Raw genomic sequence first — 53,403 nt, 5'->3', positions numbered from 1 at the left:
ATTTGATCTGGAGTTTTTAATTGGCTCAGTTTTTGGACTATTATGGCAATCCTAGCCCCCGTGTAAAATGACATCAGTTGTCTTTAGGTACCATCGGATGCAGAAAACAGAAACTGGTGGTTTATGTTGATGAAAGAGGAGAAAGAAACTTGATCTCCCCTGCCCAGGGATTAAAAAAAAAAAAAGCATTGTACAAACTCTGAGCATCACATCGGTTGCTGTTTTCTGCTCCTGGATCCATGGGAACAGGTTGGCTCCCTCTCTCGAGCGGCTTCTTGGGCTGCAGGTCTGGCTGATTTTTCTCTGAGTAGCCTTGCTGAAAATAGCATGGCTTGTGCTGAATAAATACACACAGATTAGCATGGGTCATCCCTACCACAAGTAGAGGAAAGGAAACATGCTTGCCTTTAGTTATGGACCGGCTAGAAGGGCACCAGAGTTTAGTGCCCTGTTCCTCCTCCCCGCTTCCCCTGCCTGGCATATGATGCCTCTCCCTTCTCTTCCTTTCCCAAGCTGGTGGGCTTTGAAGAAGCAGGATAGAGCATTGACACTTTCTTACCTGAGGCACAAATGAGCAGTCTCAAATTATCCTACTTTGGACACATTATGCAAAGACCCAGCTCTCTGGAGAAGGCTCTGATGCTGGGAAAGGTGGAAGGAAATTGAAGAAGAGAACAACCGGCAACAGGGTGGATGGACTGAGTTGCAGTGGTGGTGGGGGCTCCATTGGAAGACTTGAAGAACCAGGTTGGGGACAGATCCTCCTGGAAAAAATCTCTCTGGTTGCTAGGAGTAGACACCGACTCAATGCCACCTAATCAATGGGACAAAAGAGAAGAGGATGACCAGCAGCAAGGTGGATGGACTCAGTTACAGTAGCAAAGGGGGCACCGTTGGAAGACTTGAAGAACCAGGTTAGGGACAGATCCTCTTGGAGAAAATCCATCTATGTGGTCACTAAGAGTCCATACCAACCTGATAGCACATAATCAACTGATCAATGCAAAGACCCAGGTCTCTAGAGAAGGCTTTGATGCTGAGAAAGGTGGAAGGAAAGAGAAGAAGAGGATGACCAGCAGCAAGGTGGATGGGCTCAGTTACAGTGGCGATGGCACCTTTGGAAGATCTGAAGGACCAGGTTAGGCACAGGTTGTCATGGTGAAAATCCATCTATGGGGTTGCTAAGAGTCAGCACCAACTCAATGGCATTTAATCAATTGATTCCTAAACTGGAGCCTGCAGGATCACCTCCAGATTGCATCCCAGCTGATCTGGAGGGTCAGTCTGGTGCGGTGGCCAAGATCTCAGAGTGACCCTAGGGAGAGTCATGTTCAAATTCCACCTGGTCTACCTCAATCCAGCCTAGGGCTAGTTGTGGTAGGGAAAAATGGGAGGAGAGAGCGAGAGGTTCCCCTTATAAATGTGATGACTAGATTGGCCTGGCAGTTGGATTCACTTCTGGACATGTTCACAGGATGGATGAAAAGAAGGACATTTATCCCCGGTGTGTATGGCGGGGAGGGTAGAGAGATGGGATTGTCCAAGGTAGCGTTGCTGTCGAAAGAATTGGGTTGCGTCCACACTATTATACACTTAAGCTGGGCTAACTAACACCAAGGCTGTTTTCACACGATTTAATTTCTCTGTCCCAACTCCATGCCCCAAACCCACCCCCTCTCCCCTGTCTTCTTGGATAAGGGGATGCTTCTCACAATGCAACGAAGGCCTCCAGAGAGTTTTGGGCCCCCTCCCCACTCCTCCATGGTGGTAATTTTTTGGCAGAATTTCTTTTGACTTTTGCTTCGCTTCTGAAAAGGCCCAATCGCTTTTTGCAGCCGTCTCCCCCTGATTTTCAATCGTTTTAACGATGAGGTTCAAGGCAGCCTCGCTGCTTCCCGCCCAGTTTTGCATGACAACCTGGTGAGGTGTGCTGGCTATCCTGGCCTGAAGCCTCCCCCACCAAGTGGGGGCCTCATCATGGCTCACCCCAACTCCACTTTCTGTCCTTCCAAGCAATCTCTTTGCGCTTCCCCAACCCATTTGGCGTGGCTGGAGGCACGGTCTCTCCGATTCATCCCCGTGTGCTGGACTACAGCTCCCATAACTCCCACCTCCTCTTAGCGCTGCTGCTGTACCGCTAATGCAACACTCGGAGTCAAGCCTCAAGGGAAGGAGCTCTTGCCACCTCTGGGGGCTTCTCTGTCTGCAGCCTGTGACCCAGTACCTTACTTTGGGATGGGGAGGGGAGCAGGCCAGACTGGCTTGGGGGGGGGCAAGGGGAGGAAGCCCCCAGGAGGGGGATCGCAGGAGTCTTCAGACAGCCGTCCTCTGGCTTGCTCCAATCCGAAGGACCTGGCCAGCGTGTGGGGGAGGGGGCTCCACAGGGCTGGGCATGGGGGTCAAGACCAATGGCAGGGCCCAACTGAGCAAAAGCCTCATCTTGCATCTACCCTTTCGACTTTGCCTCCCCCCCGCCGCTGAAGAACCAGAAAGAATCCAAAGGGATAGATATGGGGGGGGCGGGGGTAGTCCTCCAGTGGGTCCGGTCTCCATCCCCTGAACTGAGGCTGAAATCAGGACGGCTTGTGGCCCCCTGCGTCCCAAGTGGGAGGCTGCAGGGTTGGCTCCGGATCAGTTGGTTGCTTTGCTTCGTTCCCCAAATCGGAGTAAGCGCGGAAGAGGTTGGGAATCTGCACGCTTGTGGATTTTTTAAATATTACATTCAACTCTGAATTCCTCCCTCCCACCCTCCCTCCCTCCTTTCTTTTCTTTTGAGATGTAAAAAACAAAAAAGATTTGCCAGTAAAGCATTCTGAATCCCACCTCCTCCAAATCCTGCAGGATTTCCTTGTCCTTCCCAAAACGTTTCGCCTTTAATATTTGATCCTGAGACTTGTCTCTGCCTGGAGGGCAACTGAAGTTTTACAGCGCCGAGTTCAAATCTTGCCCGGAGTAATGAAGCGAGAAGAGGCGAGGGCGATAGTTGGGTCTCGCCTGAGTTCCTAGCACTTTGCCTCGTTTAGATAAAACCCTATTTGTGTGTGTGTGTGTTTAGGATTAGGTTCAGAACGCATAGGTACAACTTGGGGGGTCTGCTTTAACACGAAGAGAAATACGCACTGGTATAACACACACTCGTACACACATGAGAGCATCCTGCCAAGAGATCTGGACGCGGGGCGCGCGAGCTGCCCGCCTGCGCTGGGTCAGCCAGATTTCCCAGGAAGGGGATCCTGTTCGGAGGAAAGATCTTGTGGTTCCAGGAAGGGGATCCTGTTAGGAGGAAAGATCTCGTCTTTCGAGACGGGTGTTCGGGGGGCTAAAGGGTTCCTGGGTCGGGGTCCTGCCCTGATGGATCCCTTGCTCTGTGGAATGTCTCCTTTCCAGCCAGCATTTCAAGAAGAGGGCCGGGGGGGGGGGCTTTCTTAAGGAGGACGAGGGGGTGGAGAGAGATCTGAAACCGGAGGGGCGTCTACTGACCCGTTCTAGGAAGCCAAGATTAGGACTGTACCACTTCAGCCTCCTGGATGAACCCTCCTCTATCGAGGGAGGGGAAGGAAATAAAAATACATGGTGGCCCTTATCAAAAGCAACAACTAATCGTGCGTGCGTGTGTGTGTGTGTGTGTGTGTGTGGCTGGGTGTGGCTGGGTTCACCTAGATTAATCCGTGAAACCCCGGCTGCATCCACGTAAACTCGGGTAAAGTTAAACTTGGGGACTGCCTTGCTGGCTTCAGGGTTGTACAAACCCAGCCTCTTTGCCCAGCTGAGGGTGCCCTGTCCTGGGCCAAGCCACAACACGGGTGCTTTCGGATCAGGCGCGCTGTGTGAACGAACGCTGGGCGTAGAGCCCGGGAGAGCGCCAGCGGCCGTGGCTGAAGAACGGGGCGCCCCTTCAGCACCGCGGACAGCTCCCCGCGGTTCGCGTTGCCCTCCTGGCCTTTGTTCTGCTTGCAGAGCCGGGCGGGGGAGCAGGAGGAGCAGGAGGAGGAGGAGGAGCGCCCGGGGAGCGGAGGCTGGGGGCGGTCTGCGCGGTTCAAGTGACGCCGGACAGTTGGCAGGGGGAAATCCCTCGCTGCCTCCCCCCCCGCCACTCCCCCTCCAAACCCTCGCCAGCCGCCCGACCCGCTCTTCTGCATTCCGGTTGGAGTCGCCCGAAGCTGCGAGCCATCTCCTTCGGGCCAAGGCAGGGGGCTGTCTGTTCCGGCGCCTGGCCAAGGTCTCTCTTCCCCCGACCCGGGGCGGAGGTGGTCTCCCCGGCCCGGCGGCTCAGCGCCATGCTGCTGGAGCGCGCCCGCGGGGAGAAAGCGGCTCCCGTCGAGCCCTGCGCCTTCAGCCGGAACCCAGGTAAGCCAGCCCCGACGGGCACCGCCGCCCGCCGGCCTCGCCCGCCGCGGCGCCTTCAGCGGGAGAGAAACGCAGGGGGCTGCGGGGACAGGAGAGGCTTCTGCGGGACCCACTCGGAGGACCTGAGTCCGCGGCGGGCCGCGGGGCAGGTCCCCCTTCGTGGGAAAGTCACCTGCTCCTGCGCTCCCGCCGCCTCCAGCCCAAGGAGAAGGAATTCCTGAAGCGCTCGAGAGGGAGGGTCTTTCCTGGGGGCAGAAGGACTATCAGGTTGTTTCTGCTGTTCTTGTAAGCATTCGCGTTAGCGCTCTTTAATCGGACGATTATTTTCATTTGCGTAGTCGTTATTATTCTTCGCTTGCGCTGATAGTTATCGGACCATCATTCTTATTCTCGCCTTTCCTTCTGTTATCGATCTTTCCTTCTCCTTCTCCAGAGGGGCGCAGGAAATTTTGGGGGCTGGAAAGCGGGCCCCGGTTGGGACTGTAGGGTTTTCCTCTCGTCTTTTACCTCCTGATCGCTTTTATTAATTCTTAGGGTATCTTCCTTCCTTCCTTCCTTCCTTCCTTCCTTCCTTCCTTCCTTCCTTCCTTCCTTCCTTCCTTCCTTCCTTCCTTCCTTCCTTCCTGGGGTTATGGGGTTATGGGGTTATGGGGTTATGGGGTTATGGCGTCCTGGATTCGGTTTTATATATATATATAACGACCCATCCAAAAGCAAAGAATGAACATCTATTATTTGGGGGGTATTGGGGAATTGAGGAAATTGAAGAGGAAGATTAAGTACTTAAGATTAATAGGAAATCTTCCTCCTCAATTTCCTCAATTCCCCGATACCCCCCAAATAATAGATGTTCATTCTTTGCCTTTGGATGGGTCGTCTTTAGGCAGCGGGAAGACCCAACACCGGGAGGAGGCGCAGTTATTTTGGGGAGGAGAGGGGAGGGAAGAGAGAGGTAAAAGGGCCAGGCCTCCGTTGGCGAGAGAAGAGCTCCCCCCACCCCACCTCACCCAAAGTCGTTAGGACGCGCCTGGCTTGGCGGGGCTGAACAGCTGCCAGGCGCGTCGTCTTCCAGCCCAGCGACCTCCCGGAGTGGCGGCTCTCCAGACCACGGAAGGCGCCCCCCGCCGCCGCTGCCGCCGCCGCCGGTCCCACTCTCACCCGGTCCAGCTCTGCTGGAGCCACTCGACGGGCGCAGGTCAACCGCGATCCAGGCGCCCAAGCGCTCCTGAAAGCCAGCTCGGGGCCCAGAAGTTCCCTCCCCGTTTGGGGGGTCTTTACAGACCCAGCCGGGCTGCTTCTGGTCCTCCGCGGCTCAAGAAAGGGACCCGCGGGCTGGAAAGAGAGAGGGCGAGCCCCAGATACCCCCCCCCCACTCCCAGGGCATCTGTTGCCCAGAGTTCAGCGGAGAGGACACAGCTGAACAGCCTCTCTCCTGCTTAGCACGGTCCTCTTCCGGAGGGTGCGTTGGCCCCACCAGCCTTCTCTCTGGTCGCTCCCTTGAGCGCCCGAGGGATAGAAAGGCGGAATGTTTTTTTTTTAAAAAAGGAAATTAATTGGATTGTCCTTAGAAAGCCGACTTGCTGGGACTTGCTGGGGAATTTGGACAAGCGGTTCCGAAGGCACTGGCCATTGGCAGAAGGTCCCAGGCCCCTACGCCTCCTTCCCTGCTGGAAAATGTGATCGTCTGAATCTCCTGCAGCCACTGGAGTCTCTGGCAAAGGGGTTGGGGGGGGGGATGGGGGTCAGCCTCTCTTCGGCAGCCTGGCGTCAAGGATGTCCCTGACCTTTCGGGCTCGCCATGGCGACCCAGCGGTTTCCAGGAGCTGCTGGCGTCCAGGTAACCCGATCACGGCGGTTCGTTTACCTCCCCAAAGCCGGGGAACGTTTACCATCTGGGGCGCTCAGGCCGAGCTCCGCAAAAAACGAACGTCGGAATGGGCGGCAGGCGCAGGGAGGGGCGTTTCATTTTCTGGAAACGGGCAGCAGCGTGTCCAGAACCCCGCATTCCCGCGACCCTGGAAAAAGCAAGGAAAAAGCAAGGAAGAACGAGAGGGCTGATTTAAAAACGGTAAGCAAGGCCGAACGTGGTTAATCCTTGGACGGGAGTTTATCAGAAAATCTCAGAGAATGCTAAACCACTTCCCAAAACGTTTAAAATTCCCAATCCCTCCTCTCGCCCCATCGCTGCTCCCTCTTCTTAGCTGGGAGACCCAATAAATGTCACACTGAATCCCCTTGCCTTTTGCACACAAGGGGGGGGGGTGGCTTATTTATGAGACCAATAAAAAGGGTTGGGAGCCTCGTGAATCCCCACTGGGCCCCAATATTTGATATCAAAATGTTCCGAAGTTTTTGATTCTCTTGGAAAAGAACGTCTGCCATCTAGCAGCAGAATCGACTCTCCAAAGGCCTTTCGAGTTGCTTCAGAAACAACCACAGACAGTTTATAGGTTAAAAAGCCTATAGAAAAAGAAAAGAGAAAAGAGAAAGAAAGATAGAAGAAACAAGGAAGGAAGGAAGGAAGGAAGGAAGGAAGGAAGGAAGGAAGGAAGGAAGGAAGGAAGGAAGGAAGGAAGGAAGGAAGGAAGGAAGGAAAGATAAGTAGTAAACGAGGCTTATTAAGCATTTTGAAGATTAACAAATCAATTCTGAGAGAAGATTAGCAGGACTAGAATTTCCTTTCATTCCACGAAAGAAAAAGGGTGATAAATTCTCCCTGTAGGTTCGCAGCGCAGCAGGAGCCAAACTTGGAGGAAGAGAAGAATATATTTTAATTTAGCAAGAATGGTTCTTCCCTGGCCTTTCGTGGAATATTTGCTGATATTCCTTTCAGGATCCAAAGAGGCCCAATCTGGGCCCTGTTCCTCAAATGGGGCCTCCAGAATTGGCTGGTGGGGGGGGGGGGACTGTTGATTTCTGCCCCCCTGATTCCCCCCCCCGAAAATGAGAATAATTATTTTACAAGGAAAAGGTCCCAAACAGGCAAAGATAATTCATATTAAGTCGGTCAAGGCATTCAGGAACATTTTAGCTGATTAAGTCACTTTCTGTTTCCCTGTTAGTAAATTAAATCGGAATAAATTTGCATAAACTCCAAAACCTCAACAGAAAGCGCCTTCTTGAGGCAAATTTAAACAGGAAAAAGTCATCAAAGTCCTCCTTTCAGCTTCCTATCACCTGCAAAGAATTCTGAAGTTGCTTCTTTGAATCCCAAAGAGCAGAAATGTACTTCAGTTTCGCCTCCAGAGACCCTGGGGAGGGGGCCACCTTTGAGCGTGACTCCCTCTGTCTGAACAGCTCTGCAAAGTTTCCCTCAACATTCATTGTCTCCTATTCAGAAGTCGCACGAAACACACCAGTGACCTCTCATCAGTGACCCCTGAATTATTTCAGCAAAGCCTCACATATGAATAAAGGGAGGGAACGTGAATCAAAGTCAAACTACATTTCTTTAAGGTCTCCTGCTCAGGTTTTGGTGTACCCACCTTCCCGGCCTGCTCTTTGATACCTCTTCTTTTCTCTGCCTGATGAAGCAGGACTGTAATCTGGAATCGTGTTGCCCGTTTGTGCTAGAAAATTCTCCCCTTCCCTTCCCTTCCCTTCCCTTCCCTTCCCTTCCCTTCCCTTCCCTTCCCTTCCCTTCCCTTCCCTTCCCTTCCCTTCCCTTCCCTTCCCTTCCCTTCCCTTCCCTTCCCTTGTTTCCTTTCACTTCCCCCCCAGCTCCCGGGAGAGGCCACTGCTCTGTCCTCTCTCGACCTAGCCCCGACTCGGTGGGGCCGCAGCAGCGACACACCCCTTGCTTTCCCCAGACACCATCCCACCATTGCCCCGTTGAGTCCGGAGTGAAGGAGCGAAGGAGCCTCTCCGGGAGGGAAGAGGCCGCCCCTGCGAGGGACTGCGACCCCGCGCTACCCCTCCCCAGATCCCGGCAGCGTTGCTGCCGAAGGGGGAGCAAAGAAGGGCACCCCTTCTGATCCAGCCTTGCACCAGGAAGCGGGGTTGACCGCAGCCGTCACAAGGAGAGGAAGGCCGGCATAAGCGCCTTCAGCTCCCTGAAGGTCTGGAGCGTCCTGAGCCGCAAAAGCAAGACTGCGGTTGGGCCCAGATGTTCCGGCGGCCCCGACCTCCCCAGAGGAGACGCAGCCGGCAGGAAATTCCGCGGAGAGCCGCGCGCAGACCGGCTTGAGAAATCGCTCCTCGCCGGCAGAAAGCGAGCGTGTCAGGGAGCCGCCAAGGCCCCCGGGCCTGTGGCTCCCGGTTTTCTAACTGCAGAAGGCGTGGGAAGTGCGGTCTCCCCCTTTGGCCAGGCCTTATTCCGGAGCAAGGCCCCTGGGATCGTGGGTGGCTGGCCACGCTTCGGTTCCTGCGGGAAACGGGGCGAAAACAGCGAAGGTCAGAAGTTCCGGAGCGGGACGCTGTGATTTATTTTTATTTTTATTTTTAATCTGCGGGTGGGCCGGCCGCAGTCAATCACCCAACAATCCGAACACGGATTCAGGATTTCTTGCCGAGGGACTCCGTGGCGGCGGGTTGCAAATCTCCCCTCCGACGCTTTGTAATTATCCTGACCTGTCGGCTACTCCGGGACGGCGCTGCTATCCAGCCTTGGAATGATCGTGTTTCTGTGTGTTCGTGATTGCGCGTGTCCCATTCCTTCGCCTACTTCCTTCGCTCTTTCCTCACCAGCAGCCCTCTGCCACTCGAGGGTGCTGGCTGTGCAGGCTGAGCATGATGGGGCTTGTAGAACTGGGCACCCCACGCGTGTCGCCTTGGAGGTGAGCGCCATTCTTCCCGTTCTCTCGCCAAGATAAGGAAGAATTGTGCCGCTGCGCTTTTCTAGGTCTGCATTGGTGGAGCTCCTGGTGGTCTCCCATCCGAGGGATGGCTCTGTTTTGCCTTTACAACAGTAGCCAAGAGTGGGTGAGGACACTCTTCCTGGCGGCCTTCTCCTTCTGGACCCTTCCCTCCAAGAATTACGGGCGGCTGTAACGTCCCTCTGTTGTCTTACAGACACCACAAGTCGCGCCCTCCCTGTAACCCCCTGCTGGCACCCCTCTGTTTTTCAAACTGTTCTTTCTGACAAAGAGGGGGAGATCCTTGGCAGGGCAGCATGGAGTAATCTAAGGCTGGTACCTCAGCAGCTTCCTAGTGATCGGGGCGGGGGAGGGGGCGGGGGCGTGCCCTCCCCTACCTTTGGTGTGCTCAAGCAGAAGCCGGACAGCTCTCTGCCCGGGATGCGTGGATTTGGGTTCCTGCCAGAACAGGGGGTGGGCTGGACGGCCTCGATGGCTCCTTCCATGCTAGGATTCTCTCATCCTCCCACCAATCCTGTGAGGTAGTGTGATGGAATGGAATTATGAAGGCCAGGCTCAGGGAGATAAGCATTTTCTTAGCTCGCCAGAGGAGCGTGGGAGAAACAAGAGGATGAGACTGGCACCTCCCTGAGGAATTCACACCATTGTGGCTGGCTGACTTGGGAGCTGGGGTTTCAGTCTGGGAAGATTCTTGCTAGAGGTTGTAGCTAATAAACATAGCTGGACTGATTTTGCATTGTCTCTTGGAGTTCCTTGGGCTGGGCCTGACAGGTAGGCTACAAGTGAAGGGACTATTTATTTTCCCCTTTTCCCCATCTCCCACCCGCCCCGGGTCCCAGGGTTGCTTTCACCTACGATCGGCCGGGGCTGCTCCCTCTTGCAGGCTGAGAGAGGAAGGGGCCACCCTCCCTAACACCATCGGCGGAGAGGCTGCTCCGTTTCTAGGTCCGGATTAACCCAAGGAGAGATGTTGGTGCGCGGGCCAAAAAGGACGCGCTCTTCTCCCTGGCCCACGTGGAAGCAGCCTCGGTCGGCCTCCATTCCTGCTGCCCCCCCGCCTAATGTCCTCCCCTCCGCGGGGGGGGACGAGTGACTCCTCCCCCGCCTCCCCCCTTGCGGTAGACCCGTCTCGCTCCCCCGCTGTCCGTGGTGCTGACGGAGCGCCGCTGGCCAGGAGCCGGGAGAGCCTCGCTCTGTCTTTAAAGGGGAGGTTTCTGCGGAGCTTTTCTCCGCCCCCCCGCGCCCCCCCCCCCGATCTTCAGTGCCCGGCTGGTCGAGTTTCCCAAGAGCGGGAGGCGAGCAAGATGGACGCGGGGAAGGAGGTGCGGCGGCGGAGGGGGGGCGCTGGCCGGGAGCCCCCCAGCAGCACCGAGACGCTCTTGGCGCTGTTGGCGCGAAACCCGGAAGGCCGCCCAGGTAAAGGGGGAGGCAGAGCGAAGAGGGGGAAGGAAGGGCCCGGCTCGGGGGGCCAGAAAGCCCAATCACTCTAAGCCATCCCGGCCGGATTTTTGGCCCTGACCCCCACCCCGAGGCATTGGAGGCCAGGCGCCCGCCACCAAGCCCGGAGCAAAAATCCTGCTGGGGGCGGCAGGAGCCGAGGAGGGCGAGGGGTCCTCCGCCTCCACCCGCCCAGCTCAGGTCCAGGGACCCCAAAATGAGCAGGGGCTCTGCAGCCTGGAGCTGGGGGAGTAAAATGGAAGGAAACGGGTGGAAACTGGGGCGGGGTGGAGCCCCCTCTCTGAGCCCCGTGTCCTGCCCGCGGGAGGAGCAGCCGTGAAGAAGAACCTCCACACGCCGCTCTGGCGTCTTTCCTGTTATTTTGGGGATGGGGGGGGAAAGGATGGTTCCGAGCGGCAGATAAGATAACGGTAGAATAAGTCCAGGAACCGAGATGCGGCGGGCGTCCATAACGTCCACCGAGGACAGGAGATGCGCACTGGGGGAGACTGGAGGAACCGGGTGGCGGCGGCGGCGGGGTGGGTGGGTGTCCCTTCAGCGCGGAAGCCAGGCAGCATCCGAGTAACTTTTTAGTGGGTGGGTGGGGAGCCAAGGCCCCCAAAAGTAGGACCCCATTTTCTGTTTAGAAGCCCCGCTGTGTCCTCTTCTCTTAGGGAGAACTGATCGCCGCTGCCAGATCCAGAGGAGTCCAAAAAAGCTCCTTTCCTCCTAGCCCGGAAAGGGAAAGGAAGAACCGGGCCGCCTGCGCGGCATCCTGACCTTGGCGGAACCCTCCGCGTTCCTCCTGGCGCAGGGGATTAAGAAGGGGGGGAGGCCTTGCCTCTCCTCTCCTCCCCTCCCCGCCCCTGCCCCGTAGGCATCGGCGCCCGCTTCTCCAGCCCCGCTGACCGGGGACTCCTCGCGGGCTGAAGCGCAGCCCCAGAAGGGACCCTCTGCGCCCAGTGAAGCGCCCCTCCCAAGCCCCGACTTTCCTCTGCTCCTTTTCGTTTCACTTCATTTCTCCTCTCCTCTTCTCTTCTCTTCTCTTCTCTTCTCTTCTCTTCTCTTCTCTTCTCTTCTCTTCTCTTCTCTTCTCTTCTCTTCTCTTCTCTTCTCTTCTCTCCTCTCCTCTCCTCTCCTCTCCTCTCCTCTCCTCTCCTCTCCTCTCCTCTCCTCTCCTCTCCTCTCCTCTCCTCTCCTCTCCTCCTCTCCTCTCCTCTCCTCTCCTCTCCTCTCCTCTCCTCTCCTCTCCTCTCCTCTCCTCTCCTCTCCTCTCCTCTCCTCTCCTCTCCTCTCCTCTCCTCTTCTCCTTTCTTCCTTCTTCCATCCATCCATCCAACCAACCATCCATCTTGTCTCCCTTTTGTCTCATTTTGATGTTTTTTCTTATGTCTTGCTTCAAGCTTTTTTCCTTTCGTAATCAGTCAATCAATCAATCAATCAATCAATCTTGTGTTTCCTCTTTCCTTCCCTTTTTTCTTTTCATCCTTCCTCATCCTTCTTTCCTTTTTCTAGATAGAGGGAAAGAGGAAGGAAAAAAAGAGCAGGAAATAATAATAATAATAATAATAATAATAATAATAATAATAATAATAATTTATTCGTCCCCCTTTTTGGCTTTCTTTTTAGCTTGGAAACAATATGGAGCTTCCCTGTTCCATAACTGACATTATTAAGAACTCCGGATGTGGAGAATTCTTAAGTAGAATCCAACAGAAAATTCTAAATTTTATTGCAAAGGAAGGAAAATTAGTTGCCCATTTCCTACAAACGTAAGGAGGGCACAAAATGAAAACCAGCTGCTGAAACACCCTCCCCTCAATTCTGCTGTGCGAGTCATAGCAACTCAAATGATTTAATTTTTAAAATGTGAAAATAGGTGGCTTAATAGGCCTACTGCAATTCTCAGAGGACGGAGAGAGAGCCCCCCACCAAAAAAAGAGAAATAACGAAAAGTAGGGGATTAACTCCAGAGAGAGAGAACAACTCACTTTGTTGACCTTTCCGGGGGGAACCCCCCCACCACCACTGCGATATTATTTATTATTATTGGTTTGTGATCGATCTGATAATTTGTAAGTCTCAGGAAGCTGCCTGTTTCAACTTGGCCAACAACCGCCCTCCAGATGCATGCACTGCAAATCCCATTCTGGTTGTGGATGATGGGCTTCTCAGCCTGCCCACCCCCTTTGCTCCGTCCCCTGGCGTCCGCAGGAGCAAAACCGCTGAGCGACCCAAAGCGGCCTCACGCCGGTGGGAGGCCAGCAGACCCCGCACGGCCCTCCGCGAAAGGCCGCGCAAAGCGATTGGGGGGCCCCCTCCCATCACGATAGAGTTATTCTCACATCTCTTGTGATGCTAACAGAAATAATATCGTGTAATCACTGGATCCCTACGCTTTGTTCCAGATACGCCTTTTATAGCTATGTTAGGCTGGGCTATAATTAATATCATATAGTATAATATAATTAATATGACACTGTGATCCCAAACCGACGTGATAGAGGCGCTTTTGATTATATGTTTATTCGCCTATCCAATACCTCGTGCTGCGCTGGGCTGAATCGCCTACATGTAATGCAATAGAATCGTGTTCCAGCGCGGCGCTTCCGTCCCTGCTCGCAAATTCTCCTTTCTGTCTTTTTCAGCCCCTTTTCCAACCCAAGCCCACGCTGTTCCAGCTCTCCCGCGGGGCTCTCGTTCCCCCTTCCTCCCGCCCGGCGGGGTCCGTTCCCAAGTGCAGGCTGCGTCTGGCGTCGGGGCGGGAAACCCGCTTTCCTCCCGGGCGGCGGAGAGCTGAGGAGCCGCGGTTGCAACGCGGGAGCGGCCCGCGCACTCGCTTTCTCGACTTCATCGGGCGGGGGCGGGGAGGGGCGGCTGGGGTGAGGTGTTGGAGACCCCCTTGGGGAGTCTTCTTTCAAACCCTCCTCCTCGCCGCTGCGGGGGACGCGGGCCCCCGAGGAAAGGCTTGGAAGAGGGCGAAAGTTTTCGGAATTGGGGGTTTTCGCTCCGGCTTCAAAGGGACCCCGGCCGCAAAAAGCTGCGCCTCCCCCGCGCCCGCGCTCTTTTGGCACCCGACGATCTTGTCCGATTCCTGTTCCTGTCTTGTGGGGGGAAAGACGGTTGAGGGGAGGGGTCTGGTCTCAGCGGAGGAGGCTTAAGTGGGCTCTTTTCTTTGGCTTTCTGCCCCCCCCATTGGAAAGCGGCGCTTTGGGGGGGGAGGGTCCAGGCTGACCGAATTGACCTTGGAGTCCAGAGGAGACCCGTCCCAGGAATGAACGAGGCCAGTCACCGAAACCCACGGAGGAGATCCGGGAGCCTTGTTCGTGCCCTGCTGGTCTGTTCCTTCCTTTCAAGCCCCCCTCCCCCTCCCCATCTTCATCATCTCCTCCTCCTCTTCCTTCATCATCATCATCACCACCATCTCTAATACCGTCTTTGGCCTTACAGAAGCTCCCAAGATCAAGATACAATTCAAGGGAAACTAAATAAATCAATAAAAACGGAGAGCCTCGCGCTGCCCGGCTCCGTGCCCGGCTTGGCGCCGCGTAGAAAGCGCGCAAGTGGGCCGGAAGGCGCAGCGCTTGTTGCGCGGGGCCGGCGGTTTTTCCTTCCTTCGGGAGCTCTCCCGCCCGTTGCCCACACGGTGGAGCTTGGGACGGGGCTCTTGCGCCGCCAAGGGCTGCTCGGAGAGCTGGGCACCGGCGGAGACGCTCCCCAGCCGGCCGGGCTCCCCAGCGCTCCGCGGGTCTGCTGGGAACAGTCTGGCGGCGCCCCAAGGCAGGGAAGCAGAAGGGCTCAGCGGGCGGGGAGAAAGGGCAGGCGGGGGCGGAGTAGCGGGGCGCGCCCAGCGGTGCTGGGACGAGCAGAGGCTTCCAGGGCCGCGGCGCCAGATCGGAAGGTGCGCCCGGATCGCCGAGGGCGCAAAGGCTTTTCTCGTCCGGATCCACTCCCTTTGCGCTGGATCTTCCCTTCCCTGATCTGCACCTTCCTCCCGGGCCCTTCTTCGGAGGAGAGACCGGGCGGTAGGGCGGTGCCTCCCTTGGGGTCCGTTTCTTCTTCGGCGCCCTCCGAGCGTCCGGCCCAGTCGGAGGACCGCCTGTCTCTGCAAGAGCCCGGAAGCAACGCGGGGCGAGGGAGGTCTGGGGGCACAGCCCCGACCTCTCGGTTCAGCCGATTAAGCGTTAGCTCCCCTCGCCTTCGAATGACTAATCAGCGAAGGCTTCAAGTTGATTAATTTGCCTCGGGGCAGGCTTCAAGCTGATTAATCTACGGCGGTTCAAAGTTTAGCTCCAGGATTAGGCGCGGGGCTGAGCGGCTTCCTTTCCAAGATTATTTTAAAAGGAACATTTTACCTAATTTGGCCCCATTCACAAAAATAAAAGTAAGGATACATTGCTGACATTGCATCATCACCATCATTATTTCGACTTGGGAATTCAAACTAATTCCAGATATTCCTTGCAATGATAACTCTCACTATTAAAAGGGAGAAAGGAGATTTATGAGACCGAGGTTCCTGCTGTAATATTTACCCGGCAAGAAATCATGATGATAACGCTTGGTATTCCTCGTACCCCCCTCCGCAAGGCTTCTGAAACAGCACATGGATAAAGAGAAGTTGGGGGACATTCGTAATTTGATTAACAAGAAAGTAGCATAAATACGGGAGCGGGTTGCCCTCGAACGGCTTCATGATGATATGATAATACAGTAATAGTAACAAGAAGAAGAGTCACAGAACCGGGGCTTGGCGCCGACAGAAAACCCGGGTTTATTTATCCTCAGCAATTACTGTATCTCTGCTTGTTTTTCGTTTAGGCTTGACCTGTAGTTGAGACTTTTAATTTTCTTGGATTCCCTCCCCCAGCTTTTTTTTTTTTTTTGCAACGTTTATTTGAAAACTTTTTCTTTATTTTTATTATTTTTTCTTATTTGTATTATATTATAATTTTATTTTATCATTTTATCATTTTTGTCTGAACAAACGCGCCTAAAGATCGTCAGAGACCGGCCCAAAGTTAAGCGCTCGCAAGATCCGCTTCGATTTCGAGGGGAGTCAGTGGCGCGCGGGCGCCCTGAAGGCCTGGGGCTTCCGGGCGCAGGACTTTGAACCCGCTGGGCGGGGCCCCTCTTAGCAATAAAAGAGGAAATGAAGTAGAGACGTGCGCTATTTCCTCACCCCTTCTTGTCCTCGCGGGCCCTCCGCACCCCAGCTGTGCTACAGATGCGTTCATTTAGAATTATTCCGATTTTAGCAACTTCAGTCTCGCGCGTCCCTCGAATTGGACGCCAGGGTAAAACTGAGCTTTGCAGCGTCTGGTCTCCAACAAGCAGAAAAGTCGATCAAAGAGCCGGAACAATTCGGACGGTAGCTTCAGAAGAAACAGGAATCATATATCTATATCTATCTATCTCCCGCCCTCCCTCCCGTTTATATAACCTGTTTATATTTGATTTTATCATTGTTTTATTATATATATATATTGGAGGCCAAAGGTAGCCTATAAAACGGAGAAAAATAATCCAAGTAATAAATAGCAAAGAGAAACAATGTGATTTCCGACGTCAGGATCCCGCAGCTAGGACTGATGACAGAGACCAGACTGATCCCGGGCAAGGTTGGCCGGGAATGATGGGAGCTGGAGGAGCCCAGGTTGGACCTGAAGTCCTCGCCGCTAAGATTCTGGGCGGGGGGGGGGGGGTCCCAATCTTGGCGAGGCCCCTAAATTCCGCTGCTGCAAATACTGCGATTAGTTAACCCCCCTTCGGGTTGAAGCAAATCCAGCCGAGGTCGCGGGGTGTCCTTAGGATTGGGCGCAAGTGCCGGGTCTTTAACGCGGGATGATCGCGCGACCTCGCGGGGCTCAGAGGGGCTTCCTCCCACGGAGGCCGGGAGCGAATGCTGCTGACGGCCAGAGACAAGGCGTCGTATTTTTGCAGTGGGGGACCCGGCTCCGTCCGCCTATTCGGGCGGGCAGGCGGGCGTCAGAAGGGCGGGTCCAGTCCCCTGGCGGGGCGGGGCTTTCTAAGCCGACGGGCTGTCCCTAGCCTGCACCCTCCGAGCCCCTAGCCTGTACCACAACGCCCATCGTCCCCTGGTCAGTACGGCTCTTGGGGCCCTTAAATTATCTCTCTTTTCTTACCGTAAAAAATGGCCAGTTTTTCTCACCTCTTTCAAGAAATCTTTGCCGGGTTTATACAATAACCTTAACCTGGTAGCTGAATTAACCCATTTTCTGGACTGGAGCATCTGTGGACTCTTAAACGCCCTAACCAAGCAAGAGGGGCTTCCCCAGGGTGGGGTCAAAAAAGTCAAGATGTCAGCCGCAGCCCTGCAATGGAACACCCCCTTTTTAAAATATGCATTGATATACATGCAAGAGGGTGAAGCTTTAATCCTATGGTTGTGGCCATCTTGACTTTTTTAACCTCCCCACGAACGTCCCTGACTGCCCTCCTGAATCCTTTCTAACTTGGTTATTTTGCTGACCATAAACTTGCCTTGATGTCAGATTCATTTAGAGAAAGGGCTGTTCTTCCCCCACACAACCTGGTTACTGAATTAACCCAGTTTCCTTGAATTTCAGCCATCTATGAAACCCTAACCTAGTCAAAAGGGCCAGATTGGCACAACAGGCTAATTCCCCCAAAGTAATCAAGGTTAACACTAACCATGTTTCTGCTGGTCTTCAGATGATCTAGTCAAGCATGTTGAGCACAGCCAAAGTCATACATTCAGTTTGGGCTGAGCACTCTGCCATCGTGGTTTCCAAGCCATGGCTTGTGCTCTTTACTGTGTGTGAATCAGGCCACTAAGGCTTGTACAGGAAACCATGTTTAAACAAGCCAAGGTTTGTATGGTGGCTGTTGATTAAATGCAGCCCTTGGATCATCTTTACAGTGGGATAGTCCCACTGGATGAGATCGTACTTACCCCCCCTCCCCCCGTAATTTTCTCACAAAGTAAACCTGTTTAAGGTTTATCTGATGTCATTATTTTAGGGCCATTTGGACCGTTTAGGAACGAAGAGAAAACATGTTTCTTAACCACATACAAGGCTAGGAGTCTTTCCTGAGGCCACAAGCATCCCCCTGGATGAGTCCTGCAGAAAATCTCCTCCAGAGTCATCTGTTTCCCTGGCAGCTGTTGGAAGACCCTCTCCTCACATTAAGCCCCAGCCCACCGCCTGGGAATTTGTGCCAACACTCGGGCAAAAGCACCGCTGAGTCAATATGAAAGGGGGGGCATGAAAACACCTGGAGGGGTGCCCCCTCCCTGGCAGTAGCCGAAGGGCAAAAGCAGTTTGGTCGTGTTGAAAGGTCCCTCCGGCTGGACAATCCTCCTGAGGTGGGAGGGATCCTCAAGGCCAGCTAGTCGGGGCAAACTCAAGCCGCCCAGACAGATGCAGCCTACCCTCCCCAAAGCCCAACCTCACCCACTTTGGCTTGGGGGTTCTGCTGCCTTCCGGTGACCTAAATCCGTATTCCTCGCGCTCTGCAGCCCTCCCAGCTCCTCCAGTCTTCTGAGGACTGAATTTTCCTCCCGGACGTCCTCCTTCCTCTTCTCTAAACTGGCCCCGTTTTCTCTACATCCTTCTTCAAGTGGGGCACCCCGAACGGGCCGCTTTATTCACCAGGGAGTTTGGCCAAGGCAGAACGAAGCGAATGCTGCCGCTTCAACTTCTCTTGATGGAGCCTAAAATTGCATGGATTTTTTTTTCTTTTTTCTTTTTGGCAATGAGTGCTTTCACGCCAGCCTTTTGGAACCCCCGTCCCATGACTAGGACAGCAGCCACAAACACGCATTCGAAGCTCGCAGTTTGTGGACGCCATTTTGACTTTTTTGACCCTCCCCTGCAGACATCCCTCCCAAGACAGATCTCCCCATCTATTTACCTGTGCATTGGAGTTACGGTTCGCAAGCGAAGAATTTGGCGCTTGCTTTTGTGTTCAATCTCTCCCGTGGCTTGAGAGGCCCGTGGTCGTGCCACCTCCTCATAGCAAGGCGGCCTCGATTTTCATTTTTGCATCCTCTGCTCCTCTGAGAAAGCCTCCCTCCAAACAGCGAACAGGGCTGGGCCCAGGACTTCGAGGCACCCTCCCTCCATGCCTCTCTTTCTGGCCCTCTAATTTTTGAGCCAACATTTTACGGTCAAGTGAAACGAGTTTGCTCATGCAGATGTCACGCGGAGCCCCGTTTGATTCCTCTTATTCAGAAACTCTTCCCTCCCCGGTAAAGACTCATTTGGATTCCCTCTTTCTCTCCCCCACCCCCACAGACACACCTCCTGCAAGGCAGACGAGGAGCAGAGGAAGAGAACCCAGCCTAAAAATTCAGGGGGGAACAAGAAAAAAAAATGGGAAAGTCAATTTGAGCTGTGACACTAACCAAAAATGGGGCGTATTGCGAGCTGGCCTCAGCCTGGCGTGCCAAGCCCCAGACCATTTGCATGCCCCTTCAGTCTGGCAAGCGAAAAAGCCCCAAAGGGGGGGCGGGGTGAGAATCCAGTGTGCCGTTTGGTGTTAGCGCAGCGCCCTGTGGCATCTGGAAGTTGACCTGGTCAGTCCCAGCTGACTGCTGCAAGCCCAAGACCAGCCATGGATCTGTGGTCCTTTGGACCCACGCCCCAAAAAGTTGCACCCAGCAGCCCTACCAAGAAACATAGCAGCAGAGCATTTAAATCACCCCCTTCCCATGTCAAAAGGGGGGAGAGGTCTTTAAAAATCCAGAGTCCCCTTGCAGCAAAAGTGACGAAGCATGCTGTGCTGTCCTAATACAGTTCTTAAGGCTCACGCTTCCGTCGGCTAAAGTGAGGGAGGAAGCGCTCTGCCGGTTTCCCTACATCCAAAACGGCACTTCGATTTTTGTCTGCTATGGACCGCTGGAACTCACCGCCACTGGACGCCTTTATCTTGCCAATGGATGCAGTGACTGTCAGCGATTGTGGCTGACTGGCGGGGGATGAGCTGGCAGGATCACATTCACACGCAGCTTAATCCCGGTGGAAATCATTTCTCCCCTGCCCGGGTCCTGCATGTGCTGTGCTCTTCCACGTTTTGGGTGCGAAGGCCCTATTTCCCTTGCCAAAGTTGCCTGCAAAAATTAATACACCAATAATTATTGTACAGTAATTAATTCACTGAATAGCATTTTAACGCCAATCGAATGTCAGAGAAATCGCTTTTTTAAGTCCTGGCCCCGCCCCCGTGAGAAAGCTTCTCCCACCACTCCAAGGCTAAGGGCACTCTAGCCCTGGCACCCCTTAGACTTCACTGGTTTAATCGGGAGGGGCGTCTTTGAGGGGCAGCTGACCTTGGCTGAACTAGAAAACAAAGCAGGGTTTAATTTTAGTCCTTGGATGGGACACCACCAGGAAATCCCAGGATTTTAGACGAGTCTGGGAAGTCAGAAAAATATCTCCCCAATTAATTCTGTAACGCTGCCAAGAAAATTACCAAATATAGCTGTGGTTTTAAAGGAGAGCTGACTCTATTTTGCTTAATTTCACTGGTGAGTGAACATTGTTTTCTCACTTCGTTAAGCCACGTTTTGCAAGAGTTGTTATTTGCTATCCTGATTTTTTTTTAATTAAAGGGAAATAAATATTTTCTACATATCCTTCACACTTAGGGGACTCCAACGGAATTGGCCTCTGATGTCTCTTACCGGGCGGGGCCATTTAGTTGGAAAGAACAGGCGTTTTTGTCTAGAAAAAGACACTGAGTCTCAATACAAAACGAGCACATTTAAGCATCTGGACGCCCCCCCAGCTCCAGCAGTTCCACCCCCCGCTACAAAATGTCTTTTGGGGTGAGCATTAGAGGGGACGGGAGTGACTCCCACAGTCCCGCTTCCGTTACGCCGCGGCGTTGGGCGGGTGCGGAGCGAAAGGCTTTTATTTCAGCCCCTGGAAGTACGTCGGAACTGAATTCACGGAGCAGCCTAGTCGGTCCCGAAACAGGCCTAATTCAAACGGCAGATTTTATTCTCCCGGGGAGAGTCACAAGCTAAACTGAACCGCCCGAACCAAGCGGGAAGCACAGAAACGCGCGGGAGGCAAAGCACGTAGGAAGCGCAGAAGTTAAATGCGTGTCACGCCGAAGTGGGAAATAATTCCACGCGTCCGGTGGAAGGAGAGGAAGCCACTGAACACGCGGGGAACCCAACCTGCTAAAGGACGGGGCCCGTGGAACGCAAGGAGGCGAGAAGGGAACGCGCCCAAAGGTGGGACGCGCGTCGTGGGAACGGCAACATTCGCTCCGGTGCAGGCCCGCGAGGAGAATTCAGTTTCGCTTTCTTTTCGCCTTTCTTCCAGTCCCGGTTTCGGGCGCGGGGACGCGGCGGCTGCGCTTCCCCGCCTTTCCGCCTCGCTCGGCCTTCGCACGGACGAAAAGCGGGCGCGGCGCGGCTGGAGGTTTCTCGCCGTTTCTGGAGGAGACTTTGGGCGCCCGGGGAGCCGAGAGGGGGGCGAGGGGGAGGCCGGCGGCTTCCAAGAAGGGCTTTGCGGAGCGCCCGGGCGCCGGACCGGCTTTCCAACAGCTGGAGGCGTTTGTCGAAAAATATTTCTCGCTCAGGTGGGGGAAAAAAAATTCCCTCGGCGCCCTTTAAATCGGGGGGAAAGTGGGCCACCGGTACATTTGATCTCCTGGTGAATTGCTAACTATTCTGTAAAAATAAATTGCAACGCGGCAAGCTGTGAATGAGCTTGGCGGATGGGAAGAAGCGCGGTTTGCAAGGACCAGAAGCGCCAGTGAATGGTGATGCTGTGAACTGGATCTCGCCCTGTTCTTTCTTTCTCTCTCCTCGTCTCCCAAGTTTTTTATTTCTTTTCCTTACTCTCTTTTGGCCTTTTGAACAGCGCCAGCAAGCAACGGGGGATGGGTATCCGTCTCTGCGTCCGGGCATAAATTATGTATAAATCTTCATTTGAAGACAAATCTAACGGGAGGGAGTTTTGGATAGCCCGCTACGCATTTCTGCGGGGATCCCGCAGGAGAGGGGTTCGTAGTCGATAAATATTATACTTTCAATCCAAAAAAAATGCATATGCATGTTTAAATAATAAAATAGACATATGCTGAGCAATGGGGCCTCCAGTCGATGGGAGTTCGCAAGGTGTCCAGTGGAGCATTTAATGCTCCCTGAAAAACGCCTTTCCCCTTCAGACACCCGATCAGGGCGACGGAAGCCGGGCGAACCCCCGGGGGGATCAAGATCCAGCCCTCCGCTTGGCGGGAGGGAGGAAACCCGCGCGCCGGCCGAGCTGGGAGGGAACGCCGAGGGGCGCCGGGGCCCCCGGGCCCGTCCGGGCTTTGCTTTCGGAAGGACCTGCAGGTAAATAAAAAAACTTGGGAGACGAGGAGAGAGAAAGAAAGAACAGGGCGAGATCCAGTTCACAGCATCACCATTCACTGGCGCTTCTGGTCCTTGCAAACCGCGCTTCTTCCCATCCGCCAAGCCCATTCACAGCTTGCCGCGTTGCAATTTATTTTTACAGAATACTTAGCAATTCACCAGGAGATCAAATGTACCGGTGGCTCACTTTCCCCCCGATTTAAAGGGCGCCGAGGGAATTTTTGAAGCGTCTGAACCGTTTGCACGTCGAGCACGGGGAGTTTGGGCCGGCTTGCGACCTTTTGGGGAGGGAGGGAGGGAGGGAGGGAGGGAGGGAGGGAGGAAGGAAGGAAGGAAGGAAGGAAGGAAGGAAGGAAGGAAGGAAGGAAGGAAGGAAGGAAGGAAGGAAGGAAAGGGAGGGAGGGAGGGAGGAAGGAAGGAAGGAAGGAAGGAAGGAAGGAAGGAAGGAAGGAAGGAAGGAAGGAAGGAAGGAAGGAAGGAAGGAAGGAAGGATAAGGGAGGGAGGAAGGGAGGAAGGGAGGGAGGGAGGGAGGGAGGGAGGGAAAGAAGGAAAAGATGAAGGGGACGAGCAAGAAGAGATTCGCTGCTTGGTTCACTGACAGGTCTGCAACCTTAAGCAATTGTGGGAGGGGCTTTGCAGTGAAGGGGGGTCGCACTGCAAAAGGGGGCTTAGGGATTGCTACCAGCTAATCCCAAACCACCTATTAAACTACAGCAACCTCCCTTGGTCTCCAAGTTGGGATGTGTGTCTGCGTGTGCATGTGTGTGTGAGTGATCTAGTGTTTGTGGGTGCATGTATAAATATTTTATCTCATATGTGTGTATATGTCTGTACAAATGATCTAGTGGGTGTATAAATACTCCAGTGTATATGCATATATAAAAACTCTCCCTCCTTCCCTCTCGGTATAAATTTCCTAGTGTTTGTATATGCATATATGAACACTTTATCTCAGGTGTCTGTGTGTATAAATACTCTAGTGTGTTTGCGTGTATATAAATACTATGTCTAGTGTCTCTGTGTGTGTGTAAATACTCTACCTTTGTGTGTGTGTGCGTGTGCATGCGCACATAAATTATCCAGTGTGTGCGTGTTCGTATAAATACCCTATCTCATGTGTATAAGTTGTCTAGTGTGTGCATGTAATGTTTCTGTGTAAGTAACTCTAGTGTGTGTGTATATAAATTGACTAGTGTATACAGTGTGTAGATAAATAATCTAATGCAGTGTTTCTCAACTTTGGGAACTTTAAGATGGGTGGACTTCAACTCCCAGAATTCCCCAGCCAGCCATGCTGGCTGGGGAATTCTGGGAGTTGAAGTCCACCCATCTTAAAGTTCCTAAAGTTGAGTAACACTGATTTAAGGTGTGTATGTATATAAATTATCTACTGCATGGGTATAAATAATCTAATCAAGGCGTGTGTATGTCTGTGTGTGCATGTATGTAAACACTCTGCCAACTATGCTTCCAGAAAATGAGATCTGAATGGTTGGGGACCCGGTTGTTTTCTTTCAACCTCATTTTTTTTTTCCTTTTCAAGTTTTTCTGCTTCCTCAGGGGACCCATTTCCCTCCCTTTCCGGTGGGAATCCCTGGCCATGGATTCTGCTTTGCTCCCGCCCCCCCCCCCCCCCAGGACAAGGAGCCAAACTGGGTTGGGGTCCTAGTTTAACACGATGAAGCCTGGTGGGAAACAGGGCACTGAGGGAGAAGCACTTCCCTGGGCTAGTGCAGTGTCGTTTTAAAACTAGTTATTCCAATCGCATTTTTCAGTATAGTTGTATATGTTTCAACTACATTTTCCATTGGGTAGGACTTTGAAAAACAAAGCTTCTGCGTTTCATTTTTATTTGTAGTAGCAAGAGCTCTGGACAGCAATTTTGACCCCCCTGGATTGCATCTGCTTCACTTTAAAAAATATAATTATTATGGTTGGTCGCACAGTCGGCCAGATGTTTAGACTGGATCTGGCATTTTTGTCCACCTATCAGGTCCTTCCCAAGAACCTGGGATGGACAGATGTTTTTGTCTGATGGTGTTCAAGGTATGGTGGCAGGATGGAAGCTGTTTCCAGTAAAGCTGCCTTTTGCAATCGACCGATGGTGATTTTGTCAATGCCAGTAGTCTTCAAGGGGCGCTCCAGATGTTTTGGGACGGCACTTAAGGTGCCTATTCCTGTTGGGACTCTCTTTGCTTCCTTTTGCCACAGTCGTTCTACTTCTATCTGCAGGTCTTTGCATCTTGCGATTTTCTCCAGTTCATTTATTTCCTTATTATTTCTTTATTCTTATTCTTATTTTTATTCTTATTTGGTATCTATGGCAGACCCATAATGGCTTACTCTATGGCATAACCCAAAGGCATCATTATCACCAAAGGTGTTGTTTTATTATTGAGCATGATGCCTCTGTTCCAGGAACATTGCAGTCTGGTCTGGTGGTTCAGGTGCTGGCCCAGGAGAGATTCAGGTCCACTATCAGCCATGGGCCCTGTGGGTCTGTGACTCTCTTGCAGCTCAGCCTACTTCACAGAGTTGTTGTTTTCTAGGAAAATTGAAGGAGTGCTATGTACGCTATCATCTCTCTATCGTCTCTCTATCGTCTCTCTATCATCTCTCTCTCTCTCTCTCTCTCACAGCTCAGCACTTGCATAAGATGCTACGGAATTCTTTGCACAACAATGGCTTGTTGAATAAACCATAATTGTCTAGATTTGCCCCAGGGTGACAACGGAGCTTGCCGCGCTCTCTCTCAGCCCAGCCTCTTTCACAGCAGTGTTTTTGTGGGGGGAAATGGGAAAAGCATGGGGATGGCTAGCCCCATAGAGGCCTTCTGCCTTCAGCCTCAGATTTTTCATCCTCTGGGTCTCTCCTTCTTCTTTTTAGTAATGTTTTTAATTAAGGTTTTATTTATTTATATATTTTATGTTTTTAATGTTTGTTGTGAATCGCCCAGAGTTCCCCCATTGGGGGGAGATGGGCAGTTGAAAAATTTAATTAATAAAGAAATAATAAAATAAATAAAAGGGAGTTCTACGCAGACTACCTTGAGTCCCTGAAGGGAAGGTCGCATATGGTGACCTAGTACCTCAACATGGTTTGTTAATGGTTCTCACAACACAACACGCAAAAGCAGTGGCTTAAATGCAATGTGAGAACCCAGCCAGGACACTGAAGGTGGGGCGGGGGGGGAGAAATAAACAGGGAAACAAGAGTTAATTGGTGCAGAAATGTGATTGTGGCAGAAGGAGGACGGAACGTAACTTTGATGGCTTGAAGAAGGGGGTGGCTGGGCGAGAGTGCCCTCCAAATGTGCCACTTCTGGCCTTCTAGGGTGTGTGTGTGTGCAGAAGTTTAAGGGGCAGAGCCCTTTGCAAGGATGACAGTGCCCACTGAATGCCTTTCACAGCCCTAACAAGGGGTCACTTGTCCATTTTGGCTTGCTCTGGGGCCATGAGAAGGACGCTGGAAGGCCCCATGCCTGCAGGTTGTAGATTTTGCACCCTGGGAGCACGGCTGGGAATCGAGGGGACACCAGAGATGACGTGGGTTTCAAGAGCTGAGTGGGGGGAGCCCTGCGATCTTAGGGGCAGGGAGGGAGGAAGGGCCAACTTTGAATGAAGAGCCACCAGGAGCTTTCTCCCCTTGAACTGTTTTCCCTAGACATCCCACTCTGCGCAGGCTGCAACCAACCCATCGTGGACCGTTTCATCCTGAAGGTGCTGGACCGGCACTGGCACAGCAAATGCCTCCGATGCCACGACTGCCAGGTGCAACTGGCGGAGAAGTGCTTCAGCCGCGGGGAGAGCGTCTACTGCAAGGAGGACTTCTTTAAGTGAGTGGACCGAGGCCAGCCTGGGGGTCGGGGCCAGGCGTGGCATTCTGTCTTCAGCCCCTTTCCCTAACCTGGGACTACACCTCCCTCCAGCCCCAGCCAGCAGGAGGAATGGTGGTCCTGTTCTCTCTGAAACACCGGAAGAGCCAAATTGGGTCAGGTCTCCCCTGATAAGAGCACGAGCTGCAGATGCTTCACAAGAACATCAGCTCACAGGTCTCCTTCCAGTGGGTTGACCTGGACAGCCATAGAATCATAAGGTTGGAAGGGATCTTAGACCTACTCCAACCCCTGCTCAGTGCCGGATCCACTAAAACAGTGTTTCTCAACCTCAGCCATCTTAGCGTGGGCTTCAACTCCCAGAATCCCCCATCTAGCCAGAATCCTGGGAGTTGAAGTCCACACTTCTTAAAGTGGCTGAGGTTGAGAAACGCTGCACTAGAGCATCTTGGATCATTGATGTCTATTTTAGGACCTCTAGCCCAGGAGACAGCTTGTATGGCTAGGACGTTCCTCCTGATGTCCAGCCTGAACCTTCTTCCTTATCATTTTAACTCTTGGCTCTAGCCTTGCCTTCTGGAGCCCACTCCTTCTTCTCTGTGGCAACCCTTCAGATATTGGGAGACTTCTCCCATATCTCCCCTCGGCTGTCTCTTCTGTAGGCTAAGCAGACCTAGATGCTTTAATTGTTCCTCACCAGGCTGACTTGCTTTCACACTTTGATTCAAAGCATTGAGGAGTGGAGGAGAATCTGTTATTTTGACTTGAGGTAGTCCCTCCAATACGAATGTTGCTGAGAACCAAACTCCAACATTTTCCTCCTTTCAACAGAGGAAGTCTACGGCAGTGTTTCTCAAACCTGGCAACTTTAAGATGCCAGGCAGGCTGGGGAACTCTGGGAATTGGAGTCCACACATCTTAAAGTTGCCAAGTTTGAGAAACACTGATCTACAGGAAGGAGGCAGAAAGTGGGCAGGCCCCTGATCTTCCAGTGTGTCCTGCGTTAACTGTGTAAAATTGGGTAGGGTCCATGGAAATGCCCGTTGGCCCTAGAGAGGACACATCTGTCTTCCCTGATCCATGAGCTATTGTATATTTTGATTGTATCTGGACTTAGGGCTGTAATAAGCATGTGTGCTTCGCTGGGTTGGTTGTTCTGGTTTCTCCAATCCAGCCCTTTTTCCGGTAATGGCCCTGCAGATTATCTTTCCCAGAATGTGACACTTGGATCTCATATAGTCCTTTACAACTTCAGACAAAACCAGGTTTGTTCTCCCAGGGCTTTTAATATTATAGAATCACAAAATCTACCCCAATCCGTAAGCTGGGAAGGAGTCACAGATTCACAGAATGCATGAGTTGGAAGGGGTGGACTTCCACTCCCAGAATTCCCCAGCCAGCATGCTTCAATTCTGGGAGTTGAAGTCCAGACATCTTAAAATGGCTCAGGTTGAGAAACACTGCACTAAACCACCCCTGAATGTGGGCATCCAGCCCCTGTTTGAAAACCTCCACCAAGCCATGGGGGGATCTTCTGTACACCATCCTAGGCAGACTGCCATAGTGGTATGCGGGAATGACCTTGGGAGACAGGAGGAAGAGCCACAGACTAGACAACTGCCATGAAAAGTAAAGAAATGGAGAAGTACGACTTGCAAGATTGATGTCAGCCCTGCAAGGTAGTCCAGACAAGAAGCTGAACCAGGAGTCCTAGCTCTATCTTTACTGTGAGGTTACATTAACAGAATCTTGCAAGACTGAAAGTATTTCTCCCCTCCTCTCCTTTTACTCCCTGGAAAACTAGGGAGGGTCCCTTCTGAAATGCTTCCCACACCCCTTTTCCTTCTGTGGGCTGAGACACCTTTTCCATACCCATTGTCCGGTCTGTGGCTCTCCCTTCCGTCTCCTAAGGTCATTCCCACAGACCATCTCCAAGCCCTTCTCCCTCCCTGTCCTTTTACTCTCTGGAAAACTAGGGAGGGTCCCTTCTGAGATGCTTCCCACGCCCCTTTTCCTTCTGTGGGCTGAGACACCTTTTCCACACTTTGCAGCTCTCCCTCCTGTCACCCACAGTCATTCCCACATACCATTGCAACTGCTTAACCATTCTGGCAATTAGGAATTTCCTCTGAATGATCCAGCCAGGTTCCCCTTTCTTTTAACCTCAACATCCCTGCTTTCAACAGAGATCAGCCCAACCTCCTTTCGCATGTGACAGCCTCTTAGATCTTTGTAGCTCACAGTCAGATCTCTTTTCAGTCTTGCTGTAGCAACGCTCTTGTAGTGGACAGGAGCTGATCTCCCAAAGAGTTGATCTTTCCAACATATACTTTTGCGATTTTCTTTTTTAAGCTAACCACGAACGGCTTGGTTTCCAGGTCCCGTAACATCCTGCTTGCTGTTCCCATTCCATTCCACGTCCCTGATTTGGCCCCAGAACTGGATCCAAACCCAGTCTAACTCGTGCAGAGTACAATGGAACAATTCTCGCCTGTGATTTGCTTCTGTTAATGCAGCCCCAGACAGCACTGGCCTTTTAAGCCGATGGGTTTTAATTTCCAGGCTGCCTTAGAATCTTTGAATTAGTTTGATATCTGCTGCGTTCCACTCTGATCTGTTGCAGTGTTCACATTGAATATTTTTCCATTTTAAGAATGTGAACGGCGATTCGGAAGGGTTTGCAAGCTGCCTTGGGAGAAGGAAGCTTTGAAGGGCCACCGGTACATTTTGAAAATAAAATGGAATAAAAAGGACTTTGTATCCCACAGTGGACAGCCAGTGACTCCGGACCTTGGGCAGGACTGGGCTGGTCTTACGTAGCAACTGACAGTGAAAGGCAGAAGTGCTGAAGATCCATTGTCTTCTGTTTTGTATCCCACCCTGCTCTAAGAATACTAAGCTTGTTTATTCACTCAGATCAACAACCAGGAAATGAGTTAATAAAATCACTAGGTTAAGCCTGTGTGAACAAAATTATCTCTGTTTAATGGCCACTTCTAAGCAGGAGTTTAATGTTTTCCAAAGCATGTTGCCTGTTAAGAGCATCAATTTATGGGTCTTTCTGTCTCATCCTCACTGCAGCACAGTTTAACTCAAGAACAGGGGTGTCTGTATGGTCAAAAAAGTCAAGACAGGGGCCACAGTGGTGCAATCAAAGTTCTCCTATTTTTAACATGTGTCATGTCTGAAACGTCTCATGATTGAGACAGACCCTACCAAGCTCCAAAAATCCCTTTCAGCTTTACCAGAAGTGATCTGATCAGGTCTCAACCATCTTGGCAGTTTTCAGTTTGAAACAGCCCATAAATGTCCAGGAAAAAAAGAACGCATGAGCTGAATTTTTGCCCACTTCTAGTAAAAACCCATTTAATTTCTCCTGGTCTAATCAACAGGAGGTTTGGGACAAAATGCGCGGCCTGTCAACAAGGCATTCCTCCCACCCAAGTCGTGCGAAGGGCCCAGGACTTTGTCTACCATCTTCACTGCTTCTCCTGCATCGTCTGCAAGAGACAGCTGGCCACGGGAGATGAATTCTACCTCATGGAGGACAGCCGGCTGGTCTGTAAGGCAGACTACGAGACCGCCAAGCAGAGAGGTGAGTTGGCCGAAGCAGAGAAAGAAAATGGTTTGGGTTCAGCTCGTGTCTTTTTCTACCTTGTTGCCTACAGACGTCTTCTCCAACTTGTCCTCCAAATGGGTGTGGATTCCCCCTCTCAAAATCTGTGGTTCCAAGCTAGAAAGTCATGGCGGGTAGATTTCCATGCACAGAAAGGTTGCTAAGCCACAGTACCCATAACTGTGGCGGGCGGAATAATTGCCTGGCTTCCGACTACACATGATGTCCTCTATTATGTAGTGTCTGCAAAGATCTAGGCAGCCTTGGTCAACCTGGATGCTTTAATGAATCCCTAAGGCAACCTCATGACATCTTTCCACAAATCTGGATGCAACCTGCAACTGCAGGCAAGCTGTTTACAGATTCAAAATAAGAAAACAGTGAATATGGTAGGTGCAGAACTTTAGGCACTATTCCACCCAGTGTTTTGTACCCTCTCTGGCAGAAATAACAGCTTCCAAACATTTTCTGTAGCCAGCTAAAAGTCTTTCCATTCTTGCTTATGGATTTTTTTTCCTACTCTTCCTTGCAGTACTCTTTTAGCTTAGAAATATTCTTAGATCTCCTTGCAGGCAATCCATGTATGAGACTTCCCCATAGATTTTCAAGAATATTCAAGTATAGAGAAGGCCATTCTAAAACCCTCCTTTTCCTATAAATACTTGGTTGATTTGGAGGTATATTGCCAATTGTTGCTTTCATGAAATATTCAAGCTCAGTTTTTGACTGTTAATACCTAGTTGATAGTTAGCTAAATCATATCTAACTTTGAACTATGTAGAGATAATCTTAGCTTCTGATCACATAGGGATTCAGTGAAACATACAATCAGACCAAGGGAGCCCAAACCTTTGCATGCCAACTGTATGGCATTCACAAAAAGTTTATCCCAAAATAAGCATGTTCTTCTTTAATATGCCATGGCATTATTCACAGGTTAAGCAAACGTTGACTGGAATATTTGTTCTGGCAAAAGAGAAGCAATTTTTAAAAAGGAATAAAAGCATGGATTTGGTATGCTTTAATATTTGAAGACCAAATAAAAGAAAACAAGGAGATACTTTAATTGATGCTTACTTTGGTGGTACTGCATTCTCTTAGTTCCTCTGGAATAAAACACACCTGGAACCATGCAGTGCTTGGCAGATCCTTCTACAATGTGGGCCCGTGGCCTGTGACCCTGGGATTAGATGTGGCCTCCTCAGTCTTTGGGGTGGGTTCTGAGGCCCCAGACCAAAGTTGTCCATGAATACTGTAGTAACTTTTCATGAGACAGAGAGGACATTCTTCAGCACATGGGATGTCAACCTGATGTAATTAATTCACATGTAAAGTAAATTTAAATGAAGATGAAGTCATTTTCCCTGGATTGTGTTTTTGCCCTTGGAATGTATCATCCTTGAATCGAGAGGATGTCCTGCACCAACTAGTCCAAGGCATTTGCCTCCATTCTTTCCTTTTAAGCCTGGAACTTTCTTCAAGAACATCTTCCAGATGTTACATCCCTGCCTTCTTTAAAAAATGTCGATCGAAACAGTAGCAATAATTGCAGCCAGTCATGCTGCTGCATCGGACCCCTTCCCAATCATCCAAATGGAGATTAGCTAAGAACAGTGGAAATCTTGTCAAATCACCACTTGAGCAACAGGAATCTTTGTTTTTTTGTGTTTATTTCAAATGCGTTCGTTGGATTGGAATCTTTGTTATTGTAAGAGGAGAGGCAGAGTCATCCATGGGGGGATTGGGGGAGGAGAGGTCAATAAAGTCAAGATGGTGGCTATGGCCACACCACTGAAGCTCTGTTCCTTTTTTACATGCATCACCCAGGCAATGTATGTAAAATAGTGGTGGGGCTTCCATCACATGGTCCCCACAGCCAACTTGAACTTTTTCATGCCCCCAGCACCCCGTTCACAGACAAACTCTTTCCGACTTTTACACTTTAACTCTTTGGAACATTTGCAGAGGCTGAGTCCACGGCGAAGCGACCCCGCACGACAATCACTGCCAAACAACTGGAAACCTTGAAAAACGCGTACAACAACTCGCCCAAACCAGCTCGACACGTGAGAGAACAGTTGTCTTCCGAAACAGGCCTGGATATGAGAGTTGTCCAGGTGGGTGATAGCTCTGGAGATGAGAGGAAAGGTAACCGAGCTGACCAAGATGAGGGGTGGAAGGTGAAGCCCAGACGGCCGTTGGAAGAAGAATTAGAAGTTCTGATCCTAGTTTGTGGGCAAGGGCATTTCCCCAGGAGCAGAAGGGAATCTCCCATGATTTCTCAAAAGTAGCTCCCACCCGTTGGTAGGGGCACTAATGGTGGGGTTGAAAAAGTACCGTCTGGAGGAACTTCTCCTGATGTCTTCTAGACGGGACGAGAGATCATGGGGCAATGTGAAAAAGGACCTTTGCATCCCGCAGTGGCTGTCTTACCACTAAGGAAGAACAGCCACCCATTTGGTGGGTGAGAATTGCATCTTTTCTTGAAAGCAAATCTAAACTGAAGGAAATTTGGGTGGGGGGAGGCAGAAAAAACTCCCTGTTTGGCACTGGTGGCTATGGTTCCAATGATTATTGCTGGAAAAATTATTCCTCCAATTATTGAGAGTCAGATGGTACATACATTTAACAAATCATGGTTGGTTGCACAGTCAGCCAGATGTTTAGACTGGATTTGGCATTTTTGTCCACCTATCAAGTCCTTTCGAAGGACCTGGGAAAGGCAGATGTTGTTTGATGGCGTTAAAGGTATCATTGCAGGATGGACGCTGTTCCAAGTAAAGCTCTCTTACAATGGACTGACGGTGATTTGGTCCATGCTGAGGGTCTTCAAGGGGTGCTCCAGATGTTTTGGGATGGCACCCAAGGCACCTATTCCTATTGGCACCATCTTTGCTTCCTTTTGCCACAGTCGTTCTACTTCTATTTGCAGGTCTCTATATTTTGTGATTTTCTCCAGTTGTTTTCAATAACTAATTATTATTATTCAATAAAAAGATTATTATTACTCAATAACAGATGTATTATTATTCCTCCAATTACTGTTATTACTGTTGGAAACCTAGAGCATTCCAAAGAATCTTGGGGTTTTGGAGAGATCTTAGAGGCCACCTTCCTCATTAAGATAGGATCTGTTACGGCTCATCTCAGACCGGAGATCCTCCAGCCTCTGCCTGAAGTCCTGTGATGGAATGGAATTATGAAGGCCAAGCTCAGGGAGGTAAACATTTTCTTAGCTCACCAGAACCGCGTGAGAGGAACAAAAGGATGAGACTGGCACCTCCCTGAGGAATTCAGACTGTTGTGGCTGGCTGGCTTGGGAGCTGGGGTTTCAGTCTGGGAAGATTCTTGCTAGAGGTTGTAGCTAATAAACATAGCTGGACTGAATTGGCATTGTCTCTTGGAGTTCCTTGCACTAGGCCTGACATCATGTCATGTCAAGAGACAATGCCAATTCAGTCCAGCTATGTTTATTAGCTACAACCTCTAGCAAGAATCTTCCCAGACTGAAACCCCAGCTCCCAAGCCAGCCAGCCACAACAGTGTGAATTCCTCAGGGAGGTGCCAGTCTCATCCTCTTGTTCCTCTCACGCGGTTCTGGTGAGCTAAGAAGATGTTTATCTCCCTGAGCTTGGCCTTCATAATTCCATTCCATCACAAGTCCTCCAGCAAAGGAAAACTCCCTGCTTCATGTGGCAGCCTGTTCCACTGGCTGATCACTCAGACAGTCATGAAATTCCTCCTGATGTCTAACCCAAAACTCTTTCCTTCTAGTTTTAACCCCTGGTTCTGGTCTTGCCTTTGGGAGAAGTAGAGAATAAGGAACTAGGGGGAAAAAGTTGTATTTATTTCTGCCTGGCCTATAGAAGAACATACCCAGATCCTTTCACCATTCCTCCTAAGACGTGAGGTCAATACCCTGGCTGTCCTCTGAACTCACTCCAATTTATTCCGGTTGGTTCCAAGCCCTGCTGCCAGAACTGGACACAGGATTCAATGGGTGCTAAATCATCTTTTGCTGATTAAAATTGTCCTCCACTAAGTGTCCTCAGATAGGTCTCCAGCCAGCCTTTGTCCAACCTCCAGATCATCTTCTCCAGCTCCCAGGACTTCTCAGCTCCTGCTTTGCATGTGGGCAAGATATGCTCAAATCAACTGGCCAAAATTCAGTGATATGCAGTAGAAACTAGCTTGTAAATATCTCTGGATAAGTAGAAGAACCGAATAATTAGGTAACCACAATCCATGAAAGAATCAAGAGGTACAACACAGCAGAAGGTCAGGGAAGTCAAATCACAGGCACCAGATTGACCTTTTCTGGCATATTGCTTGCCATTTATGTCGGGTGACCATAATCCTCAGCCCACACTGCCCTAGCTGGCTGGGCATTAAATGATTTGGAGTCCACAACATCATGAGCTCTGACAATGGTGACCTGCATGGGGAAGAGTCCAGGTCACTGTTGATGGGTGTTGCCCTTGTTTTCGTTTACGCCACAAATATCTAATTTTTTTTCTCCCTAAGCCACAAATTCCCTTGTTTTCCCCTTGTTTCCCTTGTTTTTTCCCTTGTTTACCCTGAGCCACAAATATCTAATTTGCACAAATAACTGGTGAAACCATTTGGCATCAACCATTTTAATAGGATTGGAGAAATTCCTGGAGGATGCTGGAGAGTCAAAAAAAATCAAGCTGGGGGCTACCGCTACATGATCAAAGCCCCGCCCTCTTTTTAATGTGTGCCCCGCCTGCTGGAAAAGGGGCGGGGCTTTGCTGGCACCCCGGTGGCGCCATTTCAACTTTTTCACTATTTCTAATTTGCACATCCTAGCGTTAAAGCTCCCGTGGGATGCAAAAGACTGCGTTGAATGGCCCTTGGCCAGATCTAGCTTTAGGCTTCTTCTTATGGTGGTACATTTTTAATAGCAGAGAGAACATTTTTGTCACCTGGTGAATTTATTTGCAAAATGCCACAGGCACCGAGACTGTGCATCCTCTTCAGTGTCACCTCCTTCCCCCATTTCCAAATCCTGCCTGTGTTCTGGAATACGTGTTTCACAATGAAAGCCAATTTTTGTTTGCATTTTTTAAATTTTGCAACTATTTCACCCAGAAACAAAAGGAAGAAGGACACGGCAAGAAGGACAGAGGGAGACGCGTTCCTTAAAGAGCGTCGATGATGATGATGCTCTAAGGGGTCCGAAACAACACCTTGCTTGCTTTTCGATTTGCGCTGAAACATATCCCTTCTTTTCAATCCCCAGGTGTGGTTCCAGAACAGAAGGGCCAAAGAAAAGCGCCTGAAGAAAGATGCTGGAAGGCAGAGGTGGGGGCAATACTTTAGGAACATGAAACGATCAAGGGGGAATTCCAAATCCGACAAGGACAGCATTCAGGAAGAAGGACCAGACAGTGACGCTGAGGTTTCTTTCACAGGTACACGACAAATCCGAACGGTGTCCTTGCAAAGCTGGGTTCCAGAACGCAACGATTCTGCAAGCCATGTGGGAAGGAGGCGCCCCCTCCTGAGCATCCGTCACGGGCGTCCACAAGGGAGAGAGGGTCAAAAAAGTCAAGATGGCTGCCCATGGCCTAATCCATGCCTCACCCCTTTTTTATATCCATGCGCATTAAGGGGAGGGCTTTGATTGCACAGTTGTGGTCACTATTTTGACTTTTTTGACCTCTTTATCCTTCACGGAAACTTCTTGACTGTTGTTGTGGGTTGCAATAGGATTATTCTGGGTTAGAGCTAGGGTTCAGGCTCAGAAGCAGGGACTTTTCTGGAGAAAGCAAACTATGACCAAGGCCTATTAAATGCAATTAAATATTCACATGCCATAGTTGAATATTTACCATATCCCGAATGTTCCTGTTTTCTGGCCTTGTACAATACACTGATTCATGAACGGGCCTCACTTGCTGGGTTAGATGCCTTCAAGATGGATTCGATTCTTCCTAGGCTCTGCACGGACCAATATTTGCCATCTCTTCCTGCCCCCAGTAATAATTTGTAGCTCTCCCAAGAACACTCCTTATAATCTTCTACATCTTTTCATTTTTTGTACTCTGTCATTGGCTCAACCCCAAAGTATATGAGTTCATACTTGCTGATTCAAGGGAGCCATTGCCCATTGTTTGGTCTAAGACTGACTGACCAGGTCTTGCGTGCTATACCACCATGAAAGAAAGAAAAAAATAACTAAACCGTGGTTAATGCTCACCACGCTTAACATGCTGGGCTCAGTTATGTGTCTTGTGTAGACACAGTCATGTAATCATGAATTGTTTTGGCTAAGATTATTCAATTGTAAGCTTGTTTCTGGGTTGGGGGGGGTGACTTATATTCAGCCCACAGTGTTTGGATTTTTTCCCCAGTTTAGAAAATTACAATATCTGATTCTCCAGGAAGTTTTTTCCTTGATGTTTCTCCTGGATCAATCGTCACTTCTCCACTGGAGGGTGAAGTGTAGCAGTCATGGCAAACTGAATCCCAAAGTAGATTCAGATGTGTCAAACTTGTCGCAGCGGCATCATGTGGTCTTTGACATTAAACCTCCTTTGCAGCTGCCTTTGTCTGGAAGATGCATCCTGTAGCTCTGTTGCACGTTTGAATTCAGCGTGCTTTTGTCCAGTGAACTGGAACTAGTCCAAAACTGGGTTCATCACTGAATGGAAACCAAAGTATGGCTGTAGATTAAGCTTATGGCAAATTTGTTGGGGCAGAGATGTTTTGGGAAAGTGGATTTTTGAGGGATGTGAAAAGAAGAAAGGAGGAAGGGAAAGAGAGTAAGCATGTCCAAGATGGCACCATGGGAATATTCTAGGCAAGCCTTCTCCAACCCAGGTACCAGTGTGGACTTCAGTCCAATTCCTCTCTTCTTAGCAAGTGGAGGGCAGGAAGTTCCGAGGAGATGGTTCTTCAAGGAAGAACATGGAGGTTCTTCCCCAAAAGAATGGTCCTGAGGGAGATGTCCAATGTTGTCATCCCACTCACTCTCCAACTTTCCCATTTCCTTTTTCCAGATGAACCTTCTATATCTGACATCAACCATCCCAATGGGATTTACAACAATCTTGGGGAAAACTCACCCGTTCTGGCAAAACAAGCGGGGAGCAGTACAAGCTTCTCCTTGGAACACAGCGGCATTCCAACTCAGGACCAATTCCATGATCTTCGCTCAAACAGCCCTTACGGAATACCCCCCTCACCAGGGTCCTTACAAGCTATGTCTGGTCACCAGTCTCTAATGTCCAGCTTGGTTTACCCAGACCATGGCTTGGGCATTGTAGGCCAAGGGGGACAAACTGTGCCTCAGCCCATGAGAGTGTTGAGTGGGAATGGACCCGGTTCAGATCTCTCTACAGGAAGCAGTGGAGGGTATCCAGATTTTCCAGCAAGTCCTGCTTCTTGGCTGGATGAAGTTGATCACGCCCAGTTTTGATATAGGATTGAAGAACTTGTAGCAGGAGCACCTTTAGAGTCTGGACTTCCAAGATGGCATGATCAAGGAGTCCCAAGAGGGGAGATAAGAGAAGTGTTAGTCAGCAAAGACAAGCGGAAAGAAGAAAAAAGAAGGAACATGAAACATTTTGTCCAAGGATGGATCTTGGAATGAGTTGAGGAAATCAAGGGACAATGGAACAGCTTCAGCTTGATGGACACCCATCGGCAGCTTCCTTACAAGATGCGGCTGGACATCTAATAAACTTTGCTTTCCAAGTTTGATGATGTGTATGTGAGTACGGGGAAAGAGATTACGGAGGGGCTATTGGGGTTTCTTAATCTGTTGTCTGTGCATTTTTCATCGCAGGGTCTAACCTAAGAGAAGATATTTTTTTATAAAATCAGAGGAAACCTGTCATCTGAGGGGGAAAGAAGAGAAACCAAAATTGCCTTAGTTTTCTTTCATCATATGTGATTAGAGCAAGAAAAGTGTTTCTGGAATGACCCCCTCGTTCTCTAAACAAGAGATGACATGGATTCCTTTCTCTGTTCCCTTACTCAACCCCTTCCCCTTCCTTTTCCTCTTTCCTCCCTTTCTCTCTCCTTCCTTCCTTCCTTCCTTCCTTCCTTCCTTCCTTCCTTCCTTCCTTCCTTCCTTCCTTCCTTCCTTCCTCTTCCCTCCCATTCCCTCCCCTCCTCCTTCTCCATCCATCTTCCCTTCCCTTCCCTTCCCTTCCCTTCCCTTCCCTTCCCTTCCCTTCCCTTCCCTTCCCTTCCCTTCCCTTCCCTTCCCTTCCCTTCCCTTCCCTAAATATTGATTTCCATCCAGCAAATGAAGCTTTAACTTCTCCCTTTAATATGTATTCTTCCATCCTGCTCTTTATTTATCTTCAGGATGTTGCATTTAACTTTGCTTTGTTCCGCATCTTCCCTGTACCTTGGAAGGAAAAATTCTCCGCCCCCAACTTTTCCTTCCCTTCCCTTCCCTTCCTTTTCTCTCCTCCTCCTGAACAGAATAAACAGCCTCAACTGTGTATCTAGATTTTAAAAAGCCAAGCGTTGAGTCTCCTTTATTTTTATTTGTACAAAAAAGTCACTGTAATTAATTTGTAGGCTATTTTCTATCGCGTTGTAAATGAACTGCTTTAGCGAAACAGACTGAATGTCGTTTTGATTGGCTTGAAGAGGGTCTGCTGTTTTTTAAAATCATTTCCTGATACGGGAATGGGTATGTGTATGGATGCTTTTTAAAAATTATTTTTCTTGACCAATTACTCTGGAATTCGGTTTCTCCCATGTGTCTCGACTGAGCAGAAAGCAGAAGGTCGGACCCCTTTTCAAATTGGCAGCTGGAGGGAGGGCCTGGGTACCCCCCCTGCATTGATTGGCAGCCTGTAAACCCAACCCTGTTCTCAATCAGACCTGGTTAAAGAGGTCACCGTCAATCACATGAATTTTCATACATCCATTATTCTGTTAAATCTGCAGTAGCGTAGACAGTGCACGGCACATAGACCCAGTGGAACAGGAAGACTTCTTTTTAAGAAAACGCTTACCATTTGCAGTTTTGATCTGGATCCGTGCAATCAGAACTGACAGGTTTCTAAAGCCGGTGCCCAAGCAATCCGGTCATTTGCTAAACTATTTTTAATTGATCACCCCAACCCTTTCCCTTGACAAACGGTTGCTGCAATATCGGTTTCTTCGCTTACTTTCTGTTGTGCCACCAAAGGACAAAGGATTAAAACCAGCTGAGATTTCTCAAAGTTGTGAATTTATTTACTCCTGTGGAGGAAGTGACCCGATGCAGTGGAAGAAAGTCCATTCGATCGACAAATGTATTGTCAACGTTTGTCAAGTTTGTGCCCTTGCTTTCCGGTTGCCAAACGCTTTCTCACACACAGCAGTTTGTCCCCGTCTTTTATTAAAAACCTTTAAAATCCAGGCTCGGTTTTTATATGTTCAAGAACAGCCTGATGACACTTTTTTAAAAAGAAAAATGGATCAGCCCTTTATCTTGTGTGTTTTCACAGCAGGCGAGAGCAGACAGATGATTTAAGTACGGCAAAACATATATCTATCTATCTATCTCATAACCTGTAAAATTAAATATTAAGTGTAGGTTATGTGTAATGTTTGGTGTCTCTTTCTCTCTAATCAAATACCATTAAGACTTTCAATAAATTTGTCAGCTAAAGATTGATGAGGTCTTTCGCGAAATTTAATGCATCTTGATTAAAAGAAATGCACCCTGATTAAAAGAATCAGATCCACCTTCTTGGTGGAACGAGACTCCAAGGGCACCGTGGAGGTTTTTCGCCGTGGCCGTTTTTTCACGTGAAGAGAAAAGATGGGAGAAACGTTTGACAAGCATAGAAGGGTTATAGGTAAAAGATGGCTTGTGGATAACGTGGAATGAATGCTGATCAAATCTGCAGTTCACAAAACTGAACATGGGAGATAATTCTCCAGAAAATCCCAAACGCGATTTGTTGGGCGTAGAGCTGCGGGTGGTGAACGGCACAGCCTGGAATTTAACACATTTGGAGTTTTTCACATAGGAAGAAAAAATCAAATGCAGGTACAGGACGGAGGCTCGTTGGGGAGGGGGCGGTCATAAGTGTGAAAAAGGATTTTAAAATTGCAACCGATCACAAGCTGGATTTGAAATGGCTACAAAGGGGCCAATGAAATTTTAGGAATATAGTTCCAATCACAGGCAGGAATAGTTCCATTCTATTCTGTGCTGGTGACAATGTGATAAAATAATACAAGCTGTAACCATAATTTTTTAAAAACTCTAGTTATGTTCTCACACGGCTTCTCTGGTATATGTCCCAAGCAGCTGAGTTGCACAGAGCCTGTTAATCCCTAAACCTTCTATTCTGAAATCATTTAATGTTCTTTCCATTCTTTCTCATTTTTTACCAACTCAGCCGCAGGTCAAAGAGATGGGGAGCAGGGAGGTTGCATCTGTCTGCTGAGAGAGCCCCTTGATTTGACTTTCTTTTCCAATGGGTCATGACACAGAAATGTAAAAACTGGTGGTTTGCTTTTCCTCTTCCCTTTGGATACCTTCTTCCTTTTATGCTATGTTCGTTAGGTTATAAACTAGCCAGCTTAGATTGGATTGTTTCTCTGATTGTATGAAACAATTGTTCTGGAGGCTTTTCTGCTTAAACAGAAAATGTAAAACGTCTGAAATAAATTAACCAATGAATAAATAATGGATCAAGAGAGGTCCTACAGGATGTGGAATTGGGTCTGGGTATCAGGATCCTCACTGAGACTGAATGGAAGAAAGCAGCAGGCTGCTCTGGATTTAGACATACTTCTGGAACTTGGTTTTGCTTTAATTACCATGGTCAACATATGGCATGAGATGGCCAAAGGGGAAGGAAAGAGTGGTTAAAAATCTTCCTTCCTTCCTTCCTTCCTTCCTTCCTTCCTTCCTTCCTTCCTTCCTTCCTTCCCTCCCTCCCTCCTCCCTTTCTTTCTTTCTTTCTTTCTTTCTTTCTTTCTTTCTTTCTTTCTTTCTTTCCTTTCTCCTTCCTTCCTTCCTCCAAAAGGAATCAGAAATGTGAATTTTGAAGAGACAGTGACAATAAATATACAAGTGTAACCATATAATCTGTATTTAATTAGAATTAGATTAAGTTTTTAAAATTAAATTAGCTTTTCTTACAATTTAATACAATTCCATTCTGTTCTGTCCTTACTTCCTTTGGCGTGTTCTCTTCTCTTAAAGGGTGCTACAGAAAGGTGTAATCTTTGGTTTGACTGGACAAACACGACATCAAGACCCAAACCAAAAATACAGGATTGTTTTAAAAGGGGCAGAAACAAATGTGTAAAATTTAAAAAGCAGAAGAAAGAAACTTTGGCATATAAGTTTGTGCAGCTAAGTAGAGACATGTTTATCATCAATGGTCAATACAATTTCCCCCAGAATGAAGGATATTTGTAAAAGCAAAGACGATTAATTTAAAAAGCCCTCCAGCTCAGGAGTCATAACTAGAGCTGAATGAACCAATCCTTAGTTGTGTGGATCTTCAAAGTTCTTCATTGTTGGGCTGATGTGTGGATCAAAGCAGTTTCCTACCTTTTTAAATACTGCTGATCCTAAAAAAGAAAATGGACTTTTGTTTTCCACTGTTCTTCCATAAACACTCTTAGACTGAAAAAGGTTATGCTCTTAATGGGTGGAGAAAAGTGACTCATATTGTGTAGTTCAGAGTGTGATTCCTTCCGGACTACAAAGTTAGGATCTGGGAACCTCTCTGCGTTGTTTTTCCTGAAGGAAGGAAGGAAGGAAGGAGGAAGAAGGAAGAAGGAAGAAGGAAAAGAAAGAAAAAGAAAAAGAAAGAAAGAAAGAAAGAAAGAAAGAAAGAAAGAAAGAAAGAAAGAAAGAAAAAGAGGAGGGAGGGAGGGAAAGAGAAAGAGAGAGAGAGAGAGAGAAAAGAAGGGAGGAAGGAAGGAAGGAAGGAAGGAAGGAAGGAAGGAAGGAAGGAAGGAAGGAAGGAAGGAAGGAAAAGAAGGAAGGAGAGAGAGAGAGAGAGAAAGAGAAAAAAAGAAAGGAAAGAAAGAAAGAAAGAAAGAAAGAAAGAAAGAAAGAAAGAAAGAAAGAAAGAAAGAAAAAGAGGAGGGAGGGAGGGAAAGAGAAAGAGAGAGAGAGAGAAAGGAAGGGAGGAAGGAAGGAAGGGAGGAAGGAAGGAAGGGAGGAAGGAAGGAAGGAAGGAAGGAAAAGAAGGAAGGAGAGAGAGAGAGAGAGAAAGAGAAAGAAAGAAAGAAAGAAAGAAAGAAAGAAAGAAAAAAGAAAGAAAAATTTTTTTCTACCCCATCTTTCTCTTTCTTCTTCCCTCCAGGAGATCACATCAGTGTATATAACACTCCCTTCTCCAATGCCCCCCCATCTCCCCACCATGAAAGAAAGGTAAGCTGGTGTGAGAGACAGCCATCAGCTTAAAGTCACTCAGAGAAATTTCCAGAGCTGAGAACTTGAACCAGGATCTTCCCTGGTCCTAGCCTAACCCCTGGGAAAGCTGCTTGATCTAGATCAAATGGTTGCATGTGGACCAATTCCCACATTGTGACAACAGTAAAAGGAAAAGGAGAAATGCAGCTGTAAATTGGAGTTGGTTACTTGGGGCAGTGGGAGGGGGTCTGGTTTTTTTGAACAGTTAAAACTTTATTTAGCAATAATGCAGCATACAGAGATATGGATAGATAATATATACTCTCTCTGTGTGTGTGTATATATTCATATATTCATTTCCCTCTTTTAAAAGGTGCATCAACATTACTCTGTGCTTGTTTTATTATTGTTTCTGTGAGTCTTATTAAATTATAATCGCTTAGATTTATTATAGCTGCCTTCTCCCATAGAGTCATGGGGGCTCACAAATACAAAGGCAAAACAATGGAAACTGTTCAAAACATATCTAATATAACCCTTTTCCTTTATTTAAAACAAAGGTGTATTTAAAAAAAAAGATGATCTACACATGAACAGATAATTACAGAGCATATACAATTATTGCTCAATATAATGTTAGTAAGAGATACCAAGCAGAGTGTACTACGTTGTTTTTATGATTAAAAAAAAAGAAATATACATTTTGGAGCGTCATGTTGCCAACATCTACACTATGTTATTTAGAAATGTTAAAAAAAGAAGGAAAAAAGGGGGGGGGGAACACCCCTAAAGATAATTCTTTAAATTTATTTATTAGATTTTTATCCCGCCTTTATTATAGAGGTAAATATTTAATTTCTGACTTCCCCCATCTTTGCTCTCCAACCGGTTTGCAAGACGTATTGGTGCAAACTTCAGAAAAGAAGCCACACTCCAAATATCTGTATTTGCTTTGCTGCATAATATATAATACACGGGGAAGCCAGCCTGGATAGCATCTCGTTCTGAATGGCGGCTTCCTCCTTGCTAAGATGGCCAGTTTTCCTGGATGGTTTCCAGAGGTTCGCCAGTTCTTGATTCGGGGACCCTCTGGGCGTCCAGAGAGTCGGTCACCTAATCTCCTTGACCGGGAGTAAAAAACAAGAGAAAGAAAATGAGAGCAACCCTGAACGCCGTTTCCAGGCAGCAGCGGACCTGCTAAACTGGGGAGTTATAAATAGCCAGGTGGGAACCAAGGAGACCGACATTTAAACCGCGATTCAAAAGGAAGGAGCATTAAAGGTGATTAGTAGACCTCGAGTGACTTCGGTCTCTGCGCCTTGCGACGCGCTGAGCCCCGCGTCGTCCGTCTCAAAGCGCTTTGCTTGATTTCAGCCGTTGGCGCTGATTTCCCCGAAGCGAGACCCCAGGCGCTGCTTCCCCAAATCGTTCGCCTTTTAAACAGGGCTCCGCTCCCAGTGAAAGAACTGGAGAGGGGAGAGGACAGGTGGGTTTTTCCCTTTTGTCGGTGGGAGAGTCATCTTTCGTTCCCCTTCATTTCTCTTCCCCGTTCAAATCTTAGATTTCCTTGGGGAGTAAAAAGAAGGGCCTTTTTCCCCCGAGTCATTTTAACACGCCCCTTCTCCGAAGGGCATTTGCAAGACAAGGAAGGATCAAACAGCCGCAGGAGCCGGGGGTAAAACGAAATATCAAAATAGTTGATGTCCCTGGCCGAATGGCTGACGTGGATGTAGCAGATCCCGACCGAGAGATCCAGCAGCGGCTGAAGGCGTGTTTGTTTTTAACTCTGTGATGCCATCAAAAAACCGCAGGGCTTCCATCGGTCGCGCGGTTGGGGCCGCCATCTTGACTGTTTTGACCCCCCTCCATGCGGACACCGCTGGTCAGGAATTTTAAACACCTGGCCCTTTTCCAAACATCCCCGCCAAGCTATAGAAGAAGTCTGCCTTCCTCTTCCAGCTTCCGATCTTTTCTTCGTTTTAGCTTCGGGGAGAGAATAATCAGGATCCCCCTTTTCCACTTGCACGCGAGAGCTTCCTCGGGGGCCTCAATGTCCTTCTCCCGCTACTTACCCCGGGATTATTCCCTCTCTTGGGGAGGGGGGGATCGCGGCCGCTTCCCAGCCCCCCGCCCTCCGCTGCCCGCGAAGCCGCCCCGTCAGCTGGAGGCGAGTAAATCACAGCTGACAGCGACATCCCCGAAGAGCCGTTAGGATTAATGTCACAATTTGGGGCCTAATGAAGCGCAGGGACGCGGGCAGCCGCCACGGGGCCCTCCCGGGCAGCCCAATTCCCCACCCCCCCCCGCGCCCCGGCGTGTAGCTGGCACGGGCGGCCTGGACAGGAGGGACGGGACAGGCTGCCCAGTGCCAGGCGGGCGAGGGAGGGAGGGGAGGGGAGGGGAGGGAGCAGGTGCCGCGGGGCCCGGGCGGGCAACGGCCTCGCCTTTCGATGGCCCATTTGTCTTCCCGAGGAGGCCAGAAGCAAAGCGGGTGGGAGCTGGTGGGCTTCCTCCCCTCCCCTCCCCTCCCCTCCCCTCCCCTCCCCTCCCCTCCCCCTTCTTTCCTTCTTCCCCACCTACTTCTGTCCCTTCTTCCTTTCTCTCTCTCTCTCTCTCTCTCCTTCCTTCCCTGTTTCCTTCCTTCTTTCCTCCCTCCCCGTCCCCCTCTTCCTTCCTAGAATCAGAGAATCCCAGGGTTGGGAGGGACCTCGAGGTCTTCCAGTCCGACCCCCTGTTGAAGGCAGAAGTCCTCAGACCATCTCGGACCAATGGTGGTCCAATCGTTTCTTGGAAGCCTCCAGCGATGGAGTGCCCACAACTCCAGGAGGCAAGATGTTCCGCTGCTGAATAGTTCTCACTGCCTGCCCGCCTGCCTGCCTTCCTCCCTGCCTCCTTCTCTCCCTTTCTATTCTCTTTCTCTCCTTCCTTCCTTCCTTCCTTCCTTCCTTCCTTCCTTCCTTCCTTCCTTCCTTCCTTCCTTCCTTCCTTCCCTCCTTCCCTCCCTCCCTCCCTCCCTCGTTGCACCTTTTCATTTCTCCTGAAAGTCTTCAGCCTCCCAGATCCCTCAACTGCTTTAGGGCAGACACCCCCACCAAGATTTGCAAATTGCTTCCATGGAAAGACCTCTCTGGGCTCTTGATCTGCTGCGCCCTTCCTCTGCTTTTGCGCCTGAATCCCTTCCAAGGCTGCCTCTTGTTGCTGCATTTCATGGCCTGTTTCGGGATCAACCGTCATGGTCACGCAGAAAACCATGACTTGGTGAACAGCAGCAAGAGGTTCCCTGTCTCCATTTGGGTGTGTGTGTGTGTGTGTGTGTGTGTGTGTGTGTGTGTGAGAGAGAGAGAGAGAGAGAGAGAGAAATGTAGTTCGAAATCCTGCAGATTTGGATGAAGAAGTGGGTCTACTTTATCCTAAGTAGTTCCATGGAAATCATAGGATTCTAGATTTGTAGAGTTGGAAAAGACCATGAGAATCACATCGCCTGACCTCCTGCAATGTGCAGGAAAGGCCTCGAAACCATCCAGTTCAGTTTTATTTCTTCAGTAAAAATGATTTAAAATGAATAGAACCATCCAGAGAAATGACTGTCCAGCCTCCTCCTGCAGTGGGAACCCATCGCCCCACAGCGGGATTTCCCAGGGTTGGCAGGTCTCAGCCTGCTATCCTTGCTGAAAATGGCAAGGATGCTTAGTAAGAAGTGACGTGTGGCACGTGTGTATCCTGAATAAGATTAAATAAATTCATTACAAACCAGCATGGCAGACTGCCTGAAATGTGTGCATAGGAGCTGAAATTTAACTGTGGATTGGACTTGGGGACATGCAAGAAACAGCTGGATCCAGAGGAGGGTTGGGCAAGAGGCAGAAATGAATTTGTGGCTGTGATACGTCGGTGATCTTCTTCTCCAGAATGCGCCCTCGCATAAATAACTGTAGCATTTCTGTTATTTGTGTAATACTATATTTTTATTTATTATGTTATTAAAATTTAAATGCGGACCCCCAAAGCACAAACCCACTTTGATATTGTTTTATGTTTTTAAAGGAAAGGCAGAGTTGCAAATAGATGTACTCTGAAACAAAGGAGCCAACGTGTCTGCTTCCCGTTGCTAGGTTATGATTTTTTGGAAAAATCTCCCACTTCTTTCCCTGCTTCTGCATAAAAGTGCAGCCCAAATACCTCCAGCACGTGCAGTTTTTTTTTTAAATGGCCCCCGGGGACGGAGGCAATGCTGCTTCTTTAAAAGCCTTTCGTGGTGAAAGCTCCCGTCATCCGCTCTGCCCTCCTGACAGATTTATAAACTGCTAAGTGTCCCCTTGGGAGGTTTGAACGGTTCCCAGATAAGACCCAGCCTGCCAAATCCAGCTGGCCCAGCAAGGCTGCATGAAATCTAAATTAATTTGGGAGCCGCTTCTGTTGCTCCTGTCGGGCGGTGGGCGCCCTATGCAAAGCATGCGAGGAAAAGCAAAGAATTCCACCTGTACCCAGGCTCTGCAAAGCGGGTAAACCGTGCTGAGGACAGGAAAACGGGAAATCTCACCATTTGTAGGCAGGGCAGAAGGAGAGGGAGGGAGGGAGGAAGGGGATGGGAAAAGAGGAAGGAAGGAAGGAAGGAAGGAAGGAAGGAAGGAAGGAAGGAAGGAAGGAAGGAAGGAGAAAGGGGATGGGAAAAGAGGAAGAGGAAGGAAGGAGAGAGAGGAAGCGAAGGAAGGAGGGAGGGAGGGAGGGAAGGGAGGGAGGGAGAAAGGAAAAAGGAAGGAAGGAAGGAAGGAAGGAAGGAAGGAAGGAAGGAAGGAAGGAAGGAAGGAGAGAATGAAGGAGGGAGGGAGGGGATGGGAAAAGAGGAAGAGGAAGGAAGGAGAGAGAGGAAGCGAAGGAAGGAGGGAGGGAGGGAGGGAAGGGAGGGAGGGAGAAAGGAAAAAAGGAAGGAAGGAAGGAAGGAAGGAAGGAAGGAAGGAAGGAAGGAAGGAAGGAAGGAAGGAAGGAAGGAAGGAGAGAATGAAGGAGGGAGGGAGGGGATGGGAAAAGAGGAAGAGGAAAGAAGGAGAGAGAGGAAGAGAAGGAAGGAAGGAAGGATGGAAGGAAGAGGAAGAGAAGGAGGGAGGGAGGGAGGGAGGGATGGGAAAAGAAGAAAATGGGCTGTGAGAATAACCTTGGGAGACAGGAGGAAGAGCCACAGATAGACAAAGTCAGATAAGAGAAGTCTGAGTCCAAAACCGGAGGGGGGTGGAGAACGTGTCTCAGAGTTGAGCCTCCCTAGTTCTCTGCGGCGTAAAGGCAGGGGCGAGGGGGAGCGCCTTCAGACTTGCAAGATTCGGTTACTGAAACCTCACAATACAGGCAGTGTCAGCATTCGTGGTTTTAGCTTCCTTGTCTGGACTACCAAAGTCTCCCCCCTCCCTCCACTAACTAAGGGGTTTCATGCTCTCCAGCCATCCCCAGAGCCTTTGCCCGCAGGTGCGCTGAAATGCTGTCCCCCCACAGAAATGTGGCTGGCCCTTCTCCTGCCTCAGTTGCTTTTTTACGTTCCCCACCGACCCGTGACCTCCCTCCCAGGAAACGGGCGACCCAGCCTGCCTCGAGGCTGTTCCGGGCCCACGGTGTCAGAAGAGGGGAGAGAACGTTCACCCCATCTAATTCACGGGCTGGGGACGAGAAGAAGGCAACCGCTCGGGGTGCCGAAGAAGAAGGGGGTTGTGCCAGGATTAGGTGCGAGTGGGGAAACAGCCATCAATCCTAACTTGACTTTGAAGGGGTGGGGGGACAGGCATTCCCTGGCCAGGTCCAACCCTCGCAAATTCTTGCATTTCTTCATTGCGCAACTCTCATTTTTCTGGTGGTGTTTCTGGTGGTCTCTTTGGTGGTTCAAGGAACTACCAGCTCAGACAAACATTCAAGCAATAAGCAACAGCCTAATCTAGGAGCTACCAAGAAAAAAGAAAAAAAACTCCCCCACCCACACTGGCAGGGCAAGCTGCGGTATATAAACAGGGAGCAGACCCCACCCTCCCTCGCATGGATGATGTTACCTGGTTGGGTAATGAAACGTCTGCAAGAAAACAACCAAGCTCAGAGAGCACCAAGGACTCCACAGGTCAACCCTGAGCTACACATATTCGCTTCTATCGGTCCATTTCTCTCTTGGGAACATCAGCAAAGAACTTCTCCACTTCAACCAGGGCATGACCAGTTGACGTGACAAGGAGGTTCTTCCTGATTTACACCCAGTTCCCTTTCCTGCTCTCCATTTCCAAACTCCATCAGCCAGTTTTTCCATCTTTAATTCCATCCCGACCTCCTTGGGGGAATGGATTTGCTTTAGTTTTGTAAAACAGAAAAGAGGGTGGTTGTATCCACATAATTCCTTCCCTAGATCAGCTGCTACCTTCCTCTAATGCCTCAGCAACTTTAAGATGGGCGGACTTTAACTCCCAGAATTCCCCAGCCAATATGTGTGGACTTCAACTCCCAGGATTCCCCAGCTAGCATGTGGGCTGAAATATCTGTAAGAAAATGTGTATGTTGATAGGAAGGGATATACATCAATTGATTAATTCGGGGAACATGGTTTGCAGAAACTGCCCCCCAAATGCACGCATTGGGGAAAAAGTTCCCCTAAATGCCTCGGGTTTAGGGCTGTTTGGATGCTCCTGAATTTGCCAAATTTGCAGCCATGAGCAACTCAGAAGGAGCTTGCCCAACTCAATGAGAAGGAAGGAAGGAAGGAAGGAAGGAAGGAAGGAAGGAAGGAAGGAAGGAAGGAAGGAAGGAAGGGAGGGAGGGAGGGAGGGAGGGAGGGAGGGAGGGAGGAAGGAAGGAAGGAAGGAAGGAAGGAAGGAAGGAAGGAAGGAAGGAAGGAAGGCAGAATTCTAGAATTTTATTTTTTTAAAAAGAAAGCCACGTGGAGTAGAATTGGGGGGGGGGGCATTGGAGCTCTGGGAATTCCCCAGTAGTTCAACTCACCAAAGATGTGGATGAGTCCAGCTCTGGCAAGGATTAAACCTACATTGGCCGGCTCAGTTTCGAGGGATGGGACAGTCCACCTCTTGGGCCCAGAGGAGAATCAGCCTTTGTGGCTCGTTGAGCTCTGGGGTTGCCCATCTTCTCCGACGGGGAGGCTAAAGGCAGCCATATTGCAGCTGCTGATTTGCATGTCATAAATTCTCGCTTTCTGGGGAGCGACCTTGCTAACACGAGTCCGGCTTGGTTCCATATGCTAGGAAATGGGGTGGGCAGCTGGCGGGAGCATCGGCCCCGCAAAATGGGGCTTTTTCATTAGCCGCGCTTGAGAGGCATCTGCGCTGGACGTCGTCAGTCCCAAACTGCCAACTGCCTTCGAATAAATAGCGTGCCAGGCTGGAAGGGTTAAGCAAGCGGAGGCTTTGCTGGGAATTTGGGGGACGGTCCATCTCAAGCAATCAGGCCAAAAGCCCCCCCCATTTTTTGGCTCATGGGTGGAAAGCAGATGCAGCCCACAATGCTTGTGGCTTCCAGTGTGATCATGTCTCTGCTTCTATGGGAAAAATCTTGTTTTACTAGGACAGGAGGGGGCAGGGTTCTTTTATGTGTATATAATTTAATTTTTATCCACTTTAATCATTTTATTTAATGTTTAACCGTTTTAATTTTTGTTAAACGTTTTAAAAATTAACATTAAGGTGTAAAAAGGCAGATAAAAACTAATCCAAATACAATCAATACTGATTAATACAAATCAGTATAACGTAAGGGAGAAAAAAGAAAATCGAAGAGGAAGCTAAAAGTGCAAGAAAAAAAAAATAGAAGAGAAAGAAAAATGGTACAAAGAAGGGGCTTCTGATATTCTTCCCAGCGGTTATAAGTCCAATCATATTTTAACCTACCTCTCTCAAGTTACATCATGATTCTCTTCTTTAATCTATCTTGTCATTGGATAAAGATGATTCCTTAATCATTTAGAGCGTTCCTAAATTCACTTGAATCTTTTGTCAGATTCTAAAGCCCAAGCTGAGTTTTCAAAAGGGTGTGATCTGCAGATGGCAGACAAATGAAATTGCTGAAAATCATTGGATGAAGATGATTGATGATTGATGTTGATGATGACGATGATGATGAAGATGAATTCCTGTCTTGGAAGGGTCAAAAAATACAAAGCTGCCCAAATCTCCCAGCCAGAGATCCAAATCTCTTGCTATCCCTTTGCACAAGAAATCTGAAATGTCCTTTCGCAAACATGCAACCCTCTTCCTCTTCTGGTACCCTATATTCAGAAAGACCTCACCTTGAAGAAGGTCAGGACTTGTTCTCCATCATGCCAGACAGCAAAGCATGAATCCTGGTCTTAAGCCACCGAAAGACCCACTTTCCAATTGAACGTTAGGAGAAACTTCTTAATGGTGATCGCTTCTTCGATAGAGAGTCTAAGAGGGCTCTTCATTGGGTATAAAGGCAGGGGGGGGGCAGATGTCCTTTTGGACTTGCAAGGTTCTGTTAAGGTCACCTTACAATAAAGTAGAATCAGTCTATCTGGTTGTGCTTCCTGTCTGGACTACCTCGCAAGGCTGATAACAAACTTGCAAGTCTGAAAGCACATCTCTCCCCCCTCGCCTTTACAGTCCCAGAAACTAAGGAGGGTCCCTTCTGAGATGTTTGCCAGGCCCCCATTCCATTGAAGCTCCAGGTGCTTCAGGTTGGAGTGCCGGTGTGAGGGTCTGTGGGGATGACCTTGGGAGACAGGAGGAAGAGCCGCAGACTGGACAACGGTCAGATAAAAGGCAGCTGAGCCTGCAGAAGGAATGGGGGCCTGGCAAACATCACAGAAGGGACCCTCCCCAGTTTCTTGGACTGTAAAGGAGTCAGGGAGAAATGTTCTCTGAGACTTGCAAGATTGTTGTCAGCCTTGCGAGGTAGTCGAGACAGGAAGCACACCCAGATCAGCAAATTCTACTTTATTGTAAGGTTACATTAATAGATTCTTGCAAGTCTGAAAATCTCTCTCCCCTGTCCCCTTTACAAGAAACTAGGGAGGGTCCCTTCTGAGATGTTTCCCACAACCCCACTCCTTCCGTCGGCTCAGCTGCCTCTTTTCCGACCGTTGTCCAGTCTGCGGCTCTTCCTCCTGTCTCCCAAGGTCATTCCTGCAGACCATTACAGGCAGGCATCTGCTGAAGCCCCTTTTCTGCTCCTGGAGACCCATCACTGCTTCTAACTGGGAGCTCCAGCCATCAGTGCCCCAAGGACAAAGTGGGGCTTTCTGAGAAGAGAAGCAGCTGCTCCAGTGCTCGAATGGGAGACATTTGGGGACGTGATTTCCTGGGACGCTTTCGGTGAGCAAGGCCAGGACGCACAGAGGTCGAGACATTTGCACAAATGAGCCGGTGGGGATTTTCTCTTTGAGGGGAGGAAGCTAAAATGTCAGGGGTGGAGGGGATCTCCGAGGACATTCAGCCCAACCTTCTGCCCATCTGCCACCAGATCGTCCTCATCAAGCTTCTGTTTAAACCCCTCCCACAAAGGTGAAGACAACAGCCCCCCTTACCTGGTTCTTTGCTTTCAATCTAGGTTAAGCCTTTCAGGGCCTGAATTACAACTTCTAGGTATGTCCTGGCTCAAAGGGGTTTCAAACCCCCTTCTAGATTTTCAGCAATTCCACTACGGAGTTGCTCAACCACCGCAACAGCCATGATAATAATGTTGGCTTCTCAACGTAGATGGGAGATACAATTCCTCAACTCTGAAACCCAAACGAAACAAAACGTCATAAGATTTGGACTTCCCAAAAGAACGGTTGTTGATATTGTATTTGTCTTATTATTATTCCGTCTGGAGACAAGGAGGCTAAAGGTTTCAGCATCCATTCTATTGTATTCTGTGCATCTTGACACACAGAAAACTGGAAGGTATTTACTTCCTTTGCAGAATTTGCCCTCAAACTTATAAAGAATATTTGTTGATCTTTTTTTTCTTCTCCAAGGATTAGAACAGTGTTTTTCAAACTTGGCAATTTTAAGATGTGTGGACTTCAACTCCCAGAATTCCCCAGCCAGCATACTGGCTGGGGAATTCTGGGAGTTGAAGTCCACCCATGCTGGCTGGGGAATTCTGGGAGTTGAAGTCTACACATCTTAAAGTTGCCAAGTTTGAAAGATACTGGATTAGAAAAAGGAATCAGGGCCCTTAACCGAGAGAAATGAAATCAGGTTTCCTGGTTCAGAATTCTGAAACTGGTTCTTCACAAATTTTTATTTTATTTCATTTCATTTCATTTATTTACAAGGCTTACAAGTCCTTCGGCTGGTTTGTTGAGTAAGTCAGCGATCTTAATGTGTGGGTAGCTTTCCCTTTCTTGAAAATAACTCCTTTCTGTAGATTAATATTTAGACAATGGTCGAGACTTTAATTAGTGAGTTCCTATTATGCAAACCCCTTTTTCATTAAACTAAGTGTCTTATTAAAATATGTAAGTTATTTGGATATATCACCATTTGGCATGCGAAAATTAATAACCTTGACAAGGGAAGTTTTATTGCTCGCCTTCCTTTCTGAACACCCCCCACCCCGGGTCTCTATTCCCCTGAATAGTAAATAATATCCTGCTCCAAACTCAGTTAATTATTTTGACTACCAATTGCAATGTTGGTTAAAAACAACATTTCAGCTGGCATCAGAACGCGATGTCGGAAAGGAAGCTGACATGCAAAGAGCTATAACACAGACACATTGTCAAAACCCTTTCAAGCCTTCCCGATATTTTTTGATATATTTAGGATTGGAAAGAATAAAACCAACACCTCGTAAAACGTGATGTCACCTCAAGGAGGGGAAAAAAAAAAATTCACCAACTAGAAAACCAGATCCATAGTTCGGATCAGATGCACCCTTCTTCCAGCCAGAGAAATTTTCTCGCGTTTTTTCTTTCCTTCTACCCATTCTTATCCCGCTGGAAGAAAGAGGATTTGCTCCTGAAGTTTCTTTGAAAGAAGACGAGGGGTGTGAATGTCCCAGCTCTGCTTCGGTTACTGTGGAGCCAAGACGTTCTTCTATGTTGTTTGTACCCTTTTTATTCTTCTGCATAAAAAAAAAGAGGATTTTGCTGTATGTAGTAAGGACAAGGGGGCAGGTGAGAAGGGCCTGCTTCTTGGGGCACCCAGGCGCAGCCGTGCCCCCCTTTTAATTAATTAATTAATTAATTATATCTCAAATTGGTCTCCGCCCATCTCACCCCAGAGCAATTAGAATAAATATTAATTAGGATAAATAAATATGAATGAATGCATGAAAATACTCTGCGACAACAAACTTCCCATATCATACTTCCAAGAGGCTGATGTTCATTAGGTGTTAATAAACTCGGGGAGCGTCTTCAAGGCGCCAGCCGTCCCCCAGGTGGGTTGTCTCTCTCCTCGCCCCACGCAAGTTGGCACAGCCAGGCCTTCACTTCCCTCCGGAAAACTGGGGGGGCGGGGCCCGCCTCACCTCTGGGGGGAGAGTATTCCATAGGGCGGGGGCTACGGCAGAGGAGGCTCTCCTCCTGGGCCCGCCAGTGGACGGTCTCTCGCCGCCGGGATCCGTAACGTGCCTTCTCTGCCGGACCGGGTGGGACCGGTTGACGTGATGGGGGGTGAGATGGTCCCTCGGGTAACCTGGACCCATGC

General features: G+C 49.4%; 1 protein-coding gene across 1 annotated transcript; it reads left to right on the top strand.

Moving 5' to 3' along the window:
• Window positions 1–10,465: 10,465 nt before the first annotated feature.
• LHX3 (LIM homeobox 3) lies at window positions 10,466–36,853 on the top strand. The gene is made up of 6 exons (XM_088147270.1): window positions 10,466–10,577; window positions 25,622–25,793; window positions 29,186–29,388; window positions 31,375–31,526; window positions 34,673–34,844; window positions 36,435–36,853. The coding sequence occupies exons 1-6, from the start codon at window positions 10,466–10,468 to the stop codon at window positions 36,851–36,853; spliced, it is 1,230 nt and encodes a 409-aa protein (XP_088003396.1).
• Window positions 36,854–53,403: the final 16,550 nt, after the last annotated feature.

This window comes from Python bivittatus, unplaced genomic scaffold (genome assembly GCF_059951505.1).
Source record: "Python bivittatus isolate LINGU-HERP-01145 unplaced genomic scaffold, Pbiv_v1 ctg000160_np1212, whole genome shotgun sequence".
Taxonomy (NCBI): domain Eukaryota; kingdom Metazoa; phylum Chordata; class Lepidosauria; order Squamata; family Pythonidae; genus Python; species Python bivittatus.
The sequence above is the reverse complement of the archived record's forward strand: the minus strand, read 5'-3'. Positions and strand labels throughout refer to the sequence as shown.

Excerpts from the sequence above, each read along its gene's own strand:
- LHX3 (XM_088147270.1), top strand. The coding sequence starts at position 10,466 with ATGGACGCGGGGAAGGAGGTGCGGCGGCGGAGGGGGGGCGCTGGCCGG. Across the intron at positions 31,527-34,672 it reads TGGATATGAGAGTTGTCCAG|GTGTGGTTCCAGAACAGAAG; the intron begins GTGGGTGATAGC and ends TTCAATCCCCAG. Across the intron at positions 34,845-36,434 it reads CGCTGAGGTTTCTTTCACAG|ATGAACCTTCTATATCTGAC; the intron begins GTACACGACAAA and ends TCCTTTTTCCAG.